This window comes from Eleutherodactylus coqui, chromosome 12, assembly GCF_035609145.1.
Source record: "Eleutherodactylus coqui strain aEleCoq1 chromosome 12, aEleCoq1.hap1, whole genome shotgun sequence".
Taxonomy (NCBI): domain Eukaryota; kingdom Metazoa; phylum Chordata; class Amphibia; order Anura; family Eleutherodactylidae; genus Eleutherodactylus; species Eleutherodactylus coqui.
Window position 1 is genome coordinate 113,538,159 of NC_089848.1, and position 72,089 is coordinate 113,610,247.

The following is a 72,089-nucleotide window of genomic DNA, read 5'->3' on the forward strand; positions in this document are numbered from 1 at the left end:
ATAGCAGTTACCATTCTTGTCCACAAGGGGGAAGTATTAGTCAGGCTTAACACAGGCAGGAAATGTTGGGGAATTTGCTGTGGATCTTCTGCAGCAGTTATAGTTCGAGCGTGGAGGAGATTTCAAAAATCACTTTTACATGTAGTGGAAATTTTCCGCAACGACTGACGATGCAGAATCTAAATCAGCAGAATTCCTATTAAGGTCCCCTGCACACGGGCAGAAATTCTGCGGTGGGATTTCCCGCATAATTTCCGCCCCTGGAAGCTGCCATAGGATTGCATTAAAAAACACAATCCTAGGCAGACGGACGCAATTTGTCTTCGTGAAATCACACGCAGAAAACAAATCGCGGCATGCTCTATTTCTGTGCTGGTCTCGCAGAGGCCCGCACAGAAATGTTACTCTCGGGCCACCAGATCCGCTCTGCACATGCGCTTGCAGGCTGGCAGCTGGCACATCAGAGAGCCGGAGCCGCGGGAGAAGGTGAGACCCGCACTGGTCCCTGCAGGGGCGCGGGTCGGGTCCCGCTGCGAGAATTCCGCCATCTTTCAGTGCGTCTTGTTTTTTACGGCGCACAAACTGCAACTAAAACGACATGATAACTTTTTTCCATGGGTCAGTACGATTGCTACAATACCAAACTTGTATAGTTTTTATTTTACTATACCTCTCTTTTTTTTTTTAAAGACATTTAATTTTTTTCAATTATTTTCTGCCGTCATCTTGTGTGCGCAATAACTTTTTTACTTTTTCGTCGACATAGTTCAGCAATGGCTCATTTTTTGCAGGATGTCCTGTAGTTTCTGTTAGTACTAATTTGGAATACGTACGACTTTTTGATCGCTTTTTATTGCGTTTTTTCTGGGAAACAGGGTGACTGAAAAAGTGCATTTATGGCGTTCTTTCTTTTTTTTCTTTTTCGGACGACGTTCACCGTGCGGGGTAAATGATGTGCTACTTTGATAGATCGGACTTTTACGGACGCGGCGATACTAATTATGTATTTTTATTTAATTTTTTAGACTTTCTAATTATAGATATGGCAAAATTGGATGTAAACTTTTATTCCTTTTTTTTTTACAATTAAAAAACTTTTTTGCTCTACTTTTCACTTTACTTTTAAGTCCCCCTGGGGGACTACAATATGTGATACTTTGATTGCTCCTGCAGTATGACGTAATACTACAGCATTACATCATACTGCATTCTGACAGGCAGTCTATCAAGCCACCCCACGGGGATAGTTTGACAGGCAGTCTCTCAAGGCAGCCCTGGGGCCTTTCAGAAGGCCCCTGGCAGCCATGACACTTGCGCGGCTCCCCCGATCACACCGTGGGGGGGCCATACGGGGGGGGGGGGGGGCTTTAAATGCCGCTGTCAGAATTGACAGCGGCATTTAAAGAGTTAGTAGCCGCGAATGTCCGAATTGCCTGTGGGTGCCAGCTGTAGTAAACAGTTGACGGCCGCGCTGTATACACGACCTCGCTGCATACATACCCTGACGCTCCAGGACGTAAATGTATGTCCTGGAGCAGGAAGGGGTTAAAGGAGTTAATAATAAATACCAAAATGTTCATGTAATAAAATTATTTATTCTGAAAACATAAATCTTCTGTTAATAAAGAATCTGTCTTCAATGGAATTTCCTTAATTAGACGCCTACACTTTGCAATCTTTGCTTAGTATATTAGCACAGAATCGTCTCTGCTCTCATATATTACGTAATATGACATTTGGCCGGTCTCCTATGTTTGCCTTTTATTTAATTAGTGTATAGAGAGTGAATGAATGGACTGTCTCATAGCGGCATCATCCGCTGCACAAGTCACATGTTAGGCCTTAGTCAGACGGGCGATTTTTCGCGCGATTTGCGGATCGCATGACGTATGCGCATCCGCAAATCGCGTGACCGGTGCGCGCAAGTCGCCCGCAAATCGCCCGAAAATCTGCTCCTAGCCGCGTTTCATTAGAAACGGGCCGGAGCTGTCCAGCGCATTGCATTCAATGGAGACGGCAATACAGTCGTCTCCATTGAAAGCAATGCGCTGCAGGTGAGCCCGGGATGAATTGTCGGGAAGGGCTTAAATATATAAGCCCTTCCCTGCAATTCATCCTAAAATGTGTAAAAATAAAAAATATATATGTACTCACCTTCTCCCGGCAGCCGGAGCTCCGCGCGGCCGTCCTGCAGTGGGTGTAAAGGGGGTGTGAGTCAGACCTGCCCCCTGATTGGCTCAGCGCTGAGCCAATCAGAGGCATGTCTCACTCACACCCATTCATGAATTCATGAATGGATGTGAGTCAGACCTGCCCCTGATTGGCTCAGCGCTGAGAGGCAGCAGTCACTCACCCATTCATGTATTCATGAATGGGTGTGTGAGTGAAACTTGCCTCTGATTGGTCAGGGCTGTGACCAATCAGAGGCAGATCATTCAGCAGGCGGGGATTTTAAAGCCCCGCCGGCTGAATAGTGCCAAGAAGCAGTTCAGGAGAACTGACAGCGGCCGCGGCTGGACTCCGGCTGCAGCGGAAAGGTGAGTATACAATTTTTTTTTATTTTAACACATTTTAGGATGAATTGCAGGGAAGGGCTTATATATTTAACCCCTTCCCGACAATTCACCCCGCGCACGCCGGCAGCCCATTGCTTTCAATGGAGCGGCTGTATTGCCGCTCCATTGAATTCAATGGGCAAACATCGTTCTTCTCTGCCACAGCTGTTACAGCTGTGGCAGAGAAGAATGATTTGTCTTCTATATGTTCTCAATGGGGTCGGTGCTGCTGCCGCCGGCCCCATTGAGCGCATATAGAGAGAGAACAGGAATCGCAGATCGCAGATAGGTGCAATCTGCGATTTCTGTTCTATAATTTATCGGACGAGCGCATAAAAAGCGCTCATGTGTCCGATACCATTGCAAAGCAATGGTTTTATACAATCGCCGGACGCATGCGCATGTGCAAATCGCGGCTAAAAACGCCCGTCTGACTAAGGCCTAAAGGATATAGAACTTTATTGGTTATTGTGACGACAAGACAACATTCTATGATTTATTATTAGAGATGAGCGAAGTACTCGTCCGAGCTTGATACTCGTTCGAGTATTAGTGTGTTCGAGATGCTCGTTACTCGTAACGAGTACCACGCGATGTTCGGGTTACTTTCACTTTCATCTCTGAGATGTTAGTGCGCTTTTCTGGCCAATTGAAAGACATGGAAGGCATTACAACTTCCCCCTGCAACGTTCAAGCCCTATACCACCCCCCTGCAGTGAGTGGCTGGCGAGATCAGGTGTCACCCGAGTATATAAATCGGCCCCTCCCGCGGCTCGCAACAGATGCGTTGTGACATAGCTGAGGGACAGTGCTGTTGGTGCCGGAGCTGCTATAGGGAGAGTGTTAGGAGGTAGTGTAGGCTTCAAGAACCCCAACGGTCCTTCTTAGGGCCACATCTAACAGTGTGCAGTAGTGTGGAGGCTGCTTTTAGCAGTGTTGCAAATTTTTTTTTTTGGTATATCGGCCGTGCAGAGCATTGCGCCCTGCAGTAATACTCCAGGGACAGAAGTGTGTAGGCAGGGCCAGAAGACATATATTATTGATTGAATATACGCAGTGGGCCTTTTCTAAAAAATATTGGAAAAAAATCTATTTGGCCTGTGTTACCATGCAGGGCGGCGCTGGGTCCCGCGGCCGGCGCGCGCCGCTTCGAGCTCGGCTTCGGCGTCCCGGAGCTGTGCTGTCAGGGATCTCCCGGCGGCGTGGAGCAGCCAGCGTGCAGCAGCGTGGAGCAGCCAGCGTGCTGCGGCGTGGGCGTGTCCGCCCGTAGGGTGCCGCCCGCTCTCATCCACCTCCCTTATGCAACAGTGGGAGAGTCGGCTCCTCCCACTCTCCGCCCCGGGGCGGAGGCTTTTAGTTAAAAGACTGGCAGTGACCTGAACTCACTGCCAGTTATTGGTTCTGCTAGCCTCTAGTCAGGTCTATTCTAGTCTGTCCTAGTTGCTTGTCAGTAGCCTTCGTTTGCCTGTGAGCTTCACCTCCAGCCTTGATTCACCTAGTAGTTTTGTTGGTCTGTTACACCTGCCTCTTCTGTCGGCACTCTGTCCCCTGTTAGTAGTTCCATCCAGGTAGTCGCCAGGTCCCTAGCCAGCGCAGGGACTGCCGCCCAGTTGTCCGCCTGGGGTTAGCCAGGGCCGAGGCAAGTAGGCAGGGACAGTGGGGTGCAGGAGATCAGGGCACCCCAACTGGCGCTCGGGGGGCAGAGTGCCGTAACATAATAACTGGCCCTTTAAAACCGTTTTTGTCATGGAGGCGATCAGTTCCCTCGCGAACCAGCTGCAGGCCCTGGTGCCTGTGATCCAGGATTTATCCGCCCGCATGGTGGCCCAGGAGCAGCGGGGGGTGTCGCAGGGGTCGGACGCCTCAACCAGCCCCGAACCCAAGTGCCCTCTTCCCGAGGTGTTTTCTGGGGAGAGGAACAAGTTTTTTGTTTTCCGACAGGCGTGTCGCCTGTTTTTTCGCATGCGTCCCCGTTCTTCCGGGTCGGAGGCTCAGAGGGTCGGGCTGATAATGTCCCTGCTGCGGGGCTCGGCACAGACATGGGCTTTCTCCATCCCCGAGGGTTCCTCCTGCCTGCAGTCCGTGGACTCCTTTTTTCAGGAACTCGGGGGTATCTTCGACAAACCGGACCGAGCGGGGTTGGCGGTTTCACGGTTGTTGGCGCTGCGGCAGGGGTTGTCGTGTGTGGAGGATTATTGCTCCAACTTCAGACGCTATGCGGGGGATACGACATGGAACGATAGCGCGCTGAAGGACGTTTTTCTGCAGAGCCTCTCGGACGCAGTTAAAGACCTGTTAATTTCCCATCCCGTTCCCGGGTCCTTAAGGGAGGCTATGGAGCTAGCGGTGAGAGCAGATAGGAGGCTCAGGTCTAGGAAGCAGGACAGGCAGACCCGTAGAGTCAGGGAGGTCAGTGGCCCTGGTCCCTCCTCCTCCTTACCAGTCTCTGCGCCCGAGCCGATGGAGGTGGACCCGCTGGACCCCAAAGAGCGACGCCGGATCCGTTTGTTGCATCGTCTCTGCCTCTACTGCGGGAAAGCTGGACATCGGGTGATAACCTGCCCACTGAGGTCTCAACGCCCGCAGCCGGAACCGGCGGAAAACTCCGAGTCCTAGGCGATTGCAGGGAGGATCGCCTAGGACTTCAGATACTTCCTAAACTTTTGGTACCGTGTCATGTTAGATTCTGGGATTTTTCCCGATCAGGGCGGGCGTTTATTGATTCCGGAGCAGCCGCTAACTTGATAAGTCTGGGTTTTGTCCGTTCTCTGAGGGCGGAATTTGTGGCGTTGAAGACGCCAATTCATTTTACCAGCATTGATGCCACCCCTCTCTCTACAGGCTTGGTACGATGGAGGACCCCAAGATTACAGTTCACGGTGGGGGTCCTCCACTCGGAAGAACTGTCTTTCTTGGTTATGGAAAAAATGTCGGTTGATGTGGTGCTTGGTATGCCCTGGTTGGCACTGCACAACCCCCAATTTGATTGGTCCACCCGGGAATTGACTCATTGGGGGTCATCGTGTCACAATCACCTGTCTACCATAGCTGTGTGCTCCGCAGATACGGTGCTCATTCCGGAGTATTTGTCAGACTTTCAGGATGTGTTCTCCAAACGACTGTCTAAGGCTCTGCCCCCTCATAGGGAGTGGGACTGTGGTATCGACCTGATTCCCGACGGTCCCATCCCTAAGGGAGCCATTTTCAATCTGTCCGGTCGTGAGCACGAAGCCCTCAAGTCCTATGTCTCGGAAGCTCTGGCCAACCGACATATCCGGCCGTCCAGGTCCCCTGCCGGGGCAGGTCTCTTCTTCGTAGAGAAGAAGGACGGGACACTAAGGCCTTGTGTGGATTATCGGGCCTTGAATAAAATCACTGTGAAGAACCAGTGCTCCTTGCCCCTAATTCCTGACTTGTTGAATCAGGTGGTAGGGGCTCACTGGTTCTCCAAACTGGACTTAAGGGGGGCTTACAATTTAATTCGCATCAGAGAGGGAGATGAATGGAAGACAGCGTTCAATACCCCGTTAGGACATTTTGAATGTCTGGTCATGCCTTTTGGACTCTGTAATGCCCCCGCTGTGTTTCAGGGTTTTATGAACGCAGTCTTCCACGACTTCCTGGGGGTATTTCTGGTCATTTATCTGGACGACATCCTGGTGTACTCACCTGACTGGGATTCACATGTGCGGCACCTGAGGTTAGTCCTGACCCGTTTGCGCGAGTATCAAATTTTTGTCAAATTAGAGAAATGTACATTTGGCTCTAACCAAGTATCCTTCCTTGGTTATGTAATTTCCCCCCACAGAGATTCAGATGGAGTCTGATAAAGTAGCAGCAATCTCCCAATGGGTCAGACCCGACAACCTCAAGGCTCTCCAGCGGTTCTTAGGTTTTGCAAATTTCTACCGCAAATTCATTAGAAATTACTCAGTTATTGCTCAACCTCTGACCGACCTGACTAAGAAGGGGGCTGACTTGGGTAAGTGGTCGCCTGCAGCCCTTGAGTCCTTTAGCCGTCTAAAAAAGGCATTCACGACTGCCCCGGTGCTAATACAGCCGGACGCACGACTACCCTTTTTTATTGAGGTAGACGCGTCGGAAGTGGGGACAGGAGCAGTATTGTCGCAGGAAGTCAGTGGGAGGTCTGGCTATAGCCCATGTGCGTTCTTTTCGCGAAAGTTCAATTCAGCAGAGCGCAACTACGACGTGGGTAACCGTAAATTGTTGGCTATCAAATGGGCTCTGGAAGAGTGGCGACACGATCTTGAGGGTGCTAGACACCCAATTACCGTATATACTGATCACAAGAATCTGGTATATCTCGCCAATGCGAAAAGACTCACTGCTCGTCAAGCCAGGTGGGCGTTGTTCTTCGCCAGGTTTAACTTCGTCGTGACATATATCCCCGGAGAGAAGAACGTGAAGGCGGACGCCCTGTCACGGAGTTTCGGGGTACCAGACAGTGGGACCATGACTCCCGAGAATATCTTAGCCCCCGGCGTGGTGGTGGCAGTGTTAGAGTCTAACTTCGTCCCTCAACTACAGGATGCTCAGCAGGACGCTCCGTCAGGGGTGCCGGAGGGCAGATGGTTTGTGCCAGAGACCCTACGCCCTAGAGTCATGGATGAGTCCCACTCGTCGGCTCTCGCCGGGCATCCAGGGTTCCAGGGGACCCTGGAGCTTTGCTCCCGATACTTCTGGTGGCCAGGCATGTCTCAGGAGATCCGCAACTTTGTGAGGGGTTGCTCGGTCTGTGCTCGCAATAAGAGTCGGCGGCGTCCTCCGGAGGGTCCCCTGAGACCACTACCGGTTCCTTCCAGTCCCTGGTCTCACCTATCAGTAGATTTCATCACTGACCTACCAGAATCCCAGAAGTGCACCACTATCTTAGTGGTGGTCGACCGGTTCTCAAAGATGGCACATTTTGTGGCGTTAAAAAAGCTACCCTCGGCAAAAGAATTTGCCACGATTTTCGTAAAGGAAATAATTCGCCTACATGGGGTTCCCCAAAATATTGTATCTGATCGCGGGGTTCAGTTTGTGTCGCAGTTTTGGCGTGCCTTCTGCAGAAACCTGGGAACGTCGCTTTCCTTCTCGTCAGCGTTCCACCCGCAGACTAATGGTCAGACTGAGCGGAAGAACCAAGACTTAGTGCAATATTTACGGTTGTTTGCCAGCGAAAAGGCTTACCAGTGGGCAGAGTTCCTGCCGTTGGCAGAGTTTGCACTAAACAACCGCCTTTGTTCTTCTACTGGGGTGTCTCCATTTTTTAGTGTATACGGTCAGCATCCTCGCTTCCTTACAGCAATCCCTACTCCGTCGCTCTGTCCGGCAGCGGATGACGCCACAGATACGCTTCGGGGAGTATGGAAAGAGGTGCAGAGAAACTTGGAGGCAGCGGGGGCCCGTATGCAGTTGCGCAGTGGGAAGAGTCTGTCTGTGTCTGAACCTTACAGGGTGGGACAGAAGGTATACCTGTCTTCTAAAAATCTCAAATTGCGGGTCCCGTCCTTGAAGCTGGCGCCACGTTACGTGGGGCCGTTTGCCATCACACGTGTGGTGAACCCACTCGCCTACGAGCTGGGGTTGCCAGCCACATGGAGGGTTCACAGGGTATTCCATAAGTCGCTGCTGAAACCTTTTGTCCCTTCGGTGATACCCACCTCCGGTCCCCCTCCGCCCACCCTGGTCCGGGATGAAGTCGAATACGAGGTCCAGGAGATACTGGACTCTCGTCGGTGTCGAGGAATCCTACAATACTTGGTGGCCTGGAAGGGTTTTCCACCAGAAGATCATTCCTGGGTGGCCGCATGTGATGTTCATGCTCCCGTGTTGGTACGGCGGTTCCACCGTCGTTTTCCAGATAAGCCTGGTCGAGTTTCCGGGGGCCCGGAGGTCCCCCGTCAGAGGGGGGGTAATGTTACCATGCAGGGCGGCGCTGGGTCCCGCGGCCGGCGCGCGCCGCTTCGAGCTCGGCTTCGGCGTCCCGGAGCTGTGCTGTCAGGGATCTCCCGGCGGCGTGGAGCAGCCAGCGTGCAGCAGCGTGGAGCAGCCAGCGTGCTGCGGCGTGGGCGTGTCCGCCCGTAGGGTGCCGCCCGCTCTCATCCACCTCCCTTATGCAACAGTGGGAGAGTCGGCTCCTCCCACTCTCCGCCCCGGGGCGGAGGCTTTTAGTTAAAAGACTGGCAGTGACCTGAACTCACTGCCAGTTATTGGTTCTGCTAGCCTCTAGTCAGGTCTATTCTAGTCTGTCCTAGTTGCTTGTCAGTAGCCTTCGTTTGCCTGTGAGCTTCACCTCCAGCCTTGATTCACCTAGTAGTTTTGTTGGTCTGTTACACCTGCCTCTTCTGTCGGCACTCTGTCCCCTGTTAGTAGTTCCATCCAGGTAGTCGCCAGGTCCCTAGCCAGCGCAGGGACTGCCGCCCAGTTGTCCGCCTGGGGTTAGCCAGGGCCGAGGCAAGTAGGCAGGGACAGTGGGGTGCAGGAGATCAGGGCACCCCAACTGGCGCTCGGGGGGCAGAGTGCCGTAACAGCCTGCCTGTCACTGTGCTCAGTGTTCTGGGTCCGTGTGTGCTGGGGGTAGTAGTTCTCCAAATAAATACGCAGCCAGTTAAGTGTTACAGCAGGCGCGCGCCAAATTATTTCCTGGGGTTCCGTAAACGAAGTCAGCCTCCAACCACAGGCCAATAAGCGGCACATTTAATTACAGTGTTGTGTTTCTACACTACTGCTAATACACCATGCTGAGGGGTAGGGGTAGGCCTATAGGACGTGGACGCGGGCGAGAACGTGGAGGCCCAAGTCAGGGTGTGGGCACAGGCCGAGCCAGTGCGGTGGCCAGGGGTAGAGGCAGGGCCAGACCGAATAATCCACCAACTGGTTCCCAAAGCGCCCCCTCGTGCCATGCCACCCTGCAGAGGTCAAGGTGCTCTACGGTGTGGCAGTTTTTCACAGAGACGCCTGACGACCGACGAACAGTGGTGTGCAACCTTTGTCGCGCAAAGATCAGCTGGGGAGGCACCACCACCTGCATGCGCAGGCATATGATGGCCAAGCACCCCACAAGGTGGGACGATGCCCGTTCACCGCCTCCGGTTTGCACCACTGCCTCTCCCCCTGTGCCCCAACCTGCCACTGAGATCCAACCCCCCTCTGAGGACACAGGCACTACCGTCTCCTGGCCTGCACCCACACCCTCACCTCCGCTGTCCTCGGCCCCATCCAGCAATGTCTCTCAGTGTAGCGTCCAGACGTCGCTAGCGCCACAGTTTGAGCGCAAGCGCAAGTACGACGCCACGCACCCGCACGCTCAAGCGTTAAACGTGCACATTGCAAAATTGATCAGCCTAGAGATGCTGCCGTATAGGCTTGTGGAAACGGAGGCTTTCAAAAGAATGATGGCGGCGGCGGCCCTGCGCTACTCGGTTCCCAGTCGCCACTACTTTTCCCGATGTGCCGTCCCAGGCCTGCACGACCACGTCTCCCGCAACATTGTACGCGCCCTCACCAACGCGGTTACTGCCAAGGTCCACTTAACAACGGACACGTGGACAAGCACAGGCGGGCAGGGCCACTATCTCCCTGACGGCACATTGGGTGAATTTAGTGGAGGCTGGGACAGAGTCAGAGCCTGGGACCGCTCACGTCCTACCCACCCCCCGAATTGCGTGCCCCAGCTTGGTGGTGGTATCTGCGGGGGTGTATGCTTCCTCCACTAAACCACCCTCCTCCTCCTCCTACACAACCTCTGTCTCGCAATCAAGATGTGTCAGCAGCAGCAGGACGTCGCCAGCAGTCGGTGTCGCGCGCCGTGGCAGCACAGCAGTGGGCAGGCGTCAGCAGGCCGTGCTGAAACTACTCATCTTAGAAGAGAAGAGCCACACGGCCCACGAACTGCTGCAGGGTCTGACAGAGCAGACTGACCGCTGGCTTGCGCCGCTGAGGCTCCAACCGGGCATGGTCGTGTGTGACAACGGCCGTAACCTGGTGGTGGCTCTGCTGCTCGGCAGCCTCACGCACGTGCCATGCCTGGCCCATGTCTTTAATTTGGTGGTTCAGCGCTTTCTGAAAAGCTACCCCCACTTGTCATACCTGCTCGGAAAGGTGCGCCGGCTCTGCGCACATTTCCGCAAATCCCACACGCACGCTGCCACCCTGCGGGCACTGCAACATAGGTTTAATCTGCCAGTGCACCGACTGCTGTGCGACGTGCCCACACAGTGGAACTCTACGCTCCACATGTTGGCCAGGCTCTATGAGCAGCGTAGAGCTATTGCGGAATACCAACTCCAACATGGGCGGCGTAGTGGGAGTCAGCCTCCTCAATTATTTACAGAAGAGTGGGCCTGGTTGGCAGCCATCTGCCAGGTCCTTGGAAAATTTGAGGAGTCTACCCAGATGGTGAGCTGGGATGCTGCAATCATTAGCGTCACCATTCCTCTGCTATGCCTCTTGAGAAGTTCCCTGCAAAGCATAAAGGCAGACGCTTTGGAATCAGAAACGGAGGCGGGGGAAGACAGTATGTCACTGGATAGTCAGAGCAACCTCCTGTCTATATCTCAGCGCGTTGAGGAGGAGGGGGAGGAGCATGAGGAGGAGGGGGAAGAGACAGCTTGGCCCACTGCTGAGGGGACAGATGCTGCTTGCCTGTCATCCTTTCAGCGTGTATGGCCAGAGGAGAAGGAGCATGAGGAGGAGGGGGAATAGACAGCTTGGCCCACTGCTGAGGGTACAGATGCAGCTTGCCTGTCATCCTTTCAGCGTGTATGGCCAGAGGAGGAGGAGGAGCCTGAAAGTGATCTTCCTAGTGAGGACAGCCATGTGTTGCGTACAGGTACCCTGGCACACATGGCTGACTTCATGTTAGGATGCCTTTCTCGTGACCCTCGCGTTACACGCATTCTGGCCACTACGGATTACTGGGTGTACACACTGCTCGATCCACGCTATAAGGAGAGCCTTTCCACTCTCATACCCGAAGAGGAAAGGGGTTCGAGAATGATGCTATACCACAGGGCGCTGGTGGACAAACTGATGGTAAACTTCCCATCCGACAGCGCTAGTGGCCGAAGGCGCATTTCCGCAGCCCAGGTAGCAGGGGAGGCGCAGAGATCAGGCAGCATGTACAGCGCAGGCAGGGGAACATTCTCTAAGGCCTTTGACAGCTTTATGGCTCCCCAGCAAGACTGTGTCACCGGTCCCCAGTGAAGGCTGAGTTGGCGGGAGCACTGTAAAAGGATGGTGAAGGAGTACATAGCCGATCGCACGATCGTCCTCGGTGACGCCTCTGCCACCTACAACTACTGGGTGTTGAAGCTGGACACGTGGCCTGAACTCGCGCTGTATGCCCTGGAGGTGCTTGCTTGTCCTGCGGCTAGCGTCTTGTCAGAGAGGGTGTTTAGTGCGGCTGGGGGAATCATCACGGATAAGCGTACCCACCTGTCAACCGACAGTGCCGACAGGCTAACACTCATCAAGATGAACAAAGCCTGGATTTCCCCAGACTTCTCTTCTCCACCAGCGGACAGCAGCGATACCTAAGCAATACGTAGGCTGCACCCGCGGATGGAAGCTACGTTCTCTCTCACCATCCAAAACGGGGACATTTCTGCTTCATCAATCTGTGTATAATATTCATCCTCCTCCTCCTGCTCCTCCTCCTGAAACCTCACGTAATCACGCTGAACGGGCAATTTTTCTTAGGCCCACAAGGCTCAGACATATAATTTTTGTAAACAATTTTTATACATTTCAATGCTCATTAAAGCGTTGAAACTTTCACCTCAACAAATTTTTATTTTAACTGGGCTGCCTCCAGGCCTAGTTACCAATTAAGCCACATTAACGAAAGCCATTAATGGGTTTCACCTGCCCTCTCGGTTGGGCATGGGCAATTTTTCTGAGGTACATTAGTACTGTTGGTACACCAATTTTTGTGGGCCCTCGTCTACAGTGTAATCCAATTAATTTTTTGCCCACCTGCATTACAGCTGACGTAACATCAGCTGTGATGGGCAATGCAATGGGATATTTTTGTGTACCGCCGGTGGGTTCCAGGGAGCCACCCATGCTGTGGGTCCACAGGGAGTTGTAACTACATGTGTCCACTTCTAAACAACCCAGTCTGACTGGGGCATGCAGTGTGGGCCGAAGCCCACCTGCATTAAACATGACATTATTACCTCAGCTGTGATGGGCAATGCAATGGGATATTTTTATGTACCGCCGGTGGGTTCCAGGGAGCCACCCATGCTGTGGGTCCACAGGGAGTTGTAAATGCATCTGTGTCCACTTCTAAAGAACCCCAGTGTGACTGGGGCATGCAGTGTGGGCCGAAGCCCACCTGCATTTCATCTGACGTTAGCTCTGCTGTCCAGGGCACTGCAATGGGATACATTTATGTACAGTGGGTGGGTTCCAGGGAGCCACCCATGCTGTGGGTGCACACGGAATTCCCATTGCGGAGTTGTACCTGCCTGTGACTATTTATAAAAAACCGCGGTCTGACTGGGGCATGCCGACACCTTGACAGAATGAATAGTGTGTGGCACATGGGTTCCCCATTGCTATGCCCACGTGTGCAGCTCCTGATGGCGGTGGCACAGGATTATATTTCTCATTGCTTCTGTACAGCATTGTGGGCTATCGCCCCGCCCTTTTTAAAGAGGGTCGCTGCCTAGCCGTGCCAACCCTCTGCAGTGTGTGCCTGCGGTTCCTCTGGCAGACGCACTTATAAATAGACATAAGGGTGGCGTGGCATGAGGGCAGCTGAAGGCTGCGCAGGGACAATTTGGTGTGCGCTGTGGACACTGGGTCGTGCAGGGGGGGTTGGGCAGCATGTAACCCAGGAGAAGTGGCAGCGGAGTGTCATGCAGGCAGTGATTGTGCTTTGTTGGAGGTAGTGTGGTGCTTAGCTAAGGTATGCATTGCTAGAGGGCTTTTCAGAAGTAAGTTGTTGGGAGGGGGGGGGGGCACTCTTGCCGGTATTGTGGCTTAATAGTGGGACCTGTGAACTTGAGATGCAGCCCAACATGTAGCCCCTCGCCTGCCCTATCCGTTGCTGTGTCGTTCCCATCACTTTCTTGAATTGCCCCGATTTTCACAAATGAAAACCTTAGCGAGCATCGGCGAAATACAAAAATGCTCGGGTCGCCCATTGACTTCAATGAGGTTCGTTATTCGAAACGAACCCTCAAGCATCGCGAAAAGTTCGTCCCGAGTAACGAGCACCCGAGCATTTTGGTGCTCGCTCATCTCTATTTATTATGCGTTCATTTTTAAAGTGCTTTTAAAACAGTTTGACGACTTCTCTGTTTGGAGCTGACCTTTGCAAGGGTTGTCTGGAACTTTCACTATTGATGAGCTATCCTCTCGAAAGATCATCAAAAATGATCGGTGGGGGTCCGCCGTTCAGGATCTCTGCCTATCAGCTGATTCCTGGTCCCTCAATCAGTGCAGACAGCGCTGGAAGCAGATAACACTGTCTCTACTGCAACAGTTTGGTTTAGTTCTACCGGTTTTCCCTGAAAATAAGACAGTGTCTTATATTAATTTTTGCCCCCCCAAAAAGGCACAGTGTCCTATTTTCAGGGTGTGTCTTTATACTCACCTTACAGGCGGTGGAGTGGGGGGTAGCAGTGGGGAACTGGGGGGAGCTCTCTCTCTCTCCCCTCTGCAACCAACTGCTCACCCCCGACGCCCCCCCAAATCTTTTCGCCCGAGTAGTCAGTTACATGAAAAAAGCGCTGCTCGATTGCGAAATCGCCCGAAACGAGTACGTACGCTCATCTCTACTCAGGACCATAGCCTGAGCCAATCACAGCCGGTGCTTGATGAGCCAATCACAGCCATTCAATGATGTCAAAGTGCTTTCCCGATTTTTCTTTTCTTTGATAGAAAACCGAAGTGTATCATAATAAGGCCTCTTTTACACAAGCGTATATCTGCCGCCGTTTTTATGGTCGGCCAATATACTCTACGATCCAATGCATTGGATTCCAATTCATCAGATCACATGGCCGTATTCCCATGATGTAAAAGCGCCCCCAATATAGCGCCGGCCGCTTTTACGTCGGGTCAAAAACTCCTGGAACTATCTTTCGGCCCGGAATACGTCGGCCACTGCATGGTCTCCTATGGGAGCCAATGACAGCGGCCAGAGAAGGGAGGTGAGAGGGAGTTTAGCAGCCTGACTGATAAACTCTCTCTCCCTTCTCTCCTCCCCTCCGGCTGTTTTCAATGGAAGGGGGCAGAGCTAAGCGCCGCCCCGTCCTGCCTCCTCCCATTGCTGGCTGCAGACAACGGGCCAGAGCTTAGCTCCGCCCCTGTCCCGCCCCCTCCCATTGCAAACAGCCAGAGGGGAGGAGAGAGGAGATGAGCTGGCGAGGGGGAGGGAAGGGGCAACGGCATGGCGGCCTCGGTGTATATGCGACGGGCCCATGTCATCTAAACGGGCACACAAACCTTAGATTTGTGCACCCGTTCGAGTTTTTACTCCTCAGATCGTAGCGTATATTGGCCAGCCGTGAAAACGGCGGCCGATATACACTCGTGTGAAAGAGCCCTCAGAAAGGAAAAGTCATATAGTTGGATAGAGGTGTATAGACTGAGAAGAAGACCGGAAGACCAAGGCAGCTCCATGAGATATCAACACTGACATCCTTACAGGTTTTGAAGGAGCAGCCAGGCTAAAGGCTCCACAAGCCTAATATATGTGGAATTCAGAGTAATGTGAAAAAGTAATTTCTGGAGGTAATCTCTCAGGTTTTACTAATTCTAAATTTGATAGAAGGTCTCTAGAAACGTGGAGGTATAGTACGGGCAAGAAGTAGGCTATGGGTGATCCTGGCTGTGGTAGGGTCACACCTGTAGGCCTCGTAATTACACATAAACGATTCATATGTCGACCTTCCTTCTGATTGAGTTGGAAAATGCTATCCAATTATTACATCATTGATTTGCAGACAGACAACCATCGTTCAACTTCTCTGTCCCAGTATTGCCAAAGTGGTAGTTGATAGTGATCCCGTGTCCCAGTTGCATTGAGATGTGTGAATCGTAGGATTCAGTTCAGTCCAACACGACCGTGATCCTCAGAGATGGGGCAAGCTACCTGGTAAGGTTCAGCATGATAGCTTTTGTATGGACACAAATTGGCCTTTGGTGCTTGAAAGAGGAGCATTAAATGGCTGCCTAACCTACTGACTTATCAGCAACTAGATCACAATAGGCCTCTGCCATTATAAGAGTGCTTTTACTTCCTCTGGGATGTATAACTAATAGAGATGAGCGAGCATACTCGCTAAGGGCAATTGCTTGAGCGAGCATTGCCCTTAGCGTGTACCTGCCCGCTCGAAAGTAAAGGTTCGGGTGCCGGTGCGGGGTGAGTTGCGGCAGTCAGCAGGGGGGAGCGGGGGGGAGAGAGGGAGAGAGAGATCTCCCCTCCGTTCCTCCCCGCTCTCCCCCGCAGCTCCCTGCCCGCCGCCGGCACCCGAACCTTTTCTCTCGAGCGGGCAGGTACTCACTAAGGGCAATGCTCGCTCATCACTAATAACTAAGGTTGACTATATCACTATGTAACATTTTCCAATTGGTTGTACAAACAATACTCATAACTTGCATCAAACCCCCTCCCAACACACAGATACACTCCTTTTCACCTCAATAGCACTCTAGCTGGTTGCCTACTTTGCCCATTCTTCATCTGTGCCCTGATTCTGTAGTCTAACCCTTGACTATATCACTACAGCTTTATAACTAGACAGTCGCATGGTCGCACAGCATGAGCCGCTTCATACAATAATTTACTTCTCATTACAATATACTGTCTATACTCTTTCTATAAACACTGAACCAGAAAAGTATGGAGAAAATACTGGATCACACAGAGTTAAAATGAATTAAGACTTCTTAGCAGGAACTCATAAATCTCACTCACACCCTTCATTAAACCAGGAAAGAAATCATCTTGAAGGCTTTTACAACATTATTACATGTACCTGGGACAATCCTGTAATACCGGACGTGTCCTGGAAATACACAACTATGTCGTTTCTCTGATGCAGTCTGAAATTCATCTTCCATCTCACAAGAGGCTCAGACTGATACCTGTAATCCACCTAATATCCAAAATATAGTGCACCCCCTTACACTGCATTCATTTAATACCCCCTTAGGCTAAGTTCACATCTGCACTGACACCTCTGGAGGATTTCTGAGGACGGAGCTAAACAATGAAAATACTGGAACAGCCAGATCCGGCAAGAGCAGCACTGGACGGACCCCATTGACTATAATGAGGTCTGTCCGACTTCTGGTATGCTAGCTGAACTTTCCTGAACCTAGGTGGCACAGTTTGCTGCACTATTTTGATGCATGATGTGCTACTTGGTCCAACGCAGATGTGAATGTATCCTTACTGTGCCCAATTAATGCCCACTTAGAGTGTTCAGTTAAAGGGCTTTGTCCATTTCAATAGGGCTGAGGCTCAGCTATTTCCATCAGCCTCATTGAAATGAATGGAGCAGCACTACGCATGTGTGGCCACGGATCCATTCAATGTAAGGTCACTGTTGGTTGGCTTATTTGACCGATTTTTTTTAGCCAGTGTAAAAGTACCCTCAGTAAGAGCAGACCTGCCCTTGGTCAAATTAATGGCCGACTTGTAACACTACATTTCAGGAGAAATGTATAGGCAAATGAACAGTTTATGGTTGAGGCTTACAAATTGGGTGTGGTAGAAAGCTGCTCAAGCCTCTGTATAAAGAAATACTCCCCCTGCTAGTAAAATGTAGTAGTTCCATATTGCCTGTAGTTCACTCCATATGGAAACATAGAATAAATGGCCTCTTACATGGTCCAATTATTGGGCATGTATAAGAACAAAAAATTAGCCGACAATGATCTGCCCATGTAAAAGAACCCTAACCAGGCAACTCCAGCCATGTGATCTGGACCATAAGTGGGTCATACCAATTGCATCAAGGGGATTTTACTTCTGAGATTCCTCGCCACTTGACTCCCACTCCCATAGGGGTGAATGGTAAAAGATGTATGATTGTTGCATACCTGGTTGTAGTTACTCTTCACATTTATAGGATTGCAACTGTTACTTGGATCTTTAAATGAAGGAGAAGTTTGGGTTAAAATGCCTTACACTTTCTTGGCAGAAATGTACTATTATTACTACAGCAGACGCCCTTTATAATCCCAGTTAAGGGATTTAATCCTTCATTATAGTGAATGTCAACTATCCTCAGCACAGCAAGAAAGATGTACAGAAGAAGAGTCGACTGCTCCTTGCGTCTTGTGCTTCTTCTTGGCTTGTCCCTGGAGATGCTTCCAATGAGTCAATCTTTTGTCTTGCCTTTTTCTGAAGCCCAGACGGAACATAATGAAGGGTGCTCATATTATGATGATGATAATTATGAGGAGGTGAGTGCTTAATTAGGAAATGGTCCTGATGTGATGTAATGCTGATAAATATAAAGCCATGAACTGCAGCCACCATGGTAGTACGTTGGTGGAAGCTGAAAGTCTTACTCTCAAAAAGAATTGCTGGAGTTTCATGAAACATGGTAGATCTGTAGAGCCGTACCAGAATTGGACAAATCAGACTAAGTTTATTACTGTTCAGTATAGGTTTCAGTAAGCAGTGTGTCCACCATGACCACCTATACAATGGTGGATCCTTGCAGATATTGAATCAATACGTGTTGCATATCTTGTTGGGGTCTCTTCATGTCTACAAGACTTGTGTAGTCAGTCATTGTACAGTTTGTGATGAGTGGCCATGTGATGTAATGCATCCACTTTTGGCATCCCAGACATGCTCTTTTGAGAATAAATCTGGGGGCCACATGGGCCATACCATAGTCGTGACATTTTGCATATCTTGTGATTGCTGCAATATGTGGATGAGCATTATCCTGTTGGATTTTGGATGGTGGTCCTGAAGGCTATGACAAAAAGATGTACCACTCTGTCCATATACTGGTGGGCAGTCATTGTGCCTTCAACAACCACCAACTCTGTTCTGCTGTCATAACTGATTGCCCCCCAAACCATGACTCCAGGGCTGGACCCATGTGGCAATCCGAAATCACAGCAGGGTGGGCCCTTTCTCCAAAACGCAGATGCATTCATTGAAAATTCTCACTTTGCCCAAGCAGAATCTACACTTAACACTAAACACAACTGTTCTCCAGTTATGTGTCCAGTTGCGTCTAGCAGTACACTAGATTAGTCATTGCTGGAAGTGAAATTGTATTAATGGAACACACTGCATGGGGCTTCATACTGCACCCCAGATTCAAGCAATTGGTTTACAATTATTGGTAGGGTGACTTTGACTCCAAGTACTGCTCGGATCTGTGCTGCAGGCCCCTGTCTATCAGCAACTGCTATCTGTACAATTTGGCGATTTTCCAGTGGCGTTATCATTCTGCATAGACCTGTGCCAGGTTTACAAGTACTGGAGCCTTTCTGTGTCCATTGAGTACTATGGCCCGTCCTTCATGAGATATCACAATATGATGCTCCCATTTCAAATATGCCAATTATCTAACCTCTCTCAAAGTCAGACATTTGGGTATATGGAGCTCAAGCTCTGTGATTTGGCATATATGGTCACGACAATCTGTGGACAATAAAGGACCTTCTTACATAACAAACTTTCTGACTTATGAACTAAAACAACAGTATTTTGCATAAGAAAGAGCTTCATAATTTGCATACTAGTGCACATACTTCATCCAATTTTTAATTATTCAATACCCTTCCTATTGAGAAACTTTTATTCAAGGTTCATACATTTTCTGCAACTTTGTCTGGGTGTAACACTTTCAATTTCCCCAGAGTATTATTATATAATACAATACATAGAAGACAACTGGGGATAAAAAAAACTGGAGACGGTCCTGTGTATTCCGGTAATTCATAAAAAAAATACTTTGTTATTTCTTTTGTTTATTTTGCTGGCAGTTTTCATATTTTATTATTCATGTCCCCGCCCTTTGTCATAGCTCATAGATGCAGTGATTAGAGATGAGCGAGCATACTCGTCTGAGCTTGATGCTTGTTCGAGCATTAAGGTACTCGAGATGCTCGTTATTCGAGACGAACACCACGCGGTACTCGAGTCACTTCCATTTTCTTCCCAGAAAAGTTTGCGCCGTTTTTTGGCCAATAGAAACACAGGGAAGGCATTACAACTTCCTCCTGTGAAGTTCCAGCACTATCCCACCCCCTGCAGTGAGTGGCTGGGGAGATCAGGTGACACCCAAGTATATAAACTGGGGCCGGCCGCGGCTCGCCACAGATGCACGCTGAGAGACATTAGGGAAAGTGCCGTCCTGCTGTAGCTGCTATAGGGAGAGTGTTAGGCTGTTATCTTCGTCTTCAAGAACCCCAACGGTCCTTCTTAGGGCCACATCTGACCGTGTGCAGTACTGTTGAGGCTGCTTTTAGCAGTTTTGCACTTTTTTTTTTTGTATATCGGGCGTGCAGACCATAGCGTCCTCAGTCTGCAATCATTTTACTGAGTATAGGGGCAGTACTGCTGAGGCAGGGACAGTGGTACAGGGAAAGAGATATACTGGCTATATAGGCAGTGGGCTTTTTCCCCAAAATTGGGAAAAAAATCTTTGGGCTGCCTGTGACCGTGTTCAGTTTACTGCATGTCTGCTGGGGATAGTAGTCGCTCATTATTACCCAGCTAAGCGTTACAGCAGGCTTGCGCATAATTGTTTCCTGGCTCTGCTGTGTCTGTTACATGATCGCTGTCATCCCACCAGAGGGAAAGAGTATACATATATACGCTGCATACGGTGTCTGTCTGGTTTTTCACGTCACCATTTTAAAAAATTGAAGCAAAATACTTAAGGCCTACACTTTTGCTACATAAATGTAACTGGGGCCTTGTCTATACTGCAACTACTGAAATGTGAAAGAGACTGTTATCTCCCTAAACTGCTGCAACGGGAATGTTACTGTGGCCTGTCTTGACTGCTACTACTCCTGAAATGGGCGGTTGGGCAGCATGTTACCCAGGAGAAGTGGCAGTGGAGTGTCATGCAGGCAGTGATTGTGCTTTGTTGGAGGTAGTGTGGTGCTTAGCTAAGGTATGCATTGCTAATGAGGGTTTTTCAGAAGTAAAAGTTGTTGGGAGGGGGGGGGGCACTCTTGCCGCTATTGTGGCTTAATAGTGGGACCTGTGAACTTGAGATGCAGCCCAACATGTAGCCCCTCACCTGCCCTATCCGTTTCTGTGTTGTTCCCATCACTTTCTTGAATTTCCCAGATTTTCACGAATGAAAACCTTAGCGGAGCATAGGTCCCATACAAAAATGCTCGGGTCGCCCATTGACTTCAATGGGGTTCGTTACGCAAAATTAACTCTCGAGCATCGCGGGAAGTTCAACTCGAGTAACGAGCACCCAAGCATTTTGGTGCTCGCTCATCTCTAGCAGTGATCAGTATTGATCATGGTGTTGAAGGTTTACAGAGCCAGGATCAGACGTTTCTCCAATGCAGGCCATGTACGGATTGCTCTCTGCCCTCACCTTCCCATTGCCATCCATAACATGATCATGCCCACAATCAATGATTGCTTGCCATGTTGGGGGGGTTAGATAAATCATGTTGTGCAAATACTCTACAAGGACAATAAAGTGTATAGGACTCGGGACCAGTGCAGAAAGCCAAGCAGGCAAATACTCCAAAGAGGACTTGATTAAGAGCCTCTGTAATCATGACTGACCTGACTCTTCTTTTCCAACAGGAGGTGTTAGTATTGGACTCGGTAAAAGCAAGATGGGAAAAGGCAGAAACGCCACAGAAGACCTATGCAGAACTGGATGCTTTATGAATGTCGATTACTTTCTCAGGAATTCAAAACTTTCTTGCCCTGTGAGAAGATATGAAGGACGTGTAAAATCTGCTGCATGTTCATTATGATAAATATGTCTCTGTACATCCAGGTGTCAATGTTTTATTCACTGTCGGCTATGCAGGAGCAAAGGCAAGGTTTTTACAGAGTGGTTTCCAAAAGCATTGGTTCACATGATGAAGAGGGCAAACTGCCCCCAAAGAACTATAGACTTACTATGTCAACTTTCTTGACATGGTCAAGACAGTGATTAGGTGCATGAACTGACTGTGCCATTGTTAGATATGGCTAGGATTAAATGAGGAGACAGAGTCTAAGGGGTTCTGTGCAGGAAAAATCAAAGTTTTCTTTTTACAAGATGGGATAATTTTGCCAATAGTATGCAACTGGTCACAAAAAAAATTGCTACAAAAATGTCTTACAGGGGCATATTCAGTCTATAATGGGCCCTGGAGTGGGTGAAAATCGTAGACACTTACCAGTTTGATTATTTCAAATTATCTGATGCTTATTGTATAGATACGGTAGCAAAAGCAAGCTTACTAAATATATATGGCACTCAAACCAAATTTACCAAATAGATTTTGTACTAAAACCAGGATTACTACAATAGATACAGTTACAGAACCAAGCTTAAAGGGGTTTTGTCATTTAAAAAAAAATTATCTAAACTTACCTATTCCTTCCCTGTCAGTCTCCTTATCACATCTTCTCCTGGTTGAGCTTCTCCAGTGCCCCAGGTCAGCTCACTGCAGTCTGGGACCAATTTGTTATGAGGGCTGCATATCTCAAATTTCTTCCGGCTGGGTCAGTGAAGGTCACATCCCTGTGCTGTAGCTTCACTGCCTAGGAAGGAATTGTAATCTATTTCAGAGATAGCTCTCTTGAACAATCTCTGAAGAAGATAGGCAGTCCCCCTCCTGGCCTGTGAGCTGTGACATAACGTACATTGGCAGACTGCCAACCTAATGTACGGAACCTCACAGGAAGGAGAGGAATCAGGCAGCTGGAGGTGAAGTGACCCCCCCTGACTGCAGGAGACAGGAGAAGATGGGGGAGGTGAAGGTCTGGTAAGTAGACTGATGGGGGAGGAATAGATAAGTATAGAATTTTTCTTTTTTAGTGACAGAACCCCTTTAGTGACAGAACCCCTTTAATGAATAGATACAATAACAAAACCAAGCTTATTACATAGATACAGTATCAGAACCAAGTTTATTACTTAGATACAGTATCAGAACTGAGCTTATGACATAGATATGGTAGCAGAAACAAGTTTACTAAGGAGATACAGTAACAGAATTAAGCTTAATACATATTGTAGATATGGTAACATAATCTAATACAAAAAAATAATTAAGGATGGCGCTCCAAATAATATGGTGAAGTAAACACACAAATATGGTGCCAATGGTGCTTAGAGGAGAACAATCTCACCTCTGAACCTATGGCCAAGTGGACTTGACCATAGGTTACTGTAGATGGACCTCAGATATGGTATTCAATTCCAGATTTCCTTGCATCCACAGAAATGAAGAGCAAAGAGCCCAAGAACCAGAGAGCAAATACAGCAATCCGGGTTTGACAAATGCAGGCTAAAGAGAAAAGAATGGCTTATGCTCAGTGGCATCTGAAACCATACACATATGATGTATAAGAGGCACCGGAAGGAAGTACACTTACTGCGTGTCGGAGCTTGGATAGCAAATTCTCTTAGATCCAGAGAGTATCAGTCAGGGCTTTTATTCAGGTTACAACAGATGGGTGCTATACAGCAATGCTGGGTACAAATCAGCAACGCGTTTCGGCCCCTGGGAGGCCTTTATCAAGCATGGGTAGTACATATAATGCACAGTATATATAGGAGATAACACTTACAATAACGAGGTTTGGATAGTTGGGACTCCTGTGGCATTCCAGTGCCATACAGAAGAGATGACACCATGCTGTTGCTAGGCAATGACGCGGATTCCGTGGCTCGTCTGCAGCTGTCTCTGCAGATGGGCTTGCAGATTGGATGGCTTACATTGACTTCAGTGGAAGCCGTCCATGCGGAATTCAGCCCAGAATAGAGCATGCTGCGATTTTTCACCTGCAATTGGAAAATCGCTATTGATTTCCACTCGTGAACATGGAAACCCACGTTTACATAGCATGTCATTTGCTGTGGTATTAGGAGGTGTATGCCAGCTCTGAATTCCGCAATGCAAATCCGGCCGTGTGCACTGGGTCTTAACCCCTTTAGAGGCACGCCCAGAAAATCCCCGGAGCTTGCTGCACTGACCATGCAGTTAAACCATGGAAGATTTCTGTGGACAGCTCTAGTGCTGAAATGTGCAGAGCACTGAGCTGTCATCTGAAATCTTCCAGGGTTTTTACTTGCATTGTTGACTCATTTAACAAACCTGCCCTGTGAGGCATGACATGGTAGTAATAAACCTGTCACTGAAGGCGTTAATGGGAACAGTCTTGCTTCTGGCATGCTGCCCAGAATTTACCCAAATAAACTAGAACAGCATGTTGCATTATTTCATTTAGAATTCATCCAGGGCCGAATAGTGTTACACGCTGTGTTATTTCATTCAGGAAAATGCTGGGGGGCGTAACAGAAGTCAGAAGGACCTTATTAAAGTTAATGGGGTCCATTCAGCACCATTTGTTTATGTGCTACAATGGAAAGGATTTTCTATTTTCCTGCTCCCAAGATGGAACCCTCGTTCACATTAGCATTGTGCATTCAGTTTCTCTACTCCATTATGGAAACAGGAAAACTGAATTAGCGGGCTGGAACCAAACGGCTCTGAATGGACCCCATTGATTATATTGGGGTCTGTTCAGTTTCCTTTTGGCTATCCGGCATTTTACAGGATAAAATACTGCAGCCCGAGGGCTATGTTGTCCTGAATTTCAATGAAACCTAAATGGTCCCTGTAGTGGCCGGCACTTGTAACTGCAGGTACGGCTCCCATTGATCTCAATGAGAGCTGGACCTGCAGTTACAAGTGCCCACCACTACACAGAGGTTGGCACAGAGGCTTCTGCTTCGATCCCTGTGTATTTGCGGCGCTGACAGCATGCGCCTGCTCAGCTGATCGGTCGGGGTCCCAAGTGACAGACCCCAGCCGATCAACTATTGATGACCTATCCTGATGATAGGCCATTAATAGTATTTCCCTGGAAAACCCCTTTAAGTGTGCCTTTACATATATACATACCTTTCACATACATACCCACTGGGGCACAGAAGAGCACACTCAGACACACACACACACACCCATACCTACCAACCTATGGAAATAAAAGAAGGAGAGCGCTTTTGGTAAAATAATTCAATACGAAAAACTAGCAAGAATTTTGTATACATATAGGTCCAAAGAACATAAATTGTGAGTAAATTCACTGGGAGGTGGAGAGCAGCAACCTCAAATGTGCTAGTAATCCAGGAGATAAGAATCCAAGACCCCAGGGTAAAAACCAGGAGTAAAAAAGTTACAGGGGTATGTGCTACCTATGTGAATGTAAAAGGTAGAGAAAGTCAGTTACTCAGATGGGGGTCTCCAAGGCTGGGAGCCCCCTCACAGGAACAGACCAGAATGAGCTGCAAGACCACCCACAGGATCCATCATTTACAATAAGTGAGGATCATGAAGCACAGAACATGTTGAAACGGGAGGTTTAAATTAAGGTGCCCTCTGTCTTTAATCCATTAAGCCTCCATGAAGTAAGTAACACCATAGACTGGGTTTTCTTAAAAGGGGAATTCCCAGCTTGGAAATCGCAAAACAGTGCCCTCACCCATAAGATGTTTATTTCCAAATAAAACAAAGCAAAATGGGCACCACTAATAAGCGAAATGGGGCGCTGCTATTGTGTCAAAATGGACCATAGGGTGCCCACCCACTAGCGTTTTTTTTCACTGCGAAATTCGCAGGGTTTTTTTTTCTGCAGGGGGTCTATGGGACTTGTAATGTAAAAATCGCAATCGCGCAAAATCGCGATTTACCGCGATATCGCGATTTTGCGCGATCGCGATTTTAGCTTTGCATGTCCCATAGCCCAAAGACCCCTGCAGAAAAAAAAAACGCTGCGAATTTCACAGTAAAAAAACGCTAGTGGGTGGGCACCCTTAGGGCGCCCACCCACTGGCGATTTTTTCCCCTGCGAAATTCGCAGCATTTTTTTCTCTGCAGGAGTCTATGGGACTTGTAATGTTAAAATCGCGATCGCGATTTTAACATTACAAGTCCCATAGACCCCTGCAGAGAAAAAAATGCTGCGAATTTCGCAGGGAAAAAAATTGCCAGTGGGTGGGCGCCCTTAGAAGGAAAAGAGAGAGAAAAAGTGACACAATATGTACAAAGCGCACAACCAAAATAACGCAACGCCTGTGGACAGGGGGCCTAATCCTTTACCAAATCCCATGATAGGGGCTAGAGATGCTGCCAGGGGGGAAAATATAATGAAAAGGAAATAAACAAAGGTTTACAGGGATAAAACCTCAACTGCATACTCAGCATAGTTGCACCACTGTTCAATTCCATTCTTGTGTTTCAAATATTGTTCATTTTGGTGACTCCATCTGCTGCATCATGTCCTGAATCCTGTATCACTCTTCCAAAACTCGCTACACCTAGACTGACAGCAAGCTGAGATATTGAAAATAAGGAGGAACTAAAACATTTTGTAACCTAATAGAAAGTTGCAAGACTTTTCCCCTTCACAGCCAATGAGCTTAATTTAAAGAAGCCTGAAGGACCCCTTTGATGATCACTAACCACCGGATGTTACAAATACCTGACTATGTTACAGCACATGTTCTCTCTGTTTTACCACATGATGTCACAATATGGCAGTTCTATCATTTCCTTCCTCATAGCTATATACTGTATGTATTCAATTCTAATGACTTTTTCTTTCCTTTTTCCTCTGTTAAATTATTACTGCAACCAACTTTGGTGACTCAGAAGTTAGTCCTATCTTCCAGCACCGGGGTCTAGAATTTAAATCCCACCAGGATTAAAGGGGTTGTCCATGTTATATAAAGTGGCCTTTAATGAGTCCTCCTGCTATTAAATAACAATCAGCTGATACTCACCTCTTCCCTACTTGTTCCCCGCCACCAGCTCTGGTCTCCGCTCTGTTGTTGTTGACTGGTTGCAGTCAGCCTGTGACGTCCCGTAAACCTGCCTGCTGCAGCCAATGACAGCGCTCAGCCATTATCACAGTCTGGGTGGGCTGGGGGTCTGCAGTGCAAAAACTCTGTGCAGTTGACCTGATTTACTCTTTAGAGAGCCGTAAGGGGAGATGTCTCATCATGGTATCATTCATCAAGTCCTGGAGAACATCACTGGGAAGCAAATGTTAAAAAGTCATTGAGGCTTTAGAGTAGTGGGCTGGAATAGTGTTAACGACAGGAAGGGATTGTGTGTAGATACTCTATGTGGGCCATCATTGGGGTGGAATCAGGTGAGCATGTTGTCAGCCTGAGGAGCATCAGTTCTAGGCAGTCTCAAGGGGAATTAAGGTTAGTTGGGTGGCATTGGACTTAAACCTGGCAGAGGCTACAGCGACCTCTAAAAGGAACCATGAGAACTGAAAGCCTGGTATGGAGGGATGCCCACTGTATATTGTAGTGTAGTGGACTAAATGGGGATTATAGGATGGGTGGATTCAAGGAAGGACCACCAGGAAGAGCATTGGGAGTAGTAGTGTGCATACAGAAAGTTGTGATGGAAAGTTAAACTGTGACTAACCGTGACAAGTTCTAAAAAGTGGTGTGAAGGTAACACTGTCCCAGAGGTCTGTTTGAAGTCAGCACTGTGAATTTAAAGGGATTTTCCAAGTAATTTATTTTATATAGTTTTGGGTCCCCTGTCCCCCAAACTATATAAAACAAATATATTCACAATACTGCTGGATTGATATTTTGGTGGTCCAGCACCATGGCATCCGACAGGTCCAGACTGCCCAGAAGCCCCTGGCGGGTTTACGGGACATCATCAGTGACGTCTCTGTCAGGCCCTCTATTGGCCGCAGTGGTCACATGGGTAAACAACCCACGTGACCAATGCAGCACTTGTAAACAGAAGACTTGCGGACAGGGGAAGCATTGCAGCAGCAGGAGATAAGCATTGTGGGGTTTTTCTGTACTTTGCATCCCGTCGCTGCCATCAATGCCCACACTGCCACCCATAACTTGGAACATCCTGTTTAACATTGACCAGACTTTTGTAACAATGTGTTCCTTTGGGGAAATGGGAAAAACATTATCAAAAGCACAACAATTACAAGGCAACAAAAGTTACAAAAAGGGAGAATAAAGCAGATAAGTGATGGAATGATGGCATGCCATAAATGTCTGATAAATGGGGCCCTGCTGATTTATACTGCTACCCTTGTGTTACTATGCCCAGGGCCACAGTTACAGCTCATGCTGCCCTAGGCACCGAGGCTGAATTTGCCTTCTTTAATGAGTACTTTCTGTCCTAAAGTGTTCAGAAGAGAAACCTGAATTTTAAATATTCCCCCTGGAGATGAATCACTGACAATGGCCAATCCTGTATTCTAGGATAACAACAGGCTGGAAGGTTTTCCTGCAAAGTTTCTAAACTTTCCCGGTTGCATATGTAAAGTTTGTACAAGAGTACGGAGTATGTTGGAGCTGGAGACGGGCGTTCAGTACATGTCCTAATGTAATTAATGATAACAAATCGGGCTGACATAACAGTGCCATACAGAGCACACAGACATACAAGCACGCACACGGTTCTGTTAATCGTGGAGTTGGCCTGATGTCCTCTGGAATACCACATTTCCCATTCTATCTCTGTGATACGTGCAGTACCACCCAGACAACCAGCCCGACCCTGGGAGAAAGAATGCTTGCTTTGTTGCTGCCATGTTGTTCTTATCTCTATTGCTCTCAGAGGAGAGTTGTGGGTAAACCCTGCAATTGAGACCCATGACTGCAGATGAATTAGTAACCACTGAGCTTGGTAAGTCATCTGTAAGTCCTTACTGAAGAACCACTGATGATGCCACGTTGCACATACACAGTGTGGCATAACTGGAGTCCTATGGGCTAGAGTCGCAGAGTGAATTGTAGCTCTTGGTCCCCCCTAGCACTATACTGAAATGTATTATATTTCTGTCAGCCTTTGCCTTCCCCCTTCCAAGCACTAACATTTTTGTTAATGTGGGATGATCCCAGACTGACAATCCACATTGAATCAGATCCAATCCCAGTTTAAAGGCAACTGCTATTTTGACTATACTGTCCAAACTGCAGGCAGTATGTTATAGAACAGGAGGAGCTGAGCAGAAGACTGATATATGGTTTTATGGAGAAAGATTCAGTATAACTTGTATTTTATTCATTAAAGGGGTTGTCCCACGAAAGCAAGTGGGGTTATACACTTCTGTATGGCCATATTAATGCACTTTGTAATGTACATCGTGCATTAATTATGAGCCATACAGAAGTTATTCACTTACCTGATCCGTTGCTGGCGTCCTCGTCTCCATGGTGCCGTCTAATTTTCAGCGTCTAATCGCCGGATTAGACGCGCTTGCGCTGTCCGGTCTTCTTCTTTTCTGAATGGGGCCGCTCGTGCCGGAGAGCGGCTCCTCGTAGCTCCGCCCTGTCACGTGCCGATTCCAGCCAATCAGGAGGCTGGAATCGGCAATGGACCGCACAGAAGCCCTGCGGTCCACCGAGGGAGAAGATCCCGGCGGCCATCTTCACCAGGTAAGTAAGAAGTCACCGGAGCGCGGGGATTCAAGTAAGCACTGTCCGTTTTTTTTTTTAAGTCCCTGCATCGGGTTTGTCTCGCGCCGAACGGGGGGGCTATTGAAAAAAAAGAAAACCTGTTTCGGCCCTTTAATATATCTGCCCATTCTGAGCTGAACAGTCCAATGGGCGGTCCTTTCAGTGATAGACACCTATTTCTGTATGTACGGTCATTCACAGATAGCTGTCAATCACTGATAGGACCGCCCACTGGACCTCTAAGCTCAGAACCACCAGAGATTTAAATGAATAAAATACAAGTTATATTGAATCTTCCCTCACAGAAATACATATTAATGTAATCTCAAATAAATGTAAGTCCCACACTCAGATCCCCAATATGAATTCAGACCCCACACTCATAAAATTAATGCAGAACTCAAAACCTCAAAATGAATTCAGACCCCAGACTAAATATGACCCTGACTACTACTTATTGCGATTAGTAAAATGTAGTAACAATAAAGAGCAAAGGGGGCTACAAGAGGCACATGAAATCCTTCCCAGCACTCCCTCATCTTGTCCACATCATAACAGGTTTTTCTTATATCCCTCCCATGCCACCTCTTTGTTTACAGAAGAGAATATTGTGGTTTTTCTCCACCATTGTGATTGTAGCAGTAGCACTGCCAACTTCATGTCCCATAATGCCTTACCCAAAGTAAGTGAAAATACCCGCAGCACAAGTGATGTACCCCTATTCGGGGGAGGCATAAAAATGCACAGCCAATTCCGGAAAATGAACTCAACTTTTCCAATCGCCACATTGGCGATAATGCCTTACCCTGACATTGTCATGGAGTATGGCCAGATCACATTTTTCAGAAGCTATAGTTAATCCACAATGTGAACAGGAAGCTGGAGAGACATATATATGCATGTGTAAAGCCCAGGAGAGGCTGCAGACTGCGCCCAATACAGCAGCATGCAGCATGTCACAGGCAATGAGTAAACTCCAACCCCCTTTGCAGGGAGGGAGCAGATGAGTGTTTGGTAATGCTCTTATATCATAGACAGGACTCAGCCTGGTGGAAAGTCAGTGACAACAGAATCCACCAGATTGAAATTTTTGATTGTTACGTAGTGCAGACCTAGGTTTTTGCTATGTAAAGGTTCAAAAGGAAAAATAGAAGTGGTCTTATCAAATAAATGGTGCAGACAGACTGAAGTGGAGGAGACTGGGGTGTATTTAAATACTTTATTTTTCACAATAATGCATTAGTGACTCACGGTTATTAGCAAACCTTAAAGGAGATGTCTCGAGGAAGCAGTTAAATTTTTTTTTTGCCCAGTCCCCCCCATTAAGTACACATTACTAAGCCCCCCTGTAAATGACATTTCTAGCTGGTTCGTACTTACCGTTCCAGCGTTTCAGCAACTTATAAAAGTTTCCTCAAGATGGCCGCCGGCTCTTTCCCCGTCGCTCGCTGCAGCCCGACGTGCGCGCTCCCGAGACGCCGCCAGCTGTGTCTCCATGGCAACCGGACGCATCGCAGCCGCCGACCAGACGCCCCGCAGCCGCCGACCAGACGCCCACCGCCAGGCAGCAGGTAACCGGCGCTAGCCCCCGGCTCCCCAGCGCTAGACCCTCAGCCCAGGTGAAGGCCCCGGAGCCCAGCGCTAGGTTCCGGAGCCCAGCGCTAGTTCCCCCGGCCTAGCGGCAGCCCCCCCCCGGCCTAGCAGCAGCCCCCCCCGGCCTAGCGACAGCCCCCCCATCGCAGCGACAGCCCCCCCCGGCCTAGCGACAGCCCCCCCATCGCAGCGACAGCCCCCCCCCGGCCTAGCGACAGCCCCCCCATCGCAGCGACAGCCCCCCCCCCGGCCTAGCGACAGCCCCCCCATCGCAGCGGCAGCCCCCCCCGGCCTAGCGACAGCCCCCCCCATCGCAGCGACAGCCCCCCCGGCCTAGCGCTAGTTCCCCCATCACAGCGGCAGCCCCCCCCGGCGCAGCGGCAGCCCCCCCCCCCCGACAAATCACTTACCTGGGAGGCTTCTCGGGGCTGCTGGGCTGGGCTGGGCTGGGCTTCTCCGCTGGGCAGCTCCAGTTTCTGCACCTTCCTCTAACAGAGGAAGGTACAGAATGGCCGCTGTAGCGCGCTCCCGAGCAGTGACAGCTCGTCTGCGCATGCGCAGAAGAGCTGTAGCGGGGAGCACACTGAAGCGGCTCGTGCTGAATGGAGAAGACCGGACTGCGCAAGCGCGTCTAAAAAAGCAAGCTGCCAGCGAATTTAGACGGAACCATGGAGACGAGGACGCTAGCAACGGAGCAGGTAAGTGGAATAACTTCTGTATGGCTCATAATTAATGCACAATGTACATTACAAAGTGCATTAATATGGCCATACAGAAGTGTATAGACCCACTTGGTTTCGCGAGACCACCCCTTTAAATTATGAAATGATATTGGAGATGATGAACAGATCAGAGGCTGCAGATTTATAAAAGGTCTCGAATGTTCTGCGGTTATGGAATTACAATCACGGCTGTGAGTTTCAGATTTCCCAGGTGTCTCGCATACTGTCCACAGCCATGGCATAGGCGTGTCCAGCAACTCTTGTGTACCGTTCACAGGCATTGTTACTTCTGAAACTCCCATGTCATGCTCCCAGCGTCTCTGCATTCTCAGTTTTCAGAGTATTGTAATTTGATTTTCTCACATTGTAATAAATTAAGAAGAAATCACAGGGCAAATAAACTATTAAGGGGCGCAATATGGTGAAAAATCTATCTATCTATCTATCTATCCCATTTCTATCTATCTATCTATCTATCTATCTATCTATCTATCTATCTATCTCCTATCTATCTATCTATCTATCTATCTATCTATCTATCTATCTATCTACCTACCTCATATCTATCTATCTATCTATCTATCTATCTACCTCATATCTATCTATCTTCTATCTATCTATCTATCTATCTATCTATCTATCTATCTATCTATCTCATATCTATCTATCCCATATCTATCTATCTATCTATCTATCTATCTATCTCATATCTATCTATCCCATATCTATCTATCTATCCCATATCTATCTATCCCATATCTATCTATCTCATATCTATCTATCTATCTACCTCATATCTATCTATCTATCTATCTATCTATCTATCTATCTATCTATCTCATATCTATCTATCCCATATCTATCTATCTATCCCATATCTATCTATCTATCTATCTATCTATCTATCTATCTATCTATCTATCTATCTCCTATCTATCTATCTCCTATCTATCTATCTATCTATCTATCTATCTATCTATCTATCTATCTATCTATCTATCTATCTCCTATCTATCTATCTATCTATCTATCTATCTATCTATCTATCTCATATCTATCTATCTCCTATCTATCTATCTCCTATCTATCTATCTATCTATCTATCTATCTATCTCCTATCTATCTATCTATCTATCTATCTATCTATCTATCTATCTATCTATCTATCTCAAATCGATCTATCTCATCAATATTAATATATCCCAACTGAAAGTGCTGCTGCAGCCAGTGAGCCTAGTGCTGCCATATTTGTCCAATGGTTAAAACAGCAATGGATGGAAGCTGAGTCATTGACCGTCAAAGGCTGGAGATAGAATAAGACCGTATGTCTTGGATTTACCAGTAAAGATCTCCGTCTTCATTTTAGTGGAAGGTAATAAAAGCCTTATTAGAGCACCACCTATATAGAAATTATTCCATCGAATGCTTGGAATTCACAGTCACCTTATCATCTTGCCACCAATGATGAAGTTATGTCATCGTCTTGCAGTGCCACACTGCCATTGAGAAAAGTCATCTGACTGTCTTTCAGTATGACACTGCCAATGATACAAGTCCTACGATCATCTTGCAGTTGTCTTAGATGCTTAGCATTTACCATTAGTTTCTTGTGGACTTTGTATAAAGGATCTAGACAACACATAGTAACATAGTATGTTGGACTGAAAAAAGTCATATGTCCATCCAGTTCAGCCTATTACCCCACTCAATGCGGCCCCTAAACTGTTGACAAGTTCCCCTAAAAAAAAGACTTGTATACCCAAATTAATAACAATGTCAATAAACATTGTAAACTCCTGCTTGCTCTTCTTCAAGAAAGCTTGTTAAGTCATTTAAGTAACTAAGCCAAGATCAATGATGCGTATTGTTGTAGGTCACGTCACCTGTTACTATGGAGGTTCAGAGCACCATTCTTCTCTTTCAGTTAACCCTGGATAGATATAGTACGTCAAGAAAAAGGAGCTGAGTAAAGCACCATGGCTACAGTAATAGTATTTATGCATATACGTTAAATAGAATAAAACTGGAAACAACAGAACAAGAGAAGGACCTAGGTATTCTGGATACATGTAAAATAAGCAACAGCGCTCAATGTCAAGCAGCAGCTGCAAAAGCAAATAAGGCTGTGTAAAATAGGGATAAAAACCTGCTATCCAAATTTAATATTGCTTATTTATAAAAACCCTTGTAAGACTAAATCTGAAATATAGGGTTCAGTTTTAAGCTCCACATTGTGCAAAGGATATAGAGCAGAAAAGGATATAGCGCCGGAATATTAGATTAATTAATGGGATGGGAGATCTCTTTTACAATGAAAGGCTGGAAACACTGATATCATTCAGTTTGGAAAAAAGATGCCTTAGAAATGGAGGAGTATGTAGAATAAAAATAAAGTAAAGGCCCATTTACACCAGCAGATAATCACTCAAAGATCGCTCAAACGACAGTTTGAGTGACAGCTTTGAGCGATCATTTTGCATAAAGTATTAAGTAGCTGCTCAGCTACTTAATTACCAATTAGGTGTGCAAATGAAGCCTTTCACTGAATGCAGTTAATAGCCCAAGGGCTATTATCTGCACTCATATCCTTTGTTCTCCACGGAGAAACAATGCTATCAGCACTGCCCTTGGAGAGCTGCTGATAAGAGTGAATGACGATTTTTAGGTTGGACTGAATTTAACGATCAGCTAGTAGTGCCCGAAAAGCGCACGATGGGAAAGCGTGCACTTTTCGGGCACTGATGATCGCTAAAACAATCGCCGATTAGAGATTTTTAGCAATCATCGGCTGGTGTAAATGGGCCTTAGGTCGTGAGGTTTGAACATTTTCACATCTACTGTTAGGTAACTCTGAGTTAATAGAGGGGGTCTTCTGTTCAAGATCTTCATCTATGGTTCAGAGTGGAGGGCAGTTATAAATGTCATTTCTCACTCTGGAGGACCTGTCCTGTCCTGCATTACATAGATAACCCACTGATGGGAATTAGCACAGGGTAATGCTACGTTTTCCCTGTGGAGGTGCTGAAGAGTTATTGGACATTTCCTGCGAGATTTCCCTATAGATTATACATGATCACTGAGGGCATCAGTAGGGGGACACTTAGCGATGAGGTTATTGTCAAGGTACCCTTCTGACATGTAGGGATTGCCTAAAATGGAGAACCCTATTGAGGTTTTATCACCATGTAACTATATGTTGAAATTACTCTTTGAAACAAAGGAATTTTTGCAGCCCCTCTAACATCGTTCCAAAGTCATTACTCATCGGACACTTGTGCTCTTCCCGTTCTTTCAATGTAAACTTTCTTGGTCTTCCATTCAGATGAAATATTTGGCCAATTTGCCAAGGACAACCCACTGACGGATCATTCTGTTTTCATAATCTGTAAGCTGGGTGTCTTTGTTTAATACTAACACCATGTCTCGGTCAGGTAGTTCTGAAAAGAACCTGATCTTGTTTGTGCTAATCAAGTAGCTTAGAGTAGGCGGAACATTTGGTACCTTTCATAGAGCTGACCACAGAAATCTCCGGAGAAGAAGAGAATCAGAGTCGCAGCATGGAGAATTACATAAAGCTTCTTCTTGTATTCGAGCTTGCCACCATGGTCAATGGAAGACCTCCAGGAGAGACCTTTCTTGAAGCCAACCCCATGCAGTTAATAGCCGAGGCTGTTGGTTTCTACAATGGAGAACCTCATTCAGATGTCGTGTTTAAGCTCTACAAGGATGAGTATGAATACAAGGTGGTGAGTAGAGATCTATAGGGAATCTTGAGAGACCTGGTTGCCGATTATTTACAGGTTTCATTCTATTTGGTTAAATTTGACTGGTTATTTCCTCGTTGTGTAATGTTGTGCACATAAAACAATGTACCAGTAATCGGAGACACCTTTTGTTGGATACACTAGATTCTTCACTTAAGATAAACACATAATTGCACTTTTCTCTGGATTTTTCCTGGTTGAAGTGTTTCCTGGAATTGGTGAAGATGTTTGTCTTTATGAAACAAATAATACAAGAATTGCCCATGGGCACACCAGGCTCTTAAACTAATAGACAAACAAAGTTGCCACAGGGCAACCAAACAACCTTTATTTATGCAAAATAAAACACCTATGAGGATATTAAAATTACTAGACACATGCAGCTCCTACAGACTAAAGTATTCATGGATCATAGATCATGCCATCATGGTATGGAAACTGGGAGGTCACCAAGTTGACTCCTATCACGCTAGAATATGGAAGGAATTAGCCATTCTAGACTCATTCTTTTTCCTGATGATGCCTAGTTTGGCAAACCATATTGGGTGGGCTAGTAGTTATATTTTAGCTGAGGACTTTACTGCTGCTCTTTATACACATGTGGGGGGACTGTGGCCGGTGTTTAGTCCCCCCATATTCTAGCATGATAGGAGTCCATTTAGTGACCTCCCAATTTCCATACCATTATGGATCCATGAATACTTTAGCCTATAGGAGCTTCAAGAGTTTTGTCATTTTTATATCCTCACTAGCGTACCCGTCGCGCGTTGCTGCGAAGACAGACATACATACATACTTCGTTTTTATATATCTAGATGACGGCAGCAGCGACCACTGAGGTTTTGTAGGCCGCTGCTTCCCCCTTCCAGGCTGAATAAAATAGCCGTTGTGTGAGAATCGCTGGGGGGGGAGACATTCTTACTGCTGGGAGAATTGCTGGGGGGGGGGGAGGGGGAGACATTCTTACTGCTGGGAGAATTGCTGGGGGGGGGATGGGAGACATTCTGACTGCTGGGATAATCGCTGGGGGGGATGGGAGACATTCTGACTGCTGGGAGAATCGCTGGCAGGGGAGCGGAGGCATGACTGCTGGGAGAATCGTTGGGGGGAGGGGGGCATGGTGACTGCCAAGAAAATCTCTGTGGGGGAAGGGGGGCATGATGACTGCCAGGAGAACCGCTGGGGGGGGATGGGAGACATTCTGACTGCTGGGAGAATCGCTGGGGGGGGATGGGAGACATTCTGACTGCTGGGAGAATCGCTGGGGGGGGATGGGAGACATTCTGACTGCTGGGAGAATTGCTGGCAGGGGAGCGGAGGCATGACTGCTGGGAGAATCGTTGGGGGGAGGGGGGCATGGTGACTGCCAAGAAAATCTCTGTGGGGGAAGGGGGGCATGATGACTGCCAGGAGAACCGCTGGGGGGAGCCATTATGACTGCTGGGGGAACCACTTGGGGGGAGGGGGGCATTATTATTGCTGGCGGACAGCTGGGGGTGGCATTGTGACTGCTGGTGGACCACTGGGGGGGGGGGGGGTATTATGACTGCTGGGGGAACCGCTGGGGGGGGAGCGGGCATTATTACTGCTGGGGGACCGCTGGGGTATGTCACTCTTATTACTAATGGGGGGAGTGTCACTATTATTACTGCTGTGGGATGTCACTATTATCGCTGGGGTGAAGGTGTCACTATTACCGCTGGGGTATGTGTACATGTGGCAGAAATGGGCAGGGCTCTTTCAGAATAGACCGGGTGCAGATTTTAACTGCTTTTTAGATGCGGAAATGCTGCAGAATTTTCCACAGAAATCTCCGCTGAGGACATTCTGCAGTATTTCCGCGTCCAAAAAGCAGTCAGAATCTGCACCTGGTCTATTCTGAAACAGCCTTGTGCTTTTTAGAACGACGGGGGTAAAATCATACGTTGTGATAAGCCCCGCCCCCTGACGTGTTGGCACTTTGCGATACATAAGTGGGTTTTGGGTTGTAGTTTGGGCACTCGGTCCCTAAAAGGTTCGCCATCACTGGCCTAGTACATGTTTGCCCACTTCCAACTCCAATGGAGACTGACTGTAAATGGCTGGCGTGCTCTAGTATTTATGGTTTCAAGCTGTACGTGTCATTGCATACAGTCTATCTATCTATCTATCTATCTATCTATCTATCTATCTATCTATCTATCTATCTATCTATCAGGGTTATTGCATACAGTCTATCTATCTATCAGGGTTATTGCATACAGTCTATCTATCTATCAGGGTTATTGCATACAGTCTATCTATCTATCTATCTATCTATCTATCTATCTATCTATCTATCTATCCATCTATCCATCTATCTATCTATCTATCTATCTATCTATCTATCTATCTATCTATCTATCTATCTATCTATCTATCTATCTATCTATCTATCTATCTATCTATCAGGGTTATTGCATACAGTCTATCTATCTATCTATCTATCTATCTATCTATCTATCTATCTATCTATCTATCTATCTATCTATCTATCTATCTATGACATCAGGAAATGAGAGAATGAGATTTTGTAGGCCGCTGCTTCCCCCTTGCGGGCTGAATAAAATAGCCGTTGGGTGGAACATACAATTTATCCGGCTGCTGTGGCTTCTTAGGAAGATATCCTAGTACTTGTTTACCCACTTCCAACTCCAATGGTAATTGGCTGGCGTGCTCTAGTGGTTCCAAGCTGTACGTGTCATAATAGAGCCTTAATGACATCACAATGCAGCTTTATAGAACATGTTGAGGCATGTTCAAGGGCGTCCGATGTTGATGACATCACAATAGCAGGTGGCTTACTTATTCGATCTACGTGGGGGGGGGCGTAACTTTCGACGACGCTCGCGCGCCATTTATCGTAGGATAGTTGTACTATGCCTATAATCTTCCCAGGAGTGTACTTAACAACTTCCCAAAGTTTCATGGCGATCGGATGAATGGTGTAGTAGCGCATAAAGGACAAACAGACACGCACACAGACATACATTCAATTTTATATATATAGATAAGTGGTTTTTTATATCACTCATATCACATAGATTATGTTTCACTTCAGTGGGGGTCAGCAGGCTTTTGGTTGCCCTGTGGCAATTTTGTTTGTCTAGATGTTTGGGTGGTTTCTCATCTACGGCAGGAATTCCGCTTTCCTGCTTCGTTCGGGGAGTGGGAAAGGGGAATCCCCGTTGCCAAATGGTTCTGTTTCTGGGGTCCTCCCGCTTTCTGCCCAGCTGCCCCGCTTTTGGATGGAAACAGCACATTTTCTTCTGGTATTTTCAGCCGGATCTGTGCTGGAACCTCCAATGAGAGGTTTCAACAGAGATGTGAAACTGACCTTTGTCTTTAGTAACACTAGTAATGATATGTGATGATAACTTGTGTAGCATTACCCTGGAAACTCTTTTGAAGGTTTATCTAGAAATGCAATTGTTAAGTTCTACAAGTTTCTAATATACTTTCTGTATAAATTCCTTGCAGTTTGCAAGATCTTTGCTTGCTGTCATTCAATAGCAACTTTCATTGTTTACTTCAAGGAGATAAGAATCTGTCCTAGCTGTGTGACAGGTATACAGGTACATGGCTTATTACAGGACTGATCCCTGATAAAGATGGGTCATTAATATCTAAAGGTCCATTTATACAGGCTGAGATTTGCCCCACTGTAACAAGTGCCGATTGAATTTATGTCAATGAGCATTTGCTTACTTCCATTCATACATGACAGATGTTTGGCTTTTATGGGATTGAACAATAGTTAATATGCTCATTCATCCCCATAGAACTGTCAGTGATTGGCTGTGCATCTACCTGTTTACAGGAGTTTTTCAGTCTTAAACTATTGATGATCTCTCCTTAGGATAGCTCATCAATAGAACATCAGTGAAGGTCCGCCTCTCGGGACCCACGTCGATCCGCTGATTAGAAGGAGCTATAGACAGCTGGATCTGTCAAACCGTCATCTGTAATGCAGTGGCCTGGTTTGGTATTGTAGCTCTATCCCACCGAAGTGAACGGCATTCTGAGCATTATGGCCATCTGCAGCCACTTCTTATCAGCTGATCGGTAAGGGTCTCGGGCAGGGGATCCCCACAAATCTGATATTTTTGACCTCAGGATTGGCTATCAGTAGGTTTAGCCTGGAAAACCACTTTAAGTCTCAGAAGGCTCCTTTAAATGGTTGCATGTTATCTACAAGATGGAGCCTCGAAAGTAGCCATGTGATTTATATAATGATGATAATAATAATATATACAATCTCATTAGATTGTTTAACTCTTCATTTCAGGGCCCTCTAGGTGAAAAACAAGTAAATTTTACTATTAAAGAAACTCTTTGTCAAAAATCAGAAGATCGAACAATTGAAAGTTGTGAATTTAAACTTGAAGGGGTAAGACATGATATATGTATATTGTAGACATGAGCTATGACTGTTATAGACATGATCTATGTATATTGTAAACATGAGCTATTTCTTTGGTTAGCTTTTTTAAAAAATAAAAAAAATATTTATAAAGCAAGAAGAATTAAAAATTCATGTTAAAAATTAATTAATGTAACATTTCCGATGTCTTGAGTAGTGTATCAGTTATTATGGAATAGTATAATATAATCATAATTCAATCATTATTGATATCCAGCTGGAGAAGCGGTGCACAGCATCAAAGAATGAGCAAGAGAAGAATTTTTCGGTCGTCTGCACCAGTGTTGCTGTAGGGGTAAGTCCAGCTCTTCTTCTTGGTCTTGGATAGTGAACGTCTCTTACCTTGGTAATTGTGAACTCATAGGCTTGTGTTACTCAATAGAACCCCAACTCCTTCCTGTATGAGTAGAGAATAGTGAACACTAAACCCCGCCTCACACTCAATAGTTACAATATAGTCATCAGAACTTCTACCCCTGAGTAGAAAGAGCTGAAAAAAGTCACGAATAGTGCTCTGAGGGCTGATATAGTCATAGTGGCTGTCACTCACTTTCACCAACAATGTTCATACCCAGAACTTTAAATATTGACAAATAGTCCTGAGTCTGACCATAAAATATAATATAAGCTTAAATTAATAGAAACATGCTAATTAGTATAATGTATAAAGAACAGAAGAATCCTTAAAGGGGTTTACTGGTGATTTTAATATTAATGGCATATCCTTAAGATAGATCATTAATATTTGTTCAGAGTGTCCAAATCACAAACACCCCATTACCCTTTCAGCTGTTGTTGCATCCCTTTTACATAAAGCGCCATAAGGATAGACCATCAATACTAATGTGTCAGAAAATCTCCTTAAATGCATCTAACCTATAGAAATCAGAGTCAAAATCGTGGCAGAAATGTCCACAACCAGATGACACCATCCTGCTGGCGGAAAGTGAAAGGGACCTGGAATACCTTATCCAATGAGTGCAAAAGCAAAGCGAACGCATGGGACTGTATCTCAACAGCAAGAAAATGAGAGTCATGACCGCGGTAGGCAACGGTACAGTGAGCATAAAAATGAACAATGAAGAAGTCGAGTCGGTCCAAGATTTCATCTTCCTTGGATCCAAAATCGATTGCAATGGGCAATCTGGGCCTGAGATGAAGAGACAAATTACACTTGGTAATATTGCAATGCGAAGAATGGAAAAGATCTGGAAAGGAAGGACATTAGCATTGCAACAAACACCAGACTGGTCAATGCAATCGTATTTCCTAGAACTACTTATGGTTGCGAAAGTTGGACGCTCAGAAAAACAGACAGAAGGAAAATTGATCCGTTTGAACTGGAGGAGAATGCTGCGGATACCTTGGGCTGCCATGACAATGAACAAGGTAGTGTTAGATCGCATCAAACCGAAAATATCACTAGAGGGCAAAATCATCAAACAGCGGCTCTCTTCTTTTGGAAACGTGATGCGCGCTAACTCACTGGAAACAGTACTGATGCTTGGCAAGGTCAGTGGAAAGAGAAGATCAGGACGACAAAGAACAAGATGGCTAGATACAATCAAGGCCACCACCAACATGTCAATCGCGGAACTGAAAGAAGCGATGAAAGACAGGAATTCGTGGAGAACATTGATCCATGGAGTGACCGAGGGTTGGATGCGACTGAACGGATAATCATCATCATCAACCTAAAGAAATACTTAGCAGAGGAGTGACTGTCAATGTCAACCAACAAAACAACTTTATAAAAAGCAATTTTGGTGGTCTTACCTGTAGAAAGTACTATTTTTATGCCAACAAACTTTTAACACCATTTTATTTAGATTTTTTAGTCAAAACTTTGTGTTGCATATAATTAATTTCTGTGGTACAAATTTCAGTATCTCCTGCATTTTTTTCACAGCCATAAAGATCCATGATAAGATTCTGCAGCAACCGCTAGGGGAAGATCCCTGCATACAGATTGAGGCCTCAGTCAGACGGGCGTTTTTTCGCCTGATTTGCGCATGCGTCCGGCGATTTTTTAAAACCATTGCTTTGCAATGGTATCAGACACATGAGCGCTTTTTATGCGCTCGTCCGATAAATTATAGACCAGAAATCCCAGATCACGCCTACCTGCGATCGGCGATTCCTGTTCTCTTCTCTATATGCGGTCAATGGGGCCGGCGGCAGCAGCGCCGACCCCATTGAGAACATATAGAAGACAAATCATTCTTCTCTGCCACAGCTGTAACAGCTGTGGCAGAGAAGAACAATGTTTGCCCATTGAATTCATGAATGGGTGTGAGTGAGACCTGCCTCTGATTGGCTCAGCGCTGAGCCAATCAGGGGGCAGGTCTGACTCACACCCCCTTCACACCCACTGCAGGCCGTCCGCGCTGAACTCCGGCTGCCGGGACAAGGTGAGTATATATATTTTTTTTATTTTAACACATTTCTGGATGAATTGTAGGGAAGGGCCTTATACAGCAACCACTAAAGAGAGCTTCCTGTATACATATTTATTTATTCCCTGTATTGACCCTTTAAAATTTAACCTTTATTGATAACTTAAAATATTGTGCCTCAAAACAACATAAAAGACGAAGGACAACCACAAAACAAAAAATAGGACAAAAGAGGTCAAGAAGACCCCAAAGGATACATAAATAGAATACAGATCAGCTACTCATAACTGGCCAGCCAAAGGGAGAATCCATCTAAGTCGGAGACCCTAAAGCGTAATCCACTCCTACAGCCTAGGATCTATAGTGTGGTCTCTATTCATCTATATGATCAAGGAAGTGGATGGGAAATGTATAATTGAAAATTGTGAACAATGATAGTGACTGACTGTAAAAATTCTGTAGGTCAGACACTAACCACTAATCGGCCAGAAAGAATTTTCCGTATGAAGCGGAAAAAATGGAGAGCGGTACACTCCCAGAAACGGAGGTCCTGTAGCAATAATACAGGGCCCCCTTATTAAATAGGAGAGTGATAGAAATATCTCTCTAATTAGGGACAAAAAAGTAACTGATTAGTTTCTAATTGATTTCTCACTTAAAACTGTAAACAAATAATGATAACAAGTTTAATTCTTGATTCAGGTTTGGTTCTACGCGTTTCAGTCATGCTAGTGACTCATTAGGAATAGTGATGAGCGAGCATACTTGCTAAGGTCAATTGCTCGATCGAGCATTACCCTGAGCGAGTACCTGCCCGCTCGGGAGCAAGGGTTCATCGTATACTAGCTTAATCAGTCCCTCCAAGACCTGAGCCAATAATCAGAGGTCAAAGGGATACAGCTATAGTAACCTCTGGAGTTCCTAAGGCCACTGAGCTAATGCTCAAATATTGATGCTGAGCCAATACTCTTAGTCCTAGGATCTAGTCTAAGTAAAGCAATGATAGCTAGAAGTCTTAACCTAACTAGTCCTACGAATAGAGAGGAACTAAGGACGTAACAGCATCTCCAGCCCTGAAGGTAGACTGGAGAGCAATGAAGAGGGTGCGCTCTGATGTCTCTCTTTTATGATGCAAAGAAGATTACACCCCCCAGGGGTGTGGAACATTGCTAACCAATCACTGAAGAAATAGCCCAAACGTTACGCCCACTTGTGGGTGTGTTGGTGACGGACCCTGGTTGTCCCGGAGCGATCTGGGACTAGATAATAATAGTATGCACGTACTAGCCCAACTCCGACTTAGGGGATGATTCTGCTGGGTTGTGGTGTAGTCTTTGTATTACCGTGATGGGTCTGATCACCGACGCAGCCCTCTGATAGCCAGGGGTAAACAAATGATGTAAAGACGTCAGAACGTGATGACGTGGCAGCGCAGGGGCGTAAAGATGTCACTGCGTGATGACGCAAAGGCGTCCAAGACCGAGTAACTACAAGGGGGTGGGAACTCCGGTCGTCATGGTGATCGTGACGCTAATCAGGTATTATAGCATTGCAACTAGAGATGAGCGAGCACCAAAATGCTCGGGTGCTCGTTACTCGGGACGAAAATTTCGCGATGCTTGAGGGTTTGTTTCGAATAACGAACCCCATTGAAGTCAATGGGTGACCCGAGCATTTTTGTATATTGCCGATGCTCGCTAAGGTTTCCGTTTGTGAAAATCTGGGCAATTCAAGAAAGTGATGGGAACAACACAGCAACGGATAGGGCAGGCGAGGGGCTACATGTTGGGCTGCATCTCAAGTTCCCAGGTCCCACTATTAAGCCCCCTCCCAACAATTTTTACTTCTGAAAAGCCCTCATTAGCAATGCATACCTTAGCTAAGCACCACACTACCTCCAACAAAGCACAATCACTGCCTGCATGACACTCCGCTGCCACTTCTCCTGGGTTACATGCTGCCCAGCCCCCCCCCCCGCACGACCCAGTGTCCACAGCACACACAAAAGTGTCCCTGCGCAGCCTTCAGCTGCCCTCATGCCACGCCACACTCATGTCTATTTATAAGTGCATCTGCCATGAGGAGGAACCGCAGGCACACACTGCAGAGGGTTGGCATGGCTAGGCAGCGACCCTCTTTAAAAGGGGCAGGACGATAGCCCACAATGCTGTACAGAAGCAATGAGAAATATAATCCTGTGCCACCGCCATCAGGAGCTGCAGACGTGGGCATAGCAATGGGGAACCTATGTGCCACACACTATTCATCCTGTCAAGGTGTCTGCATGCCCCAGTCAGACTGCGTTTTTTTATAAATAGTCACAGGCAGGTACAACTCCGCAATGGGAATTCCGTGTGCACCCACAGCATGGGTGGCTCCCTGGAACCCACCCGCTGTACATAAATGTATCCCATTGCAGTGCCCTGGACAGCAGAGCTAACGTCAGATTAAATGCAGGTGGGCTTCGGCCCAAACTGCATGCCCCAGTCAGGCTCGGGTTTTTTATAAGTATACACAGGCACGTACATCTCCCTAATGGGAAGTCCATGTGGACCGACAGCATGGGTGGGTCCCAGGGAGCCACTGGCGGTACATAAATATGTCCCATTGCAGTGCCCAGCACAGCTGATGTAACGTCAGCTTTAATGCAGGTGGGCAAAAAATTAATCGGATTACACTGTAGGCGAGGGCCCACAAAAATTGGTGTACCAACAGTACTAATGTACCTCAGAAAAATTGCCCATGCCCAACCAGAAGGGCAGGTGAAACCCATTAATCGCTTTGGTTAATGTGGCTTAATTGGTAACTAGGCCTGCAGGCAGCCCAGTTAAAATAAAAATTGGTTGAGGTGAAAGTTTCAACGCTTTAATGAGCATTGAAATGTATAAAAATTGTTTAGAAAAATTATATGACTGAGCCTTGTAGGCCTAAGAAAAATTGCCCGTTCGGCGTGATTACGTCAGGTTTCAGGAGGAGGAGCAGGAGGAGGAGGAATATTATACACAGATTGATGAAGCAAAAAGGTCCCCGTTTTTGATGGTGATAGAGAACAATGCTTCCATCCGCGGGTGCAGCCTACGTATTGCTTAGGTATCGCTGCTGTCCGCTGGTGGAGAAGAGAAGTCTGGGGAAATCCAGGCTTTGTTCATCTTGATGAGTGTAAGCCTGTCGGCACTGTCGGTTGACAGGCGGGTACGCTTATCCGTGATGATTCCCCCAGCCGCACTAAACACCCTCTCTGACAAGACGCTAGCCGCAGGACAAGCAAGCACCTCCAGGGCATACAGCGCGAGTTTAGGCCACGTGTCCAGCTTCGACACCCAGTAGTTGTAGGGGGCAGAGGCGTCACGGAGGACGGTCGTGCAATCGGCTACGTACTCCCTCACCATCCTTTTACAGTGCTCCCGCCAACTCAGCCTTGACTGGGGAGCAGTGACACAGTCTTGCTGGGGAGCCATAAAGCTGGCAAAGGCCTTGGAGAATGTTCCCCTGCCTGCGCTGTACATGCTGCCTGATCTCTGCGCCTCCCCTGCTACCTGGCCCTCGGAACTGCACCTTCTGCCACTAGCGCTGTTAGATGGTAATGTTACCATCAGTTTGTCCGCCAGGGTCCTGTGGTATAGCATCACTCTCAAACCCCTTTCCTCTTTGGGTATGAGAGTGGAAAGGTTCTCCTTATACCGTGGGTCGAGCAGTGTGTACACCCAGTAATCCGTAGTGGCCAGAATGCGTGTAACGCGAGGGTCACGAGAAAGGCATCCTAACATGAAGTCAGCCATGTGTGCCAGGGTACCTGTACGCAACACATGGCTGTCCTCACTAGGAAGATCACTTTCAGGATCCTTCTCCTCCTCCTCCTCCTCCTCATCAGGGCATACACGCTGAAAGGATGACAGACAAGCAGCATGGGTACCCTCAGCAGTGGGCCAAGCTGTCTCTTCCCCCCTCCTCCTCATGCTCCTACCCCTCCTCCTCAACGCGCTGAGATACAGACATGAGGGTGCTCTGACTATCCATCGACATACTGTCTTCCCCCGCCTCTGTTTCCGAGTGCAAAGCGTCTGCCTTTATGCTTTGCAAGGAACTTCTCAAGAGGCATAGCAGAGGAATGGTGACGCTAATGATTGCAGCATCGCCGCTCACCATCTGGGTAGACTCCTCAAAGTTTCGAAGGACCTGGCAGATGTCTGCCAACCAGGCCCACTCTTCTGAAAAGAATTGAGGAGGCTGACTCCCACTGCGCCGCCCATGTTGGAGTTGGTATTCCACTATAGCTCTACGCTGCTCATAGAGTCTGGCCAACATGTGGAGCGTAGAGTTCCACCGTGTGGGCACGTCGCACAGCAGTCGGTGCACTGGCAGATTAAACCGATGTTGCAGGGTCCGCAGGGTGGCAGCGTCCGTCTTGGACTTGCGGAAATGCGCGCTGACCCGGCGCACCATTCCGAGCAGGTATGACAAGTGTGGGTAGCTTTTCAGAAAGCGCTGAACCACCAAATTAAAGACATGGGCCAGGCATGGCACGTGCGTGAGGCTGCCGAGCTGCAGAGCCGCCACCAGGTTACGGCCGTTGTCACACACGACCATGCCCGGTTGGAGGCTCAGCGGCGCAAGCCAGCGGTCGGTCTGCTCTCTCAGACCCTGCAGCAGTTTGTGAGCCGTGTGCCTCTTCTCTCCTAAGCTGAGTAGTTTCAGCACGGCCTGCTGACGCTTGCCCACCACTGTGCTGCCACGCCGCGCGACACCGACTGCTGGCGACGTGCTGCTGACACATCTTGATTGCGAGACAGAGGTTGCGTTGGAGGAGGAGGGTGGTTTAGTGGAGGAAGCATACACCACCGCAGATACCAGCACCGTGCTGGGGCCCGCAATTCTGGGGGTGGGTAGGACGTGAGCGGACCCAGGCTCTGACTCTGTCCCAGCCTCCACTAAATTCACCCAATGTGCCGTCAGGGAGATATAGTGGCCCTGCCCGCCTGTGCTTGTCCACGTGTCCGTTGTTAAGTGGACCTTGGCAGTAACCGCGTTGGTGAGGGCGCGTACAATGTTGCGGGAGACGTGGTCGTGCAGGGCTGGGATGGCACATCGGGAAAAGTAGTGGCGACTGGGAACCGAGTAGCGCGGGGCCGCCGCCGCCATCATTCTTTTGAAAGCCTCCGTTTCCACAAGCCTATACGGCAGCATCTCTAGACTGATCAATTTGGCTATGTGCACGTTTAATGCTTGAGCATGCGGGTGCGTGGCGGCGCACTTGCGCTTGTGCTCAAACAGTTGCGCTAGCGACGTCTGGACGCTGTGCTGAGAGACTTTGCTGGATGGGGCCGAGGACAGCGGAGGTGAGGGTGTGGGTGCAGGCCGGTAGGCACTCGTGCCTGTGTCCTTAGAGAGGGGTTGGATCTCAGTGGCAGGTTGGGGCACAGGGGGAGAGGCAGTGGTGCAAACCGGAGGCGGTGAACGGCCTTTGTCCCACCTTGTGGGGTGCTTGGCCATCATATGCCTGCGCATGCTGTTGGTGGTGGCTCCCCAGCTGATCTTGGCGCGACAAAGGTTGCACACCACTGTTCGTCGGTCGTCAGGCGTCTCTGTGAAAAACTGCCACACCTTAGAGCACCTTGGCCTCTGCAGGGTGGCATGGCGCGAGGGGGCGCTTTGGGAACCAGTTGGTGGATCATTCGGTCTGGCTATGCCACTACCCCTGGCCACCGCACTGGCTCGGCCTGTGCCCACACCCTGACTTGGGCTTCCGCGTCCTCGCCCGCGTCCACGTCCTCTAGGCCTACCCCTACCCCTCAGCATGCTGTATTACCAGTAGTGCAGAAACAGAACGCTGTAATTAAATGTGCCGCTTATTGGCCTGTGGTTGGAAGCTGACTTCGCTTACGGAACGCACAGCAGAGCCAGGAAAGAATTTTGCGCAAGCCTGCTGTAACACTTAGCTGGCTGCGTATGAATTAGGACAACTACCCCCAGCAGAGACCCAGAACACTGAGGACGGTCACAGGCAGCCCAAATAGATTTTTTTTCCCAAATGTTTTTGGAAAGGCCCACTGCCTATATACACTAAATATGTCTTCTGTCCCTGCCTCACCACTACTGGCCCTGGACTATGTAAAATTACTGCAGGACGCAATGCTCTGCACGGCCGATATACAAAAAAAAAAAAAGTGCAACACTGCAAAAAGCAGCCTCCACAGTACTGCACACGGTTAGATGTGGCCCTAAGAAGGACCGTTGGGGTTCTTGAAGCCTAAAATAACTCCTAACACTCTCCCTATAGCAACTCCAGCAAGACAGCACTTTCCCTGAACTATGTCAGAACGCATCTGTGGCGAGCCGCGGGAGGGGCCGATTTATATACTCGGGTGACACTCGGGTATAGGGCTTGAACGTCACAGGGGGAAGTTGTAATGCCTTCCCTGTCTTTCTATTGGCCAGAAAAGCGCGCTAACGTCTCAGAGATGAAAGCGAAAGTAACTCGAACATCGCGTGGTACTCGTCACGAGTAACGAGCATCTCGAACACGCTAATACTCGAACGAGCATCAAGCTCGGATGAGTACGTTCGCTCATCTCTAATTGCAACAATGTGATTTTTCAGAAAGAGCAAAAATATCCTGATCAAAGAAAACAAACCAAAAGATGGAAAGGTATCACGTAGTGTAACCGAAGGGATGGCACCATATGGATTAGGGACAAAAATGTACTGTATCATAGGGTCAATATGGGGAGTGGAAGATGGAGCTTCGGGTAATGGTGAAAAACCTTATTATGGCACGTTTCCCAGTATCTGTACAAACTTGTAACCAATAGATGGTGGAGATGTTGATTACCTCTATGAGAATGTGTTTTACAAGAAGCAATTAAAGGATAGGGCTTCATTCAAACCTTTAGGGTCTATCATGTCCAGCCTGTATATCCATTGGGCCTCTGTCTGTAAACCCTTTTATTGACAACCCCTCTCCTTCCATGTGTACATATCAACTCAATACCCTGAAACTTGATGTTAAACTCATCTCCTACATGCATTTGGCGAATGTGGTTGGCCAGAGGTGTACTCTCACCCCTCCTGATATTGCCCACATGTCCCAGAATCCGTCTTCTGAATTGCTGGATCATTTTGCCAACATAATTTCTCGGGCAGGTAGAGGTAGTGATGTAGACCAAGTTAGAAGATTTACAGTTAAAGTGATTGTCCCGCGCCGAAACGTTTTTGTTTTTTTTCAATAGCCCCCCCGTTCGGCGCGAGACAAACCCGATGCAGACGTTTAAAAAAAGAAACGGATAGTACTTACCTGAATCCCCGCGCTCCGGTGACTTCTTACTTACCTTGTGAAGATGGCCGCCGGGATCTTCACCCTCGGTGGACCGCAGGTCTTCTGTGCGGTCCATTGCCGATTCCAGCCTCCTGATTGGCTGGAATCGGCACACGTGACGGGGCGGAGCTACGAGGAGCCGCTCTCCGGCACGAGCGGCCCCATTCAGAAGGGAGAAGACCGGACTGCGCAAGCGCGTCTAATCGGGCGATTAGACGCTGAAGATTAGACGGCACCATGGAGATGAGGACGCTAGCAACGGAACAGGTAAGTGAATAACTTCTGTATGGCTCATAATTAATGCACAATGTACATTACAAAGTGCATTAATATGGCCATACAGAAGTGTATACCCCAACTTTGTTTCGCGGGACAACCCCTTTAATGAAATCCTTAATTGTGTATGAAACATAAAAAGATAATCAGGGAGGCGCTTCAACCAGTTTAACTGGGGGGTGACGCTGGGTGGTCAGAACGAGTGAAATGAGATAAAGTTAAATAAAATAAAATGGGACTTACCCGGTGTATGGTGGAAACCCCTGTGGAGAGGAGTCCCACCACCACCTCCTAGTCCAAGTTTGCTTGTCAGACCTCTAAAGGGTCTTACTCCTCTGGTGTCGACCAGGTTCCTGGGTTGTTGGAGTCTGCTGCAGAGCTTCTGTGTCCAATAGTGGATTGGACCCACGATAACGTGATGAAGGTTGAAAAAAAGTTTGAAAAAATGCACTTGCGCTGTCTCAACAAACAACCGAATGCGACAATGTAATATTGTCTAAAAGATTTATTAGAGTACAACGCATTTCGTCGCGTAAGAGCGACTTTATCAAGTACATGAAATATAAAATCACAATGTATACTTATATAGGAACTTACATATCTGTTGTGGTGATCCTGAGATAGGTTTCCGGGTGTTTGCAGCTCACATGACCTCCACGTCATGTGTGCCACGTCAGCTAGATAGTTACCGGTGGAAAACCAAACTGAAACCACTTCCGGGTTCGTGGGGGTCACGTGACCCGAGTGGCCACATGTGAAAATGAAGCTTTTTAACTTTCCGCTTGTTCCGCTTTATAAATATATATGTGGTTTAACTAATTGTGTATGAGGTACCTGTGGTAGCACTCCGGAATTGGTCACCCCTTCCAATAAAGTCACACGCTTGACTTTCATGACAGGGATACGTACCATTCGGTCGTTGGGAACCTAGCCAAGTGCGTGTATCTGGTATGGGATCGAGATGACTTTTTATGATCCTTTAGGTTCCTACCTCTTCTAAAGGTGATGGATGGGGTGTCTGGAAGTATATCTCTTAAATCAGGATAATCTTTAAGCATGTGCCAATATTTCTGCAGTAGATGTCTCATGAAAGGTACTCCATCATCAAATGTGCCTATAATTCTCAGAGTATTATCAGGAGGCTTATGGTGTTGAACCAAAAGTTGTGTACGATTCTGCCATTCAGCAAAGTCAAAGGCCTGTTCGATTATGTTCAAAGGGTAACCCCTTTGCAGGAATCTACGTTGAAGTTTGGTACCTTCCTGAAGAAATTCCTGATCCGAAGAGTAGTTTCTTCTCAGCCTAAGGAACTGGCCCTTAGGTATTCCCCTCTGCAAGGGATAGGGGTGTGGACTTTGCCACAAAAGTAAATTATTCGTGGTCGTATCCTTCCTATCAAGGGTAGAAGACAATTGACCCTGTGATGTTTTAGTAATGCGTATATCCAGAAACGCAATGGATATTTCTTGTAATTTTGAAGTCACCTTTAAGTTGATTTCGTTACAATTGAGGAGTTGGACAAAGGCATTAAAGCCAGCTTTCGTGCCAGTCCATAATAGGAAATATATAAACGTGGCAGCATAAAATGGTGCAACTAGTTATTCAACATACAAAAATATTTTATTAATCCATGGAGCAAGTTCAGGCAACGTTTCAGCCAGACATTGGCCTTCATCAAGCCATTTGATCATGCAGGGAGTCCATGCTGAAAAACTCCCGTCTGGGGGTTCATTGGCCACAAAGTGGGTGCTGTCGGTCCCCATATTTTGACAAGTCCATAATAGGAAGACGTCATCTATGTAACGGTACCACATCAGAATGTCATTAGTCCAATCCGTATTATCATCAGTGAACATATTTATACAGCCTCCATTAGTGGAAGCTTCTTGAACACAGAAATATACAGCCACCACCAGAGAGAGGTCCTTGCATACAGATATATACAGACATCACTAGCAATACCACTCTGCATACATATTCATACACCTCCCATAGAACTCAATGATAAATCTGTCTGAGACCCCAGAGCTCTCTGTAGTGGTGGATGCAGAAAAACAGAATTTTATGACTATGCAGGAAATTTGGAGCTAGACGGTCAAAACTCTGCCCGTCACAACAATATATTATGATATGAATCTCAATGGAGTTAAAGGGGTTGTCCTGCAAAAGCAAGTGGGTCTATACACTTCTGTATGGCCATATTAATGCACTTTGTAATGTACATTGTGCATTAATTATGAGCCATACAGAAGTTATTCACTTACCTGTTCCGTTGCTAGCGTCCTCGTCTCCATGGTGCCGTCTAATTTCAGCGTCTAATCGCCCGATTAGACGCGCTTGCGCAGTCCGGTCTTCTTTCTTCTGAATGGGGCCGCTCGTGCCGGAGAGCGGCTCCTCGTAGCTCCGCCCCGTCACGTGTGCCGATTCCAGCCAATCAGGAGGCTGGAATCGGCAATGGAACGCACAGAGCCCACGGTGCACCATGGGAGAAGACCTGCGGTCCACCGTGGGTGAAGATCCCGGCGGCCATCTTCACAAGGTAAGTAAGAAGTCACCGGAGCGCGGGGATTCGGGTAAGTACTATCCGTTTTTTTTTTAAACCCCTGCATTGGGTTTGTCTCGCGCCGAACGGGGGGGGGGGGGGGCTATTGAAAAAAAAACAACCTGTTTCAGCGCGGGACAACCCCTTTAGGAACTAAGAATTCAGATTTTTAGATTGTATTGACTTTCATGGAGAGAATAAGGATTTGTATTTCCTCTATTTGCCAGTTAAGAATCTGATGTAGTTCATGATTCACCAATTTGTAGAATTATTTCTTGCTTTTCTCGAGTAACTTCTCAAATTTTATTTGTTTATTTATTTTAAGAAGACAAAGAAAGACCCAGTGGGTGAAAACGTGGAAAGTCCAAGAAACAAAGAAGGAGACTATGCCGACCAACCAGAAGATGAAACATCTTATGAGGACTACGTCATTACTATGGATGAAAATGCTAAGATATTTCTAGAGGAAGAAGATGAAGAAGAGAAAAGAATCCTAGAAGACTTCCTGGCATCAGAAACAGAAAATAGTGATGACGACCCTCTCACATCAAGAACCACAAAGAGGAAGCTTCTGCCAGGACAGTTTCTTGGAAGATTTTTATGTCTGAAATGTATGTTTGATATATTCCCAAGAAAATAGGCTGTGAGTCTCCCTCCCCCTTGGTTACATTAGTAGCAGTAGATTCACTTCAGCAGAACCTTTCTGTTGCTGTAAAGCAGTAGTTGCTAGATTGGTTATCTAGTGAAACTTCCATTCACGTCTTGTCCTGTCTGTACTTCCATCCTTTGGCCCCCATCCTTAAAGCGAATTCCACCCTTTTTAATAAATAAACTCAAAATTCTGCACTTAAAGATTTTCCAAGATTTTTATAGTGATCAAAACTGACCTGATGTAGAGCTTCAACAATCAGTCTTACTGCAGCCACCACTAGATGGAGCTCAGGAGCATCCTGTATATGCATAGAACTCAATAATACAACCCCAAACCACAGTTGGGACTCTGTGTGAAATGTAACTAAATGTTAAGAAAAAAAGAATGCAATGACTTTGAAATCTCATCTAACCATATTTAATTCACAATAGAACATAGAACACTTCAGAAGTTGAAAGTGAGACATTTTTCCATTTCATTAAAAAAATAGTTAATTTAGAAATTGATGGCAGCAGCACGTCTAAAAAAAGTTGGGACACGGTGAACAAAACACTGGAAAAGTAAGTAGTACTAATTAGGAAAAGCTGGAAGGTCAATTTTCTACTAAGTCCCATGACTATGTATAAAAAGAGCATGTTAGAGAGGCAGAGTCTCTCAGCAGCAAAGATGGTCAGAGGTTCACCAATCTGTGAAAAACTGTTTCAAAAATTGTGGAACAATTTCAGAAAAATGTTCCTCAAAGTAAAATTGGGAAGACTCTAGAGATGAGCGAGCGTACTCGGCCACGCCCCTTTTTCGCCCGAGTACCGCGATTTTCGAGTACTTCCGTACTCGGGCGAAAAGATTCGGGGAGCGCCGTGGGTGAGTGGGGGGTTGCAGCGGGGAGTGGGGGGGAGAGGGCTCCCCCCTGTTCCCCGCTGCTACCCCCCGCGCCGCCACGCCTCCCCCCGCCGCCCCGGCGCCCCCTGAATCTTTTCACCCGAGTACTGAAGTACTCGAAAATCGCGGTGCTCGATCGAGTAATTACTCGAAACGAGTACGTTCGCTCATCTCTAGAAAACTCTAAATATCCCATCATCTTCAGTAAATAATATCATTTGAAGATTCCTCTGGATAGATTATCACTCATGGATCAGCGGGGATCCGCTGATCAGGATCCCCACCGATCAGCTGGCCTGCTTTCAGTGCAGTGGTGTAGGACGTGCTCATTACTGGTCAGACTCAGAAGTGTCATAAAGACACAATGGGAGCGCTGTGGGGTTTTTTTTCACTTCCTGCTCCTCATTACAGACGGGACTGGATGTCCGATCATGTCTCCACTGAGTTACAGGAAGTTTAATACAAACATAGCGCTCCCATTGATTTCAATGGGAGTGAAGCTGCTATGACACTTCCAGGCCTGACCACCAATGACAATGTCTGTACCTGCAGCACTGACAGCGGGCTTGATGATCAGGTGATCAGTGGGGATTCCCGACAATCCACTAGTGGTAATCTATCCCGAGGATAGGTCATCACTTGTAAAAGCCTAGAATACCATTTTAAACCCTAATCACTCACTTTATACCGTATATAGCTATATAAATTGCAGTAAAATTGTAAGTCTGGGAAATGCATGTTTCGAATGGTTTTACTTTCAAATGTCTATTCGCTGCTTTTGATGTAACCTTTTATTAAATAAGAGTAAATTTTGGTCATAGATATAATCACCCACAAACTAATCCTTACTAATTCAGGTTTTATAATTGATTCTATCTAATAAATGATGTATTTTATATGCAACACATATTGCTACACAAATGATCACCGTTGACTGTATTACAGTGTACAAATAGGGGGTGCGGGGATTACAATCATTCCTGGTGTCTCAGGGGGCTTCTCTGTCACCTTAATGACAAGTAATAAATAGGAGCCTGATTATGAATTAACATTCAGAGCCAGGAGCTTCAGGCCATGCCTCTAATGGCCAACGTACATCTTATATGGACAATGTCTAGCAGCATCGATGGCAGACATGGCAAACTGGCATTGGTCACTCCCAACTCTCCAGGCAAGAATCTACAGAATTTAGAACTGATCACTAAAACAACCAAGGATGACATATACTTACCACTGATCTGTTGCATATTAATATGGTTCTCGATAGTCATCGTCTACAAAGATACGGTATTGATTTCACTGTACTATTGCCATTAGGTCCATAGACCTTACAGTATAGATATCACTTGTTGTATGGAAGTGGAATCTTGGTGCTGGGTGTAAATTATTTGAGATGATCTCCCAAAATTTCAGAAAAACAGTCTCGTAGATCCTATGTTCTCAACCTGTCATATGTGTTCTCCCAAGGATATACGCCATGTCTTTGGGGTACTCACACTGTGCTCATTATCATAGCCATGGGGTACCTGGATGTTGGTTATGTCAGTAGAGGGTTAGCGTCCTTTTGAAGAGACAGACAATATACATAGGATAAAAGAAACTGGATGGAGTCTAAAAACTAGCAAACAAATCTTGACACCATGTTCTTTGGGTGGTGACACCTTCAAATGCCCTTCTATTAACAGTAGATGGAAATATTCTAGTCATAGTTAATATCCCCTAATATTCCCCAATTTCAATAATTACTAAAACCCATAGAAATATCCAGGGATCTAATGACTGGTTGGACAATGGGGTGGTAACCAAGGGTACTAGAATTGATGGGCACCAGAGACCCACTTCTACTTCCTGAAGAAGACAGTGCCCATTGAAGGACCCCTTGTTGGTAGCTATTCTCCCCTGCTTTTCTCTCATTCCATCATTTAAAATGTAGCACATCACAAACCAGGAGCCCAGGGATCAGTATCTCTTATATTTTATGTAAATAATTACCCTCATGATAGTTAATAATACTACATAATGTTATAATTCCTAAGTCACTGATCCAAGAAGACGGGAAAGTATAAGCAGCCATGTTGGAGACGATTGAGGACTATCTTTGGTCAACCACTTACATAACTGCATCCTCCCTGCTATCTTCTCTCAGATTGCATGTACGAAGAAACTTTATACAACCTTTGCTCATAGCCAACCATCATCATCCTTATTAACCAGATATTGGATAATTGATAACACGTGGGACCTCGCTTGATGGAAAATGGGAGTGGCCACAGCTTTAATTTACTAAACAATGATAACTTTTATTGTGTAGCAGCACCTTCCTTATCCAGTATGGTGCCATCTTTAAGGTTCATCTGATTTCATTTTAATGTACAGTCAGGCAACTCAAATAACACCTTAAAGGGCTATTCTTGGAATTTACTGTTGATGACCTACCATCAGGACAGGTCATCAATAGTTGATTGGCGGGGGCTGCTGCTTGGGATCTATGCCTATCAACTGATTGTCCAGTCTGCTGTCAGTGCAGTGGGCTGGACGTCATCGTCAGTGGTCAAGGCAGGAAGTGTAATAGCTGGTTTCATTCCTATTGAAATCAATGAGAGTGACGCCTCCTATTACACTTTCCGCTCTGACTACGATGAGGAGCCAGAACTGTAACAGGAGGCATTGCTCCCATTGAGTTTAATGGGAATGAAGCTGTCTGACCACCAATATTAACACTTGGTCCCATGCACTGATAATCAGCTGATTGGCTGGCATCCCAAGAACTGGACACCCATCTATCATCTATTGATTGCCTATCCTGGGGATAGGACATCAATAGTAAAAATCTAAGAATACCCCTTTAAGACATAGCCTATATATCATTATCTCAGTAATCCATTGAGTTTGGAGGTGTGTATCCAGAAGAGGAGCTGGAAGAACCCCTTGTGTGAGTGCATTCACATGTAGTGGGTTTGGTGCGGATCTACCATGGCAGAAAAATCAGCACCAAATTTGCTACATGTGAAAATACCCTGAAGGTGACGGCTGCTTCGACCTTCTTAGAACCAACTGCAACTGGAAACTCTGCAGCTCCTATAGCCGCATTACTGAGCATATTACTCATAGGACTCTCATCATAGTTTTTTATTTTGCATGCTGATGTTTATGATACATTCTTGCACTGTGATAAAGATATTGCATAAAAATTGCCTTCTTTCCATACCTCAGGCCACTGTCACACACGACATCGGCAAAACGCCTCGATATTTACAGCCACTTTCGAACGCAGGTTACTGCGTTTGACAGCACATTTTAATGCACCCCATCATTGGGTGATGAGTATGGAAATCAGACATTGCCTAGAAGGATCTGATGTAGACACAAAGAGAATTCCTTCGTCCTCTTATGATCCACTGAAGTAGGAGGGCAGCACATGCATGAAAAAAGAACCCCCCCCCCCCCAAAAAAAAACCAGATAATGGGGGTGAAACAATATTAGAGGATTCTGCCGTGTGCTCACTTAAGAGAACAAATTGGTAGTCAGTAGAGATGAGCGAACGTACTCGTCTGAGCTTGATACTCGGGCGAATATTAGCGTGTTCGGGATGCTCGTTACTCTTAACGAGTACCACGCGATGTTCTGGTTACTTTCAGTTTCCTCTCTGAGACGTTAGCGCGCTTTTCTGGCCAATTGAAAGACAGGGAAGGCATTACAACTTCCCCCTGTGACGTTCAAGCCCTATACCACCCCCCTGCTGTGAGTGGCTGGGGAGATCTGATGTCACCCGAGTATATAAATCGGCCCCTCCCGCAGCTCGGCTCAGAAGCCTTGTGACTTAGCTGAGGGAATGTACTATCGTGCTGGAGCTGCTGTAGGGAGAGCGTTAGGAGTTAGTGTAGGCTTCAAGAACCCCAACGGTCCTTCTCAGGGCCACATCTAACCGTGTGCAGTACTGTGTTAGCACTGTATTTTTTTTTTTTTTTTTCAAAATTGGATCTGCAGAGCATTGCGCCCTGCAATAGGGACAGAAGTGGTGGTTAGGCAGGGAGAGTGTTAGCAGTGAGTGTAGGCTTCAAGAACCCCAACGGTCCTTTCTAGGGCCACATCTATCCGTGTGCAGTACTGTCCAGGCTGCTGTTAGCAGTGTTGCATTTTTATTATTTTTTGTCAAAACCGGCTGTGCAGACCATTGCACCCGGCATTAATACTACAGGGATAGAATTGTGTAGGCAGGGCCAGAAGACATACATTATTCATTGAATAGACACAGTGTGGCTTTTCCTTTGAAAAACAAGGGAAAAAATTCTATTTCGCCTGCCTCTGACAGTCCTCAGGGCTCTGGGTACGTGTGTGCTGCGTGCAGAACGGTAAAAAAAATCAGACGCAGCCAGCTACGTTTTACTGAAGGCTTGCGCCAATTTTTTTCCTGCATGGGAAATCCCTGATCTGCTGTAGCGAATAACTTTGCATCACTGCAGTTCTCTGACACATTTGCAGGGCCACAGCACAGTTATTAAACTTAGTAGTATTCATTGAATACACGCAGTGTGGCTTGTCCTTTGAAAAACAAGGGAAAAAATTCTATTTTGGCTGCAGGCTTGCGCCAATTTTTTTCCTGCATGGGAAAAGTAACCGCTGTGCTGCACTTCATATAACTGCATTTCTGTGCAACACATATCTTATCTGATTGAATATAGTCAGTGGGCCTTTTCTTTTTAAAAAATGGGAAACATTCTATGTGCCCTGCCTCTGTCAGTCCTCAGCGTTCTGTGTACGTGTGTGGTGGGTGGAGATAGTAAACAAATCATACGCAGCCAGCTACGTTTAACAGCAGGCTTGCGCCAATTTATTTCCTGCCTGGGAAATCAAATCACTGGTAATACACCATGCTGAGGGGTAGGGGTAGGCCTAGAGGACGAGGACGCGGAGGCCCAAGTCAGGGTGTGGGCACAGGCCGAGCCAGTGCGGTGGCCAGGGGTAGAGGCAGGGCCAGACCGAATAATCCACCAACTGTTTCCCAAAGCGCCCCCTCGCGCCATGCCACCCTGCACAGGTCAAGGTGCTCTACGGTGTGGCAGTTTTTCACAGAGACGCCTGACGACCGACGAACAGTGGTGTGCAACCTTTGTCGCGCCAAGATCAGCTGGGGAGCCAACACCAACAGCCTCACCACCACCACCATGCGCAGGCATATGATGGCCAAGCACCCCACAAGGTGGGACGATGCCCGTTCACCGCCTCCGGTTTGCACCACTGCCTCTCCCCCTGTGCCCTAACCTGCCACTGAGATCCAACCCCCCTCTGAGGACACAGGCACTACTGTCTCCTGGCCTGCACCCACACCCTCACCTCCGCTGTCCTCGGCCCCATCCAGCAATGTCTCTCAGTGTAGCGTCCAGACGTTGCTAGCGCCACAGTTTGAGCGCAAGCGCAAGTACGACGCCACGCACCCGCACGCTCAAGCGTTAAACGTGCACATTGCAAAATTGATCAGCCTAGAGATGCTGCCGTATAGGCTTGTGGAAACGGAGGCTTTCAAAAGCATGATGGCGGCGGCGGCCCCGCGCTACTCGGTTCCCAGTCGCCACTACTTTTCCCGATGTGCCGTCCCAGGCCTGCACGACCACGTCTCCCGCAACATTGTACGCGCCCTCACCAACGCGGTTACTGCCAAGGTCCACTTAACAACAGACACGTGGACAAGCACAGGCAGGCAGGGCCACTATATCTCCCTGACGGCACATTGGGTGAATTTAGTGGAGGCTGGGACAGAGTCAGAGCCTGGGACCGCTCACGTCCTACCCACCCCCAGAATTGCGTGCCCCAGCTCGGTGGTGGTATCTGCGGGGGTGTATGCTTCCTCCACTAAACCACCCTCCTCCTCCTCCTACGCAACCTCTGTCTCGCAATCAAGATGTGTCAGCAGCAGCAGCACGTCGCCAGCAGTCGGTGTCACGTGGCGTGGCAGCACAGCGGTGGGCAAGCGTCAGCAGGCCGTGCTGAAACTACTCAGCTTAGGAGAGAAGAGGCACACGGCCCATGAACTGCTGCAGGGTCTGACAGAGCAGACCGACCGCTGGCTTGCGCCGCTGAGCCTCCAACCGGGCATGGTCGTGTGTGACAACGGCCGTAAGCTGGTGGCGGCTCTGCAGCTCGGCAGCCTCACGCACGTGCCATGCCTGGCCCATGTCTTTAATTTGGTGGTTCAGCGCTTTCTGAAAAGCTACCCCCACTTGTCATACCTGCTCGGAAAGGTGCGCCGGATCTGCGCACATTTCCGCAAATCCAACACGCACGCTGCCACCCTGCGGACCCTGCAACATCAGTTTAATCTGCCAGTGCACCAACTGCTGTGCGACGTGCCCACACAGTGGAACTCTACGCTCCACATGTTGGCCAGACTCTATGAGCAGCGTAGAGCTATAGTGAAATACCAACTCCAACTTGCGCGGCGCAGTGGGAGTCAGCCTCCTCAATTATTTACAGAAGAGTGGGCCTGGTTGGCAGCCATCTGCCAGGTCCTTGGAAAATTTGAGGAGTCTACCCAGGTGGTGAGCGGCGATGCTGCAATCATTAGCGTCACCATTCCTCTGCTATGCATCTTAAGAAGTTCCCTGCAAAGCATAAAGGCAGCTGCTTTGCGCTCGGAAACAGAGCCGGGGGAAGACAGTATGTCGCTGGATAGTCAGAGCACCCTCCTGTCTATATCTCAGCGCGTTCAGGAGGAGGAGGAGGAGCATGAGGAGGAGGGGGAAGAGACAGCTTGGCCCACTGCTGACGGTACCCATGCTGCTTGCCTGTCACCCTTTCAGCGTGTATGGCCTGAGGAGGAGGAAGAGGAGGAGGAGGAGGATCCTGAAAGTGATCTTCCTAGTGAAGACAGCCATGTGTTGCGTACAGGTACCCTGGCACACATGGCTGACTTCATGTTAGGATGCCTTTCTCGTGACCCTCGCGTTACACGCATTCTGGCCACTACGGATTACTGGGTGTACACACTGCTCGATCCACGGTATAAGGAGAGCCTTTGCACTCTCATTCCCGAAGAGGAAAGGGGTTCGAGAATGATGCTATACCACAGGGCGCTGGTGGACAAACTGATGGTAAACTTCCCATCCGACAGCGCTAGTGGCAGAAGGCGCAGTTCCGAGGGCCAGGTAGCAGGGGAGGCGCAGAGATCAGGCAGCATGTACAGCGCAGGCAGGGGAACATTCTCCAAGGCCTTTGCCAGCTTTATGGCTCCCCAGAAAGACTATGTCACCGCTTGCCAGTCAAGGCTGAGTCGGCGGGAGCACTGTTAAAGGATGGTGAGGGAGTACGTAGCCGATCGCACGACCGTCCTCGGTGACGCCTCTGCCACCTACAACTACTGGGTGTCGAAGCTGGACACGTGGACTGAACTCGCACTGTATGCCCTGGAGGTGCTTGCTTGTCCTGCGGCTAGCGTCTTGTCAGAGAGTGTCTTTAGTGTTGCTGGGGGAATCATCACGGATAAGCGTACCCGCCTGTCAACCGACAGTGCCGACAGGCTAACACTCATCAAGATGAACCAAGCCTGGATTTCCCCAGACTTCTCTTCTCCACCAGCGGACAGCAGCGATACCTAAGCAATACGTAGGCTGCACCCGCGGATGGAAGCATCGTTCTCTCTCACCATCCAAAACCGGGACATTTCTGCTTCATCAATCTGTTTATAATATTCCTCCTCCTCCTCCTGCTCCTCCTCCTGAAACCTCACGTAATCACGCTGAACGGGCAATTTTTCTTAGGGCCACAAGGCTCACTCATATAATTTTTCTAAACAATTTTTATACGTTTCAATGCTCTTAAAAGCGTTGAAACTTTAACTTGAACCAATTTTTCGTTAAACTGGGCTGCCTCCAGGCCTAGTTACCACTTAAGCCACATTAACCAAAGCGATTAATGGGTTTCACCTGCCCTCTTGGTTGGCCATGGCCAATTTTTTGGATGTACATTAGTACAGTTGATACAGCAATTTTTGTGGGCCCTCGCACTACAGTGTAATCAAATGAATTTTTAGCCCACCTGCATCACAGCTGACGTTACATCCGCTGTGTTGGGCAATGCAATGGGATATATTTATGTACCGCCGGTGGGTTCCAGGGAGCCACCCATGCTGTGGATCCACAGAGAATTATAAATGCATCTGTTTCCACTTCTAAAGAACCCCAGTCTGACTGGGGCATGCAGTGTGGGCCGAAGCCCACCTGCATTAAGCACGACATTACTACCTCAGCTGTGTTGGGCAATGCAATGGGATATTTTTATGTACCGCCGGTGGCTTCCTGGCACCCACCCATGCTGTGGGTCCACAGGGAATTATAAATGCATCTGTTTCCACTTGTAAAGAACCCCAGTCAGACTGGGGCATGCAGTGTGGGCCGAAGCCCACCTGCATTAAACATGACATTACTACCTCAGCTGTGTTGGGCAATGCAATGGGATATTTTTATGTACCGCCGGTGGGTTCCAGGGAGCCACCCATGCTGTCGGTCCACAGGGACTTCACAATAGGGAGTTGTACCTGCCTGTGTCTATGAATTAAAAACCGCGGTCTGACTGGGGCATGCAGACACCTTGACAGAATGAATAGTGTGTGGCACATAGGTTCCCCATTGCTATGCCCACGTGTGCAGCTCCTGATGGCGGTGGCACAGGATTCTATTTCTCATTGCTTCTGTACAGCATTGTGGGCTATCGCCCCGCCTCTTTTAAAGAGGGTCGCTGCCTAGCCGTGCCAACACTCTGCAGTGTGTGCCTGCGGTTCCTCGTCATGGCAGACGCACTTATAAATAGACATGAGGGTGGTGTGGCATGAGGGCAGCTGAAGGCTGTGCAGGGACACTTTGGTGTGCGCTGTGGGGGGGGGGGGGCGGTTGGGCAGCATGTAACCCAGGAGAAGTGGCAGCGGAGTGTCATGCAGGCAGTGATTGTGCTTTGTTGGAGGTAGTGTGGTGCTTAGCTAAGGTATGCATTGCTAATGAGGGCTTTTCAGAAGTAAAAGTTGTTGGGAGGGGGGGGGCACTCTTGCCGCTATTGTGGCTTAATAGTGGGACCTGGGAACTTGAGATGCAGCCCAACATGTAGCCCCTCGCCTGCCCTATCCGTTGCTGTGTCGTTCCCATCACTTTCTTGAATTGCCCAGATTTTCACACATGAAAACCTTAGCGAGCATCTGCGAAATACAAAAATGCTCAGGTCGCCCATTGACTTCAATGGGGTTCGTTACTCGAAACGAACCCTCGAGCATCGCGATAATTTCGTCCCGAGTAACGAGCACCCGAGCATTTTGGTGCTCGCTCATCTCTAGTAGTCAGGGTACTCACTCTGGAAGGGGGAGGTTCCCCAAGGGAGGCACAGAGGGGAATACCTCCACCCTTAGGGTCCTAGATGGCCTGTAAATCCGTAGAAGATCTCCCTTCATAGAAATATGCGATCTCACCGGAGGAAGTAAAATCTTATTTAATCCACAGTAACAAAGTACACAAATGAACACATGAAATCCGTCCCAAGAAGGATGAGGAGATGGATACAACGCGTCCCTTATCAAGCATGCTTGATAAGGGCCATTTAGTGGCCAAAACGTGTTGCATCCATCTCCTCTTCCCCCTTGGGAGGGATTTCATGCGTCCCTGATTAAGGTCCTTAAAGGGGTTGTACATTTTCTACTCTTTATATATTTAGTTATAGAATAGAAATTCATACAATTTTCTAATATACATGTATTTAAAATTCTGTTCCCATACCAGTACAGTTGAAAAAGGGGCCATGTGATGCTTCATTGAATTGGATATACAATAAATGGTCAGAGGTTTATTGTTTGTGTTATGTCGCCACCTGGTTGCACACCACAATGGGAGGGCTGGGAGTTAGGTGGTCATGTGGTGGTGGTCACATAGGTGCTAAGATGTCCTATCGTACTACTATGATAGGGGAAAGCAAGGCTACCGGAAGGAAAACAGTCCTCTTTTTTCTGGTAGGACCTGGAGACTTCAGCTTGTAGTTGTGGCTCTAGTACAGAGATGGCCTCCACCTGAATACGTGGCCTACAGCCTGTTTGGAATATTGGGTCCACATTTTGGCGTCCTGGGTCCCAGGAAACTACCATCATTGCCCGCATCCTGGTAGTAGCAATTATGCCCCGGTAGAGTAAGTAGCCATAACTTTGAGTACCGCGTTGGCAGCTACTATGAACATAGTTTATCCTCAAATCCAACTTAAGGACTGTGAATAGTTGTGCAATATTACTTGTTCTAACAACTATACCCTCACTTAGCGAGTGAAGCTGAGACTTTCCTGTAGTCGCATTTTGAACTCGCTGCACAGGCGATAAGTGACTTTTCTAGTTCAATCAATTCTGGCAGCTCTGACCTATGATGCTCATTCTTACATTTAAAGCCCATGGTAACATTATGTCAGAACCCACGGGTATGGAGTCCGACCCAGGCAAGAAGGTTCCCGGCTGGGGAGCATGTGGCCGATCTCGAGCATCTGCCACTATCCCCTGAGGTAAGACACCCACCTCCTGCAGGGGTGGAACCCTCCTCTCAAATGGGAATCCTCTTTCCACAGTGGCCCCTATTTGCACAGTAGGATGGTATAGTCCGTGGACTTGTTTGTCCATAGTAATGGACAATAGTCATGTGACGCACCGATCATATTATATAACTCTAACTGACACTTATCAGGCTTCTACTAGGGGAATAATAATTTATTGAGAAGCAGGATTATATTACTACCTGAAGCGTCATCATGACGTCATCAGAGTCTTTGGAGAAGCAGCTCTTATATTCTTCTCCCTGTCTCCTCTGTGAGGTGTTTCTAGCAGTTAACTTTATTAACAACAACATATCATCTGGAGACAGATGTGTGTGTTCCTTAACAGTTGCTAATAAAGTTAACTGTTAAAATACACACATATTGACCAATCAGATGCCTGATCAGTGTCAGTTGAAGAGATCATATGACACTGTTGGTGGGTCACATGACTGAAATTCATTACAGTGCAAATAGGGGCCACTGCACTGGTATAAGAAAGGTATGCGAGCAAAATTTGAAATACATGTATATTAGAAAATTGTATGAGTTCCTGTTTTGTAACTAAATAAGTTAAAACAATAGAAAGTGAACAACCCCTTTAAATATAGGCAAGTATGCCTTATTGGGTGGAGAGTTCCCAGTGATTCCCAGTTTGAACCCTACTATAAGCCATTAGGAAACATACATATAGAAGAGATATTTATATACTGTAGAAGAGAAGGTACCATAGGAAAATGGGGCAATTTTCATCATGTTGGACCTCGGTTCTTCTTCACATTCTTGCTTGCTGAAGCCCCTTTCCTGTCCCAAAGGAGAAGGAAATTAGAACTCTTGGGCTACTTCCATCCTACTTTGATGATAAATGTATTAACAGAGCCCCAGTGCTAAATCTATAACAGGTTCTCCATGTACGAAGTGCCATTTTTAATGCAGGTACCTTCTTATGTGCCCTTATCAGTCTTAAAGGGCCAGATGCAAGTATTAACCTCTGCACCCCTATACTGTAGTTATGGCTCTGTAGAAAAGTGTAAACCTTATGTAGGCTCCTTCACCCAAACTGAATATGCTGATGCCAGCCTGGCCATGGCCATTAATCTTTCTGTGCTCCATACTCACTCTGTGGTACCTACAGCCTTAATCTCTACCCTTGGGTGAGGGCAATTTCAGACTGTCACAAACTCCAATAGACGATGCAGTAAATTCAGAGTTGGAGCAGTAAGAATATATCAAAGATTCCCGTAGATGGTAATGTTTGTAGTTAGTCCCTTTTATAAAGAGCAGAGAGAACACATCTTATAGAGTGGAGTCTGCAGGAAAAGAACATTTTATCTTATTTGTACTTCAGCCAATAGGAAGTCAAACACCCGGATAACTTTATGGTTGTCCAAACATTCATTTCATATTGACTTAAGCAGATCGGACTCTTTGGTAAGTTTTTTCCATTTTCCGGAAACATTGACAAGAGATTTCCAGAAAAAACATAAGATGACGGGAAGACTCATAAATCCTCAGAACAATTACATTTTTGAGTACAGTCGACCGGACATCCGTCTCGCCAATGATGCCATTGTAAATTTTGCCACGAGATGAGATTCTGAGGTTTCAGGTCCCATCATACTGTTATACCATCTCCCTCTCAGATATTTAAAGGGGTTCTTTGGTTACTGGACAGCATTGTCCCTATAGTTCCAACTTAACTTATTTTAACATAACAGAAAGAGAAGTACTCACCTATCCTCCTCTGCCATAGGGATCACCTGACCTCTGCAGATATTCAGAAGCTCCATCGTCACTGTCCGTTCTCCTGCATCACTGTTCACATCCTGGGTACCATGATGCCAGGAGTTCAGAATGGACCTCTGACTGGCTCTAGTGATTTCTGCTTACATCCTCAATCACCGGAAGGACACCAGGGCAACAGCGTTGAAGGCCCATGCCATAAGCCTGGTAAGTACTGCACTTTTTGTTATTTTAAGACAGTTGGAAGTATAGCAGCAATGTTGTCTGGTAACTGGACAACCCCTTAAGGTGACACTCCTTTTATCCAGCATCAGATATTCCAGAAAGTCTGACCGTTGAGCATTGTGTCTGCTTCAGATAATCTGGAATTTCCTGAGAAGTGAAGTCCAAGTTGTAATCCTGAAGAGTCTCTAAGATGTTATAAACATTTCATCTGATAATCTAGAACATTTGATAATGTTGCACCTACAGTACCAAGTCCTGCAATGTATAAAGCTCCCATTAAAGGGGTTGTCTGGGTTTATTTCAACTGATGACGTATCCTCTGGATAGGTCATTAGCAGTAGATGGACGAATGTCTGCCTCTGGGGACCTTGTCCATCAGGTGAACGTCTGACTCGCTGTCCAGTGCAGCAGACTGGATGTTGTCATCAGCGGATAGGGGAGGAAGCATGGGCGCCAGCTACTGCACTTCCTGCTCCTGTTACGGGACATCCTGTCCTGGGCAGGAAGTGCATGGCTCTCCCATTGATTTCTCCCCTATTCACTGACGATAATGTCTGGCTGCACTGGCCAGCAGGCCAGATGATCAGCTGATGGACAGGGGTCCTGAACAGGCAATATTACTCCTAGATTGTAAAGTGTCAACAAGTGCAAATTAAAGACCTGTCTTATTTATGTAACATGACAGACTGTTGGTCTACAAGCTTGCTGACTGCTTCCAATAATAACCAGTAGAGTTGTAAGCAGAGGCAGCGTCAGCACTCAGCAAATCTGGGCGGATGCCGGAGCCCACTGTGCCCAGGAGGTTGTCTACTTTCAAAGCTGGGGTTCGGTGGAACCATTTTTTCTACCGCTTACCTTTCAACTCCTCTAACATTTTAGAGAAGAAGCAAAGGGTGATCATTATTACATGTGGGTGTCAAAGAGGAGGATCATTACTTTATGGGGAGGGCAACAAAGGGTGATCAATATTATATATGGGAGCCAGAGAGGGGGAACATTACTGTGTGTGGGGGCCACAGAGGGGCATAGGTACTGTGCAGGGGCCATATACGGGGATAAGTACTTTGTGAAGGATCACAAAGAGGAATAATTACTGTTTGGAGGCTACAGAAGGGGATAATTATTCTCTGGGCGTTCACAGAGGGGTATAAGTACTGTGTTGGGGCCACAAAGGGGGGGGGGGGCGCTATTACTTTGTAGGGGGTATTTTTACTGTTGGAACATTACTGAGAAGTTCATTGGAGATAGTGGCAGGATGGGGACAGTGTATAGAGACGAGTTGTGGCTGGATGAAATCCTTATGGCGGTCTGGGCCAGAGAGAGAAGAAAAGGAAGGAGTCCAGAGGATGTCACCTGTGTGCCATTGTATATTCTAGCTCTGACTGTGGTACATCGGTATTGTGATCATGTAAAGATCCACATAATTCTAGTTTGTGAAACTACAACACTCAGCATACCCTTACCATTGTCCAGATGGGAGCTGTAGTTGTCTTGCCAATTCTAAATATGCCAAACTATTATTTAGGCGATACCGAAATATGTGGTTGCAGTGACGCACTTCAAAGAGACTCACTAAGACTCTATCGCCCAAGTGCCTGCATAAACCTGGAGCCAGCCCTGCTTGTGATGCAGCGGCAGATTGATTGTATACGGTGTATAAGATGTATGGTGATGACGAGATGAGTAGACACTTCATGGTTCTTCCTCAACAATCATTATTTTATAATAAGTCTATAAATAGAAAACTCATAATGCCCCCCCCCCCTTATCATCAGTTTTCTATTTATAGACTTATTATAAAATAATGATGGTGGCCTTTACAGAATTTTATTAATCACCGAGAACCAAGAAATTCAAATAGAAATACCCTGCGGCTATACATACAGCTGAAGAGGGTGATTCATAGTGCAATATTTAGTGGTGAGACATTGCGTCGTGTCAGATAAGGGACAGCATTACAGACCCATGATTGTGATGACAGCATAGATTTCACAATACAATTACTTCTTGGTTGTTTGGTCATGGGAATTTTCTAAGGCAGATGGGGAGCACCTACCATGAGGCAACCTGAGAATGTTGCCTCAAGCAGCAGTCTATAGGAGCTCAGAGGGGCGGTCGGTTGCCACCTGGCTCGTAATTTTATTATACAGGCCAGCAACTCAACAGGCATATCAGTCGCCTAAGTCCTGTGTAAACTGCAGTCACTGGGGTAAGAGGTCAGTAGTCACAGATTTAGGAGCGGCTGCTACTGCCAGGCCAGAGCTACTGGCTGGAAGAACGAAATGTCTGTTTTCATTGCTGCCAAGCGGGATTCCAATAGGGGGGAAACTATCACTATGGGAACTACTATGGGGGCCACTATTATTAATGGGGCCACTAACAGGTTCAGTATTACTACTGGGGCCATTAATATTGTCAATATTATGCTTCATTTCCACATCAAAAACTACCCACTGCTGTGGATTTGGGTGCAGATCTGCAGCAGATGTCGCCCTTCTATTGAAAGGAAAGAATCGGCTGAGGATCTGCACCAAAATAATGCAGATTTTGGTGCAGATTTTCCACTATTGAAAATCCACCCCATTTCCGTGATGTGTGAACGTAGCCCAAGCCTTTTTTCGTATTGTGTCTTTTGTGTATGTCTAAAGTTTCCGTCTGGGAAATTTATGACATAGACCTTTGATAAACGGATGACATTTAGTGACATTCATCACTCATAGGATACAATTGTAAAACAATATATACCACACAGTATATGTTTTTTATTAAAATCTATAGAATCATTCCATTACTTGAAAATGTCTGAAACCCTAACAGAAACCACCTGTACAGTTATAGTATACCTAAACAAGAGTTATATTATACCTAAAGACTTACTGTATCTATACAATAAACTCCATTCTGGTATTGTACCTATGCAGTAAGTTCAGTTCTGGTACTGTATTTATGTAGTAAACTTGGTTCTGGTACTGTGTCTTTTTAGTAAGCTTGGTTCTTGTATCATATCAATGTAGCAAGCCCAGTTTTGGTATTGTATCTATACAGTAATATTGGTTCTGTTACCGTATCTATGTAATCAGCTCAGCTCTGGTTTCATATATTTGCAGTAAGATTGGTTCTGCGGCTATATTTATGTAAGCATGCATATATATATAGAGTCAAGAGGGATAGCTGTTGGCCTAATGTACATCTGGTCGACAGCTGCCTTAAGTGTATTGGCAGCAGCTTAAAGCGGATTCAACAATAGGGGGCTTAAGCGCTAAAAGTGCCTAGGGCAGCATGAAAGCTTAGTATGGCATTGACCGGGAGTCACGGCTTTGCAACACTTGGAGGTCCATAGGTTAGAAACTCCCTGGGCCACAGGAGAGAGTTGAGCTAGTACAGTGATGGTTTGCATACTAGTTTCAGCCCAACATGGAGTCATAGTACTCTGATCAGCTTTGGTGGGTAATAGGGTCATAAGTTGCAGCGTACGAGGAGCAGGCCCACAGCCGGGGAGATAGTGGGGCAGATTGAGGCCTTGTAACGGGGCTCTACCATCTCCTCCTCTGGAGGTAGCACGGTACCCCACAAGTTACTGCTGGGGGAGTTTCACAGGGTAACCCAGTATACGGTTTACTTTAAGTCCTTGTCAGGGAACTAGGGTCCGGGATACTGGAAGCCCCTGAAACTGCCCGTAACCCCTGTCCCTACCTACTTGCCTGCCAGGGCAACAACTTGGCAACGGTCCCTAAACTAACTAGGGAAGCGGGAAATGGGGACAGACAACAAACAGGCACTGGAACAAACAAACACAGAGGCAAGTCAGACTATTCGGGTCAGCAACAGGAGGGTACGCTGTACAAAGGGTCAGGGAAAGGCGAAGTCAGGGTCAGGCAAATGGTCAAAAACTGGGAGACAAGCAATATCTAAAAACACGAGTGCAGCAGGAGACCAAACTAACACTGGCACTGCTGGAAGGCACTGAGGAGTTTAAATGCTGTCAGAGCTCCTGCCCCAGCAGCTGATTGGGGCGGGTAGCCTTACAGCAGCCGAATCCACTCACCGAGGTGCTGAGGAACCCGCCCCTAGCCGTGCAGGACAGGCGGAGACCAAGGACGGCCACCTGGTCATCATGGTGCTGAGGACGTGGCGCGGGGCAGCACCCACCGCGTCCCTAGCAACCCGGCGGCGAGGAGGAATGCGGCGGTCAAGGCAGGTTACCAGAACCGAGGCTCCCCTGTGCCGCACAACTGCAGCCTGGATGACAGGGCCGGCGGTGTGGGCACGGAGGCCTTGAGAGACGCCGGTGCTGACAGTCCTTTTTGTCATTCGTGACGCCACTGTTCCGTTTCTGCGATGAATCCAGAAGTTTGTAATAAAGAGTCCATACACAGGGCTAATGTTTCAGAGCAAAACTGGGAACGGTTTTCGGTTGAGCTTGTTTACTTGGAGAAATTTTTTTTACAGTCCATAAACTTTACATCAGCCAGCATACTACTGGTGCACACAGAATAGTGGTGTGACAGGGAGGATTCACAGGATGTCAGACGAGTCCACAGTCCAAGTTATCCGTGGGGTTCTGCTCCAGGCCACTCTCCTTCTCTCTCCAGCTCTCTACCAGTCAACACTCACATTTAGAGGTAGCACTCAGCGCTGCACGGTGGTTCTTCTCACTCTCTCACAGTCCTCCATATTAATAGCAGGGAGGCCAAGGTGAATAGGGCCCAGGGAACACATCAGGCCATCGCTCAGCCTCTTCCATCCTAGGGCTCCTTGTAGGGCAAAGCACAAGCTCTCCCACTCACTAGAAGTCTCTCAGCCCTCCAGACTCCAACCAACTTGCAGACTAACCTTTGCAAGAAGACAATTGTACTACACCTTGCATACGCATATATAAAACATGATGACGTGACGTACAACAAGATACATGTTCCAGACATAATCCAGACGTTAACCCATTCAGTGCTGCAGAGGTGCAATACACATCAAATGCACACACATAAAAGACACTGACAAGGCAAATGCACAAGACAAACACATGCATACTTATGGAGGGGCCCCGCTAACTCTGGGCCACTACAAAGTAATTTGTGTCCCTGCTTGGGCCGCGATAAATCTAGTTTGGGGCTGTTACTGGATCTCTCTGCAATAGATAATAGGATCTGTTGTTCCTCCGGGTTAGTGTCTTTGTGTACTGAGCTGTTCTGCTGCAGGAAGCGGATAGCCTGCAGTACCAACCTGGGCCACTTCACAATGTACAGAGCCGTCTCCTTCCTGCAGCAAAACAGCTCAGAATATAAAGACACTGACCCGGGGCAACAACAGATCCATGAGGATAAGTCATTAGTAACATTACTTTTAAATATGAACCTTTTACTTACAATATGATTTCCTGTCAGTCATCACATTGTAGACATTGAACCAGTCCTTGATGTTCCTCCAAATGTTACATAACATTCATATAAAGCAGCAGTTAATCCATTTCTACCACAATGTTTATCTTATAGTAAGACTTTCAGGTTACATATAAGTACATAACAATGACTCTGGAGAATAGATGGTATTTCATGCTGGATTCCCGTTAGTTTAGCATTCTTTTTTTTTCCATGGTAGATCAATACCCCAATAGAATAAAACACCAAATTCTACAACCTGGAAGAACATATTACATACAAAACTAATTTACAGGAAAATATAATTGAATATAGACTGTATGTGGTTTTACGACCAGCGGGTGTTGACCCACTGGGCCAACTAAGCGCTTGACCAAAGGACATTCCCCGGTATACATCCTTTAACTCCTGTGC

General features: G+C 47.1%; 1 protein-coding gene and 1 long non-coding RNA gene across 2 annotated transcripts; both read left to right on the plus strand.

Annotated features, from left to right (window-relative positions):
- Positions 1-17,731: 17,731 nt before the first annotated feature.
- On the plus strand, positions 17,732-21,530 carry LOC136586873 (uncharacterized). The gene is made up of 2 exons (XR_010787346.1): positions 17,732-17,990; positions 21,337-21,530. It is a non-coding gene; the product is annotated as an uncharacterized lncRNA (long non-coding RNA).
- Positions 21,531-35,084: 13,554 nt separating this feature from the next.
- LOC136586582 (lutzicidin-like) lies at positions 35,085-52,898 on the plus strand. Its single transcript, XM_066584715.1, has 4 exons — positions 35,085-35,273; positions 39,598-39,699; positions 39,950-40,027; positions 52,584-52,898. The coding sequence occupies exons 1-4, from the start codon at positions 35,085-35,087 to the stop codon at positions 52,896-52,898; spliced, it is 684 nt and encodes a 227-aa protein (XP_066440812.1).
- Positions 52,899-72,089: the final 19,191 nt, after the last annotated feature.

Excerpts from the sequence above, each read along its gene's own strand:
- LOC136586582 (XM_066584715.1), top strand. The coding sequence starts at position 35,085 with ATGGAGAATTACATAAAGCTTCTTCTTGTATTCGAGCTTGCCACCATG. Across the intron at positions 35,274-39,597 it reads ATGAGTATGAATACAAGGTG|GGCCCTCTAGGTGAAAAACA; the intron begins GTGAGTAGAGAT and ends TCTTCATTTCAG. Across the intron at positions 40,028-52,583 it reads GCACCAGTGTTGCTGTAGGG|AAGACAAAGAAAGACCCAGT; the intron begins GTAAGTCCAGCT and ends ATTTATTTTAAG.